This window comes from Saccostrea cucullata, unplaced genomic scaffold, assembly GCF_032062105.1.
Source record: "Saccostrea cucullata isolate Sc308-1 unplaced genomic scaffold, CSIRO_AGI_Scuc_v1 ctg7266, whole genome shotgun sequence".
Classification (NCBI taxonomy): domain Eukaryota; kingdom Metazoa; phylum Mollusca; class Bivalvia; order Ostreida; family Ostreidae; genus Saccostrea; species Saccostrea cuccullata.
In genome coordinates, this window is record NW_026935399.1 from 1 (window position 1) to 63906 (window position 63906).

Below are 63906 nucleotides of genomic sequence, written 5' to 3' on the forward strand. Positions count from 1 at the left end.
AAAAATGTTTATGCAAATGAATAGCTCTCATCAGTATATGAAGTTTGATAAAAATTTCTTGGATGAGCTAAACACTAATTTAAGAAAAGTGTGGTCAAGGTCAGGGAAAGATCAAGGTAAAAAAAGTTGATGCAGCTGCACAGCTCTAATCAGTATGTATCAACATGTGAAGATTGATAACACAATCTTGAATGGTATGTTTAAAACTGAGCTAAACACTAATTTAAGAAAAGTGAGGTCAAGGTGAAATGAAAGGTCAAGGTCAAAATTGTTGATGCAGTTGAATAGCTCTCATCATTATGTATCAGTACATGAAGGTTGAAAAAAATATCTTGTAAGGTTTCTTTAAAACTGAGCTAAACACTTAATCTAAGAAAAGTGTGGTCAAGGTAAAAAAAATTTGATGCAGTTGCATAGCTCTCATCACTATGGTTGATAACACCATCTTGCATGGTTTCTTTAAAATTGAGCTAAACACTAATTTAACAAAAGTGAGGTCAAGGTAAAAGGAAAGGTAAAAAAATGTTGATGCAGCTGCATAGCTCTCGATCTATCAATATACGAAGTTTGTTGTTAATATCTTGGATTAGTTAATTTGAAACTGAGCTAAACGCAAAGTGTGACGGAAGGATAGACAGATGGCAAGACGGAAGGACGGAAGACGGACATGACAAACACTATATGCCCCAGCCATATTCATGGCGGGGCATAACAAATGCCTGATAATGTACCTCTGAGTCATTTTTTGGAAGGAAACTTGTTGAATTTGCATTCATTTCTTCAATGATAAATTCTTGGGGGGAAATATATATTATAATGGATGTTGTCTAACCTTAAACAGGATTGTAGGCAAGAAAGGCAAACAAGAGACTAACTTGGATATCTACAATGTCATGTGGGTCCCAAAAATGATCTTTGTACTTTAGGAACTAATCAATGACTACCATACAAACAAATTTACACAAGAATGTAACAATTCAATAAAGATCAAGTCGAGAAAAGACTTTTACATTTTAATAAATACAGAATACATAACTGTCCATCACAAAAAATACTTATGGCATTTATATAGTTACAATGGAGTAATTAGTAGTTTCACTTCAATAAACAATCTCTCGAATGAAATTTTACGTTTACATGATAATAATTAAGTATTGCATTGTTTTACCTGGTATACACAGAATGTAAGATTTACTGAATTTAATTTTTCACAAATCTATAAAACTTTAATTCTCATAAAAAATGATCCTGCTACAATAAGTAAATATGAGTTTCTAAACAGATTCTGTTATCTGTGATAGAATTTGCCTTGACCCTTCCTTGAATATTCAAGAGGCCTGTTCAACAGCACAAACGTTCGTGAGCGCTCGCCAAAATTCCTTATACCAGAAATGTTCACAAGCGCTTGCTCTGTTGTACAGGTCTCTGGTTGCTCAAGCTACATGAACAACTACTTGGGTTCCACACACACAGAGTTCAAATTCTGTGAAAAACCTTTTGCAAAACACGCTTTAATCATATTAATTTGTCCCCTAGAATTCAGGAGCAAAGAAAACCTGTTTAATTTTCAATACAGTATATGATAGACTGGGCCTGTACCATGTTTTACAATATATGACTAACTGAAAGATAAAAAAAATCTACCGTTGCAATTTCTTAAAGAACAAAAACCATGATTTTTTTTACATGTATATTGAAAGAGGTGTATGTGATACTATGTACATTGTAAACAATTTTTCTGATACATGTACAAGTAGATTTTTTTTATAGGAAACACAGGTAAACAAAGTTTAGAATCATTGTTGGTTTATGATAAATTATTATGGCAAAGGTTCTAAAATGAGGCAAACATGTTTTATATTTAAAAATGTTCTGTTTCTGTTTCTATAAACCAGTGATTCATATAAAACAGGAGTAAAAATTACATATGAAAATATAGCAACGTATATGTAACTATCAGTATCTTTTTGGTTAACATTATAAACATAATTACATTATCTAGTATAATGAATTTAATCTTTACTGGTATACATTAAATAAATGATATAAGCATAATAATTATAATACAAGACTCCTTGTACAGGTTCCTGATGATTCCCTTACAGATGCTACTTGGTGTCACTATCTACATACAGGTATCAGTAGTTTGTATAATACATGTAATCACATCGGGCTTCATTTTCACACTGAATACAATGACTTCTAGTCTGGAAAATCCATACAAAGTGCCCTGAATAACTTTAAGTTAGTACAGACTTCCTTCAATGGTCAAATCTACAATTCTCTTTTGTTGTTGCTGGTATGGTCGAGAGTAAACCCTCTTAACCTCAAATGTACAGAACAGACAGTGATTAAGATTCTAAATAATTAAGTCTTCATCACGCTTCACTCTCTCCATCTATGGCATTTTGATCTTCTAGGATTGGAACAATTAAATTGTCTTTAGACATAAGATTATACTTTGTTACAAACTTTGTGAATCTTCTGCACAGGTAAGTTTCATTCTACAACAAATAAAAAAGAAATTTTATATAAAAACACACTGAAATCACAAAAAAATTTATTGAAAGTACTAATATGAAATTATTAGGGTATTGTATAAAAAGAATATTAGCTAATGCACAAGGTCACTGATTTTATAGTGTGATAGAGTTTTGTTTGTTTGACATCCCTTCAAGACTTTTTTGTTCATTTTGAGACACCGGACCACTACTTGCCAGTAGAGAGCTGCAAATCTACACCTGTTCTTGCCACTTAATACCTCTGAGCAGCAAGGAATTTTTTTGTGCCAACATTTTCTGTGACACAGGACCTAAATTTATAGGGTCTCATTCTAAAAACAGGTCTCCACATCCTATGGTGGTATTCAAACGAATAACTTAAGAAGGATTAACTCCTTACTCTGCGACCCTAGAGCAAATACTCTAACCACTGCAAGGTTTGATAAACAAGAGGCCCATGGGCTTTATAGGTCACCTGAACATCATGCAACAACTTTCCAGTGATTGAATTTGGTTCATGTTTCAAGCCAAATGCGATGGCTTTCAAAATTTTGAAAGAGGCACCATTGATCATCATAACTATACAATTAGCAATTGCTGAGTTTGGTTACTTAATACCCATAGGCAGGGTAGAGGAACAAAAAATGCATTTCAACTAATCAGTAATATTCAGCAATTATCACCACACATGAACCCCTGACCCTAAGTCCACACATTGCACAACTTTTGAAAAGGCACCCTTGCTCTTCAAAAATATTTGATTAATACCAAGGAGCAGATTTCAAACAATTCATTAATTTTCAGTATTTAAGTAGAAGCCCTCCCCCCCCCCCCCCCCTCTATGGTACCCCTAACCCAGGGGCCTTGAAATTCCTAATTCGGGAAGAAGGTCCCTTGCTTATCATAACTATATAGGTAGTTCATTTGCTTAATACCCAGGAGCAGAGAAGAAAATTTTCAAAGATTTAATGTATTTTCACTATATACTGTAAATGTATTACATTTGGCGTGTACCATATTTAGCGGAAATGCAATTTGCAACAAGTTAGCGTAGATTTGATTTAGCGCTGTCTAAATGTGCTAGTTATAAATGTTAATATAGATGACATTTAGCAATGTCCTTAAATTAGCGGACTGGGCTTTCCGCCAAAATCGCTAAATAGAGTACACCGCTAAATGTAATACGTTTACAGTAATCAATAGAGCCCCAACCTAACACCAGAACCCTGATCCTGGGGCCATAAAATTCACAATATTGGAAGAGGCACTCTTGCTCATCATAACTATGTACATAGTTAGCTTATGCAATACCCAGGAGCAGAGAAGAAGATTTTCAAAGAATTAATGTATTTTCACTATATAGAGCCCTGCCCTAACACCAGAACCCCTGACCCTGGGGCCATAAAATTCACAAATTTGGTAGAGACACTCTTGCTCATCATAACTATGTACTTACTAATAGTTAGTTTATTCAATACCCAGGAGCAGAGAAAAAGATTTTCAAAGAATTAATGTATTTTCACTATATAATCAATAGAGCCCGGCCCTAACAACAGAACCCCTGACCCTGGGGCCATAAAATTCACAATTTTGGTAGACGCACTCTTGCTCATTATAACTATGTACTTAGTTAGTTTATTTATTACCCAGGAGCAGAGATGAAGATTTTTAAAGAAATATGATATACACAATATTTGTTCCTCTTCACCCATAGATGCTCTGTGCCAAATTTGGTTAAAATTGGTTCAAAGGTTGCAGAGAAGAAGCTGAAAATGTTCAAATGTTAATGCACAGCGCACGACGATGAACGAAAACAGATAGCAATAGGTCACCTGAGTTTACTCAGGTGACCTAAAAAAATCAACAAATAGACTGAGAGACAGACTGATATAGTTACTGCAAATATAGTTACTTCCAAAATATTTTTTTTTAGGAAATTAAAAAAAAAATCATAAGAAATTACAATTTTACCTCATACTCATCAAACAGTGTTCTGTGATGAAAGTAGGCATGAGAGAAAATTCTGTATACTCTTCTACATACAGAACCCAGCTTGTTTACTGATGATTCCTTTATACACACCCTGAAACAACAAAAGGATTTAAGGTTCATGTGTTGTGTGATTTCAATTACAATACAGTGATTGTTACATCACGAAGATAGCAATGTTTTATATTGAACCTCTGAATTTTTCTTGGATCTCAGCCAAGGAGGCCATGATTTAAACAAGCTTAAATATGCACTACCAGAGTGCTTAAAAATGCACTACCCGAGTATGCTTGCATATTGATATGGCTGAACTTGGTCATCTGTAACTGTTCACATGAAAAAGATTTTTACTAAACTCAACATGTTTAAGGAAATGTGAGGTTGAGTGCAAAATCAAAAGAAGGTCAGCGTAAAAAAAAAAAAAATGATGCAGTTCAATAGCACTAAAAACAGTTTTACTTCTGAAATCTTAAATCGAACTAAACACAAATTTGAGAATGGAAGTCAACGTCAGCTAAGACTATAAAATATGCATGAATTATTCACTACTGGTATACGTAGTGATATTAAACTCACAAAATCATTATTTATACTTTCCTTTTTTTAAACTTTATTCTGAGCTATAGATAATGTAGATTTTACCAGATATATATTAAGACAATCAGCTACACTCTAGATTTGATTTAGCACTGTCTGATGTTGCTAGTTATAAAAGTTAATATACAAGACATTTAGTGATGTACTTGAATTAACGGACTCTGCTTTCCACCAAAATCGCTAAATAGAATACAACGCTTAATGTGATATGTTTACAGTACATGTAAATTGGGCAATTTTAAAGTGGACCAAAAACCTATTTTATGCAATACGATTGAAAATAAGTTTTCAGTGCATCAATCAATCAATGATTACATAGAGAATAATACATACCCTTTTCCATATCACATCCTGTATCAGCCCTAGACACCAATATCAGCAAGAGGACCGAAGGTCCAGGGCTGATATTGGTCGAGGGCTGATTACAGGATGCGATGTGGAAAAGGGTATCTATTAGTATGTTTATTACATTCTTATTAATAAAATACAGCACACATTAAGTTGACAAGAAAATAAGAAAATAATCATGCATGGACTTCTTGGTCTCTTGTCTCATACAGTTTGGGTCAGACTTTCTACTTCTACAAAACATGTATTTCAATGCACTTGATCCGTAATTTGAAAATAATCTATCATTTGTAAATTAGATTATCCTTATTTTCAAAAAGTTAAAATTAAGAGAATGTGAACCCACCAAAAAATTGTGTTTGATCACAAGTACTGTTTTCTTGGTTTAATTTACTAGGGGTGTGACATTGATCCGTATCAGCCCTGCAGAGCTGATACGGCTATTGTGACGTCAGCCATATCGCATACTGTAAAAGCACAAATATTCGTGGGGGATTAAATTTCGTTTATTTCGTTGTTAACAATATTCAACGAAATTAAATCCCACACGAAATTTTATATGACTATATATTGAATAGGGTTACTTTCAAAACAACGAAATTAAATGCCCACGAAACTATTTTTGAAGACAAAACAACGAAATCTTATGCCCACGAAAATTTGTGCTTCTACAGTATGCAAAAATCCTGTATTTATTACTAAGCATGTAATAAAATTAATTAACTAGTAGATACATGTATCATGAACTTAGCTCATAAAAATGACATCCCGGACTCCGAATCCCATAAGAGTATTATATTAAATGGCAATTAAAATTTGCTATGATCAAAATAATAAGAGGCCCATAGGCCACATCGCTCACCTGAGAAGCTTTGACCATTCCGTTCTTTACCAGATTTCCCCTTAAAATACATATTGTGTCCCCATCCTACCCAACTGATCATAATTTAAACAATTTGAAATCTACACTACCATATGATGCTTTGATTCAACATTGTAAAACTTTGATTCCCCATTGTGGCCCTGCCCTACCCCCAGGGGTCATGATTAGAACAATTTAGAATCTACACTACCCTAGGATGCTTCCACTTAAGTTTCAGCTGTTCTGGCCCAGTGGTTCTTGAGAAGAAGATTTTCAAAGATTTTTCCTATATGTTACTATGTAAAACTTTGATTCTCCATTGTGGCCCCGCCCATCCCCCGGGGGTCATGATTTGAATAATTTAGAATATACACTACCCCAGGATGTTTCCACATAGGTTTCAGTTTTTCTGGCCCAGTGGTTCTTGAGTAGAAGATTTTCAAAGATTTTTCCCATATATTTCTATGTAAAACTTTGATTCCCCATTGCGGCCCTGCCCTATCCCCAGGGGTCATGATTCTTACAATTTAGAAATTTCACTACCTCAGGATGCTTCCACATAAGTTTCAGTTTTTCTGGCCCAGTGGTTCTTGAGAAGAAGATTTTCAAAGATTTTTCCCATATATTTCTATGTAAAACTTTGATTCCCCATTGTGGCCCTGCCCTATCCCCAGGGGTCATGATTCTTATAATTTAGAAATTTCACTACCCCAGAATGCTTCCACATAAGTTTCAGTTTTTCTGGCCCAGTGGTTCTTGAGAAGAAGATTTTTAAAGATTTTTCTCATGTATTTCTATGTAAAACTTTGATTCCCCATTGTGGCCCTTGCCACCCCCCTGGGGTCATGATTTTGACAATTTAATATCTACACTACCCCAGGATGCTTCCACATAAGTTTCAGCTTTTCTGGCCCAGTGGTTCTTGAGAAGAAGATTTTTAAAGATTTTTCTCATATATTTCTATATAAAACTTTGATTCCCCATTGTGGCCCCGCCCTACCCCCAGGGGTCATGATTTTTACAATTTAGAATCTACACTACCCCAGGATACTTCCATATAAGTTTCAGCTTTTCTGGCCCAGTGGTTCTTGAGAAGAAGATTTTTAAAGATTTTTCTCATATATTTCTATATAAAACTTTGATTCCCCATTGTGGCCTCGCCCTATCCCCGGGGGTCATGATTTGAACAATTTAGAATCTACACTACTCCAGGATGCTTCCACATAAGTTTCAGCTTTTTTGGCCCAGTGGTTCTTGAGAAAAAGTTTTAATGACCCCACCCTGTTTTTGTCATTTCTTGATTATCTCCCCTTGTGAGGGGACTTGGCCCTTCATTTTAACAATTTAAATTCCCCTACATCCAAGGATGTTTTGTACCAAGTTTGGTCAAAATTGGCCCAGTCGTTCTTGAGAAGTCGAAAATGTGAAAAGTTTACAAACGGACAGACAGCTAAACGGACGACGGACAAAATGTGATCAGAAAAGCTCACTTGAGTCTTCGGCTCAGGTGAGCTAAAAATAGTACGAGGTGCACAATGGCAAAAAGTAATTAAGATTCTATGAAAGTCTCAGTTTATTCTGTGGTATATAAGGAGCTACAAATAAGCAAGTGTATCCAAATTTTATAGAAAGAATGGCAAAGTACATGTTTTGCCATTTGGAATCTGCAAATATCTACCCACAGTCTTCGCGAAAAAGAAAAATCGCCACAGAACATTCGGACAGACAGTTAACACAATTTCACAGGACCAAATGAATTTTCACCGGTCCAAAACTTTTTCATATAATGATCATAACGATGTTTTTTCATAGCATATGAATCAGTAAACATGTATTAAGCTTTAAAAAAATATATGTTTGTTTCCTGTAACATTCCCAAAAAAGATAAGGGTCGGTAGGTCAGGAATTCTTTCTTTTCTTTTTTTTTTTTTTTTTGCTTATGGATGGCCAAACATCCCTGGACTGAATATACCAGGTGTCATATTTCCAGTGGACACCCAACATAGCATCCAAAATGGCTGCCTAGCGGCAAAAAACTTACTTCACATAGTTGTAGGGGGAAATTGTTGTTACAATAATGATTTATCTTTATATTTAAGGTAATTTGTAAACTAGATTGACATATTTTATGTCTCAAGTTATAAAAAGCTACAAGATAATTTTTGTTTAAATAAATGGAATCAGCTGATTGATCAAACGCGGTTTTGCCAATTGTCAGAAAAAAATCCACTCAGGGTCGGTCGGGTTACAGGAAACATTTTAACAAATATAATTTTTTAGTAGGTTTTAAAACAGTCACAATCAACAAATAAAATACGTTTTTAAAAGTGTGTTTTGGTATAAGATTAAGCGTCTATATGATGAAATAGAAATATAAAATTTAAAATCCAACCAAAACGAACCTCGGACAAACGGACCGATTTTACTAGATAGTGCATCGGACCAATCAGATTTTCACCTGTTTTGTCCGACGGACCGGTGCTTTTGGGATAGACTGTACCCAGATGAAATTATATTTAAGAGGTATAGGAAGAGTTGAAGATAAAGATGAGTAACCTCATTATTACAGAAAAATTGAGTGTCCATGTTTTGATTAATCAAAATGAAAAATAGGCGATGTACAATAGCACCATGTAATAAGGATTCTGTGAAAGTGTCATTAAATTTTATATGGGACAACCCCATTACTATTTACCCCTACTTTTCAAGCAGGGACGGTATATAAATAAGAAGTACCTGCTAGGGAAATACTTGTTACTGTTAAGTAGACATGCTGCCCCATCCAGTGTGTGTCTGGTGTAATCAATGGCTGGGCACTGAAATTAATGTAATATCAACTTACAACATTAATCAAACAAATTAATATCTCCCTATGTACATCCATTTACCTCGCCTCATTTGATTTTTCCTTGAAATCCAGGCTTACAATTGGTTGACATCTTTCATGTGTAGGGGTGTTCTACTTATACATAGTCACTTGAAAAATCAATACACGGTCAAAAGGAAATTTCATTTTTTTGTAAGAATTTTATTTAATATTTATAAGTGACAATGTTTGTTGACAATTAAAAGGTTAATGAACATCATTAACAACTCCTTTACTAAAATTCTTCAAAACTGTCCATATGTATTTCTGCACATAACATCCACTTAAACAATATTATGTAGCACAATGTGATGTGACCAAAGGCACATCATCAAATGATTGAGGAAACATATGTAGCTGAGAGAAACAATTTTACAACCCAGAGAAATCTTCATAAAATGTTATTTAAGGAACAAACTAGTAACAGAGTTTGTAGTGACCAGGCAGAGGATGATACCCACACAGCTACATCAAAAGTCATTATCTCTCATCCTAACTGTGTCAGTCATCTGAGTCCTATATTTCTATAACCAACAGCGTGCACAGCCATACCTATGTACAGAAAACCTCTTACCACCACTTCAGTTACAGCCATATTTCTTAACATCACTGTAGTTTTACAGCTATATGACTACCATGAATTCTTGATTATCTTTACTGTTCTTGAGAAGATGACTCAAGTTTTTCCAGCGCTATAAACAGTAAAACATGGTTTTTGCAAAAACATGCACTAACAATGAATTCACAATTACCTGGTAACGTTATTATTTGGTGTTATAAATAACTAATATGAATAATCACAAAGTTTCTGCTCTTGGGAAGTCAATTTTAAAGATTTTTAAGTTTTCCTAAGTAAAACTTAATTTGATTGCCCATAGCTAGCCCTGGGGTTAGGATTTGAACAAACTTAAACTTTCAAAAGTTTTTCAATACCTGAGGATGCCACTAAATGAGACAAATAATGAAATTAGATTTTTTTTGTTCTCAAGAAGCTTTTTAATCTTTTATTAATATAACTCTATGTAAAACATAGCTTATTCTGGCCCCACTCTAGCCTTGTGGGTATGATTTGAACAAATCTGAAATTTTACCATGTCTGTGATGGCATAATGTAGTAAAGATACATGGCATCCTACTAGCTTGGGTTAGTGGGTTAACCCTTTAGCTCAATCGGTAGAGCAATGGACTGGCAAGCCAGAGGTCCTGGGTTCAATCCCTAGCAGAGGCACAAAATTGTCTCCATTACATAATGGTCAGCAAGAAGAATATAAGAAGGAATAACTTTTCAACGATTTCTATTAATCTTTCCTTCAAATATGTCAAAAGACACCCTTCATTATTACCCAAATTGCTTTTGGAAAGTTTGGTTGAAATTCCCTCATTGATTCTTGAGAATAACATGAACAAGTCAAAATAAGAAAAAAAAAATATGGAAGACACACAGCAGAGGCAATACATCAGGTCTGGACGATTTCCAAATATTGAAGTCAAGAACAATAACTGAAAGTTGGTATAAATATACATCATATATACGTAAATATTTTTCTATCCAATCAGACAGCAGTGTTTTTACACACCCGAAAACATATTTTAAGGGAACAAAAAGAGTACACATGCTTTTGTTTTTTCTTTAATAAAGACTTTTTTTAAAAAAATATCTTTAGAAGTAAGATGACAAGTTTGGAAGAATAAGGCATTCCCCACATATTTACCGTGAACGAACTTGACATTTTCATCTTGAAAATAAACAAGAGGCCCATGGGCCTTATAGGTCACCTGAGCATTATTCAACAACTTTCCAGTGATTGAATTTGATCCATGTTTTAAGCTAGATGCTATAGCATTTACAATTTGGTCATCATAACTATTACACTTAGCAGTTCCTTAGTTTGGTTACTTTATACCCATAGGCAGGGTAGGGGAACAAAAGATGCATTTCAACTAATCAGTAATATTCAGCAATAATCAGTAGTGCCGCTACCACACATGAACCCCAATCGCAATATCTCGGGCCTTTCCGTCAGAGTTCGGAAAAACAACCTCAAATGTATTAACATCGCCGGATGTTAAAAATTTATACATTTCCTGTTTAGCCAAATGTAGGATATACGGAGTTAGAAGTCTCTTCTATAGTATATTTTAGGTAATATCATTACATTGAATAAAGTTAAATTTCAAATTCCACAGATAAAAGGTCTCCATGCATTTATTTTAAAGATCGTGAAAAAGGAGGGTTGTCATGGCGTCTACCATATACATTCGAGGTCGTTTTTCCGCTAGTCAGAAAGGCCCGAGAAGTTGCGATTGACATGAACCCTTGACTCTTAGGCCTAGATCCACACATTGCACTATTTTTGGAAAGGCATCCTTGCTTTTCAAAAATAATTGATTAATACCAAGGAGCAGATTTCAAACAGTTCATTCATTTTCAGTATATAAGTACAGCCCCCCCCCCTCTATGGTACAACTGACCCTGGGGCCTTGAAATTTACAATTCTTGAAGATTAGGGATTGCTCATAACTATATAGGTAGTTCATCTGCTTAAAACCTAGGAGCAAAGAAGAAAATATTCAAATATTTAATGTTTTTTCACTATACCTGTATAATTAAAACAGCCCGCCCTAACACCAGAATCCCTGGCCCTGGGGTCATAAAATTCACAATTTTGGTAGAGGCACTCTTGCTCATCATAACTATGTACTTAGTTAGTTTATATAAAACCTAGGAGCAGAGAAGAAGATTTTCAAAGAATTCATGTATTTTCACTATATAATCAAAAGAGCCCCGCCCTAATACCAGAACCCCTGACCCTGGGGCCATAAAATTCACAATTTTGGAAGAGGCACTCTTGCTCATCATAACTATGTACTTAGTTAGTTTATATAAAACTTAGGAGCATAGAAGAAGATTTTCAAAGAATTCATGTATTTTCACTATATAATCAAAAGAGCCCCGCCCTAAAACCAGAACCCCTGACCCTGGGGCCATAAAATTCACAATTTTGGTAGAGGCACTCTTGCTCATCATAACCATGTACTTATTTAGTTTATTTAATATTCAGGAGCAGAGAAGAAGATTTTCAAAGAAATAATGCATGTTCACTATATACTTATTTAGCCCCGCCCTAGCACAAGAACCCCTGACCCCAGGGCCATGAATTTCACAATTTTGGTAGAGGACTCAATGCTGATTACAATCATGCAAACAGTTTGACTGCTTGATGTCCAGGAGTAAAGAAGAAGATTTTTAAAGATTGCATTAATTTTAGTGGTTTTGGCCCCACCCCTCAGGCCCCAGGGGGGCAGGAACATGAAATTCACAATTTTTGTTCCCCTTCACCCATAGATGCTTTGTGCCAAATTTGGTTGAAATTGGTTCAGTGGTTGCAGAGAAGAAGCTGAAAATGTTCAAAAGTTTTTGACGACGAACGACGAACGACGTACGACGAACGACGGACGACGACGGACAAAAACAGATAGCAATAGGTCACCTGAGTGACTCAGGTGACCTAAAAAATTAAATAAATGCATGTAACAATGCGATTGTTTAGGGAGGAATAGACCAGACCGTCAAGTTATTATCAACCATAATTATACAATTTGCATATCATACTTTTTGTCGGTAACAATAACTTTGATATGCTGTCCAATTTTCATCAATAGCGCGTAGTTGTCATGGGTATAGGTCTATTGCATACATGTATTCATCGTATAGACTACATGTAGTTATAAAATATCACGGGTTTCATGAGCGCTGAATACAATGTTATATACACTTTAAATGGACATCGTAAGGAAACGTGTAAAACGCTAAGAAAAGTGAATGAAGATTAATGCTTTTTCATCATAACTTACCATGCAAACCAGAAACTGGACGATTTTGTAATAAACACTCTGGAAATAATCAAAATGTTAAAATTACTCTCATCCAAAAACATTTTCATACCAGGCTCTACAAATTGAAAATCTGACGTATTTATATCACATTTCTTAACACAAGTCAGACTTTTGGGATAGCTACCTCGATCGCTCGTATTGACATATTTTTAATCCCACTTAGAATTTATTCTAACCTTTCAAGTCGTGTTTGTTCATGGTAGAATTGTCATTTATGCTGTTTCATTCCTAAATATGCATAACTTTTTACAAAAAACTTTATTCTAAAAAATCTTTTGAGCAGAAAAGTTTAAAACCATGTTTAATTTATTTTCTGATGGGTTTGTCTAAATGCCGTTTTCTGATTGGTCAGGAAGATTAGCACCTTGTTTATTCTGTGTATTTATAGCAATTCACGTTTACCGTGTTTGACTTCCATATTTGGAAATCGCCCAGACCTGTACATGAAATGGCAAATGGATGATTGAAACCCTTCAATCAAAAAATTTCACTTGCCTTCAGCTAAGATGTGCTTATAAAAAAGGAAATTATAATTCAGATATAGTACCTCTTTCGGTGTTTTATGAGCAGCACATAAAAATATCCACTGCTCTGTAGCTGTCATTTGTGAACACTGCTCCGGCTGACATTCAGTCTATAAATCAGAAGAAAACATTTTATATCTTAATATCAAAATACAATGCTCCCTAATCATGTCAAGAAAAAATCAGAAATTCCATATTCTCTGTCACTGGCATATTTTAAGCATATTAAGAGTTGAAATTCGAATACAATGATACGAATATTTCAAGCTGGCACCATTTTTGTTGTTGTTTTATCATTGCTTAGATCTTTAGCTCTCTGGCTTCTCTTTTAAACCAGTGAGCTTAAGTTTTGAAGCTAAGTTACTGCTATAAATGAGAACATGAAAGTTGAACACACTTACCTGTAATTTAACACAAAGTCCATTAAGTTCCATACAAAACTGTCTAAAAAAAAAAGAATCAACTATACTCTTTTACTGCAAAAAACAAAAAATGAGGCCACTGAGTAATGATGCTCACTTGAATCACCTTGTTCCCTCTTTTTTCTTTTTTTCCGAAGCCTTTTAATTCCCCACCCCATTTAAATTCTAATGTTAAATTTTGATCTATTTTAGCCAAAACCTTTCACAGGGCTATGATTTGAAAATTGTGAAAAGGCTACAGACACATAGATGGATGAACAAATGGACAATGGAAGCTAGACTGACAGAATCCATTACAGATGTGATCAGAAAAGTTTGAGCTTTCATCTCCTGTGAACCAAAAACATCTACACAATAAAAAATACTTAAACTTTCAAAGTAATGGACGGATGGAGACTAGTTAGAATAATCTGTGTCTCAGGACAAGCCCTCACCACAGTTAGAATACGTCCCATATACTTGCAAGATAGCAAATCGGAGCAGATCTGCTCCCAATGATTTTAAAGAATTCAAATGGGTTGTGCTGAAAATAACTACCAAATTAATCAAAACTAACCTTTTTGAGATTAACTGTCTATGCCTTTTGTTTAAAAAATTAATCCATATAAAGACAAAAATTCAACTATATGAATTTCCTGAATGTTTTTTCTCACTACAAATCTAAACGCCATTTTTACATTTGGAATTTTCTGGATTGTTTGTAGTAAGTGCAGTGAGTTAAAGTTATCACCTTGTTTATTTTGCAACACTGGCAATACATGGAACAAATTCTATCCTTAATCCGGGTCCGTATAACAATATCATTTAAACCATAGAACGTTCTATCTTAATGGAGACCAACATGAATTTAATCCTTTCAGGCACTCTTAATTGACAAGGAATTAGGAATTTATAAGAGGAACAAGCAGAATATAAATATATATTACATGTATCCTACTGCATTTCTGTATTTACCATTATATGAACTGAATAAAATGTACTACACTGATGAAGTTCTCTTTTTTGTCTTATGTCAATTTTTCACAGAGAATCCTTTGAAAACAAGATTCAGTACAAACCTTAAATGTTCATATTTCCAAACCCCCTCCTCTATGCCTTCTGGTGGAGTCAAGATCTCATCAATGTTTGTAAAATCCTTCCGTATGGCCTGCTGTATAAACTAAATGGAAAAAATACTGTTATGTGGATGACATTTACTTGAACATTACCAATGATTACCATGATTTAATACAGTTATTTTTGGTAATTTTATAATTGTCAACACGTGCACTTAGAGATATGGCCCATGCAGTCAGTCATATCTACAAGGATGGAAAAATTGTTTTCATCATCAACTCTTACAGTACAGGCCACGCGGATCCCGTATTTCCCGCGCCCCGTTGCGGTATAATCACAACGCGGTATTTGGCCAGGTGAGACAGGTAAACCGCGTTCCCTCCGCGGAAATTTCATCACCTACCTGTCCACGCCGCGGTTAAATCATCGATCAATTACTGACAATTAGTATCGTAAACAAACGGGAGTTATCTCCCCGAATTGTAATTTGCGAATTTTCCCTGTAACAAAAAAATAACGACACTGTATGTTTATTAAAAGAAGTATTTTCATTTATTTTGCTATGATAAATAGAAAATAAACTAAGAAAAAATATATTTATTTTTGTTTCTAAAATTATATATCAATATTTGAATTAGAATTAAAAATTTTATTCAATTGGTTAATTTCTTGCGTTATTGAGAGTCTAACAAGAAACAAAATTAGATACTAAAAAAATTAGGTTTTTTTTTTTTTTTAATTTATTCATATCATATGCGAACTTTAATACTGCTGAACTCAGACAGTGTGAGTTTCAATAAACGATTTTCATGCAGCATTCATTTGAAAAAAAAAAATGTACAATTAATCTTTGGAAAAAAATGTACATCATCATATTGTTAATATTCTTTTCCCAAATTTAGAACACTTAATTTAATAAACTGCGCTTTATTGTATAAATGTGCAGGCATTTTTCTTATAGTGTCAAATTACCGGAAAACATTCGATGTTGAGAGTTTACAGTGACATGTAGTGGGTACGTGAACTTAAATTTTCTTTATCCAAGATATCAAGAAAAAAATCTTTTCTTCTTTATTTCTCATCGTTTATATATCTTCTGTTCCCAAATTTAGAAAACTTTTCTTAAATTTATTTCCCTCTTTTATATAAATGTGCATTTTTCTCAAAGTGTCAAATAACCGGAAAGCATTCGATGGCGAGAGATAACTTTGGGCACGTGAATTTATACAAGAGATCAAGAAAAAATATCGCTTCTTCATCTTCATATTAACATGTATTACTTTTGTAAACAATGTCTTTCTTTTTAATTTTCATACATGTATTTCTCGATTTTCATGTTCAATAAATAAGATAGGATGTAAGCAGGTATGATGATAAACTTCACAGAAGAAATTAAATTAAAGGGGGGTGGGGGGTATTACACTTAAATTTTTAATAAATATTCAATGCAAAAAATCAAATACTTTCGTCTTCTTTGACAAATTCTGTTTCTTTGTGTATTTAGTATTAGCCGCGATCATTTCCTGTGTATAGGGATTAGCAGTGTCAGAGCAAGAAACGGCATGCCCTGGGGGTTTCACACGTGTCCTAGAGTACCTTGGGTAACGCTCGCTGAATGTGCACATCGCTGTCTAGCCATTCAACACAACTTTTGATTCAATGTTTCATTATTATTTCATCGATATCATTTTCAAATGCGATAATAGCCTTGAAATTTGTTTCAATATATTGTTGTTGTTTTTTTAAACGGAGTGTATAAAGAGAATAAAAGAAAAAAAAAACCCAAACTTTTAAAACAAGTTAATAAAGTATTTGATATTAATTAAATAAAATAATGATCTATTACTATGTTATTTATGTGTCTGTTTATACCTGTACCAGTTAGTACATTGAGAGAGAGAGAGAGAGAAGAAAAATATCACAATATTAAGGCACGCGCATGATCGTTTTTCCTTGTTTTGATCAGTATATGGATGTCTAAAGTCTATCGAATAAAACTAAATTAAACATGATATAATTTTAATGAAATTGCTTGCGGATAAGATTTTGTTAAATTCCATACAGATACATGTAGATCTTGCGGCCGCTGATTTATCAGTTTATTGACCATTTGTGGATTTTGTCTAAGTTTAATTGTTATTTGCCGAGAGACTTATTTATTATCCACTTTCTTCTTTCGTTTAGCATACATGACGTGTAATTTGAATTACTTCCCCTTTTGTCGCCAGATTACAACGACAGATTTTGGTGGTAAAATAAAATGTATTTTTGTTACAACATTTGATTAAGAAAAACACAGTATATTAAAATTGTCGAATTATTGAAAATATGTATTTAAAAGAAAGAATTTAAAAAGGATTCTGTCTGTAACAAAAACATGCTTTATTTCATGCATTTCAATTCATGAGCTACACATGAAAAAAACGGCTTCGTTTTACAATGTCGTAGGAAAACGCATACAGGTAATACACTCAGGTAACATCCTGTGTATATATAGGTATCTATACTATACACAAGCCAGCGTCGTTCTCTTGGGGCTTCTCAGCTGCTTCGAGTAAGCTCCACTCCACACCAAACTTACCTGAGGAAAACCGAACGATTACACAGACACCTGAAAACTTGAAGCATGGCAACTTGCTGATTAAAAATAAGTTAATTTCTGTGTTGTGTGTTCAAATTATTTAAGGGCCCATATTTGTGTTTGTGTTTTATTTGAACCGGAGACATTGCATTTCATACCCGAAATTTGTTCCTGTTCATAGGCATGATTTTAGTAATTTTCGAAAAGAGCAGAAAATAGAACTACAGTCAAATACTAGCTATAAAATTATTGGTATTCTGAATAGAATGACTTGTGATTATTTCATTAACAATACCCCCTCCCCCCCCAAAAAAATGTCGATATTTAGTTCATAGTCTTACAGTGTAGCGCATAATAATGGGGCAACATGCCGGAATTTCTACACTTACGCGTGTTTTGTTTAATTTTAATTGTAATTATGTATCACTATCTATCATCGTTTTTCATGCTATTATTTATAACAGACATGTACACAGTAGTAAATGTATTTTTTTTTAAATGAAACCAAATGACTGTGATAGAATCTCACTGATAAATAAATACATACATGTAGCTACATGTAACTGCAACTGCACGGGCTAATTGTGAACACCGGATTATAGTGCTTATAAAAAGAAGCGATATCATGGCATTCTTTGAATTTTAATTACACCTTTTTAGCAATTTGAAGATCATTCGAGGTGGCATTATTGATTTTAAAAATAAATATATTCGATAAATTATTCGACTTTATTTCATCCTATACATGTATTACTGTTAACAGACGTGTTTGAGAATTTAATTAATTTTGAGTGACTATTGGTACAAAAAAAAGATGTTTTTTATTAAACAATTTGATAAAACTTTAAAAATAATTTTTAAAGAATCCATGTAATGGTATATATCTATAATATTAATGTGGTCGTAATCTTAAATCCCCCCCCTTTTCGACACTATTAAAAATCGACAAGACTTTACAGGTAAGAACATCTAAGCTGAAGAATAACGGTAGCTGGCCCCGCCGTGGTGTAAACACGGTCTCAGGTAGCACCGCGATCAAAACCCGCGACGGTGTAACGCGGAAAGGATCAATACACCGCGGAGGGGACGCGATCTAATACAGGATCCGCATTGCCTGTACTGTAGGATTAGGAAAATGTCATTCCAAAATAACAGTTTGAGAAATCAGGTTTGATGTAAATTTTCAATAGACCAGAATGCACAAATGAAGTCACATATATGCAATTAAAATGGTTTGGATATGCTTTTCTCATCTTAACAAAATTGAACAAAAAGCTTGGTCATTATGTAAGTGATTAGTGGTAATGCTTTGCAGTCACCTGTTGCACTGCCAGTGTGCTATCCATCTCTTCAAATGCCTCATCACTCCAATTACACCAGTCCTAAAAAAGACAGAAAAATCTTAACATGGAAAGCACAATGGCATTCATATTTCAGTCTATACAACAAAGGAAGGTCCAGTCCAAAGATTATTTCTACCTACGTACTATTAATAGCTTTGTAAGTATTTAAACCTGCCCAAAGTAGCTATTTTTACCTACTGTTTGCTTTACTTTCATTTTGTGGCCAAAGGCAGGAACGGCGCAATTCGACGAGCACCAAATTTCTTGATACAGTCACACTAATGAAGAATACAGCAAAATTTTGGTCAAAAAATGAATACTTCGTTAATAAGCAATTTTGCATAAATTAGGATGCAAAATTGTTAATTTACGAAGTAATAATTTTTTTGGCCTAAATTTTGTCGTAATCATCAGCAGTATGACTGCATTATTAAATTTGGTGCTCACCATATTGCGCCATTCCTGCGTTTGGCCACCAAATGCAAGCAAAGACTGGACCTGATGGGTACTGGAAGTTTGAAATACAGAATAACAGAATGACTGATTCTTTTCCAATTTCTACGGACTTAATTAAACAAAAATAAAAATAGTTATTGCACTATAAACTTTTTATTGTTATAAGATAGACTAGCTACAACAAAAGACACAAATCAAAACAAACAAAATCTGTCAGATAATTTTTCAAAACAGAAGAAATTCGAGATCAAAACCATAGAGAGTTTCGAACTTTGACGTCAAACATTTACCAATCATTATTTTTCTCGTAATCTTTTAAATACTTCAAAACATTATAAGCATGTCAAATCATTCTTAGCTCACTTCAGTCTTTGTTCCTGGGCGATTTCGACGCAGAACCGCTGAACTACTGTCAGCCATTTTCATTTTCATTGCGAGGAAAGGTGAAGGTCAACAAACTGCAAAGCTTAGATAGCTGTTACAATAGAATGTCGGAATAGCTCGATACCTTTTACACAAGTCCCCTGACTTACAGTAAGTAACGGAAAGTCATGATTAGCTTTCTTTTATCTGACATGGCCAAAATTTAATTTATTATAATAGGAAGAATTGAATCCAACGTAATCAACACTACTAATCTGAGTCCAGAAATAAATTATTTTGCTATTTTTTTATAAGAGTAAAGAAACATGAAAGTCGAATTAATCCAGTGGCATCAACTTAAAACAAGAGGCCCAGGGGCCACATCACTCACCTGAGCACATCGGCAAGGAAAAAGCACAAATCAGATCAGAATTGAAAAGTTTACAGGGGGGGGGGGGATTTTAATACTATTTGAGAATGCCTCCATATCAATACAGCATATTCTCAGTAACTTATTTGCCGTTCTTGAGAAAAAAGTTTTTAAAGATTTTTTTTCACATTTTGTTTGTATATTTTACTTTGTTATAATTTGAATTTGATTCCCCATTGTTTCACTCATGATTTGAACAATTTAAATCTTCAATACATGATGATGCTAATACATGTCAATATGACTAAACATATAGGTTTTCTGTTAAATCTTAGGATTTTCCCCTTTATTTTCCTATTGTAACAGTCTGTAATCCACCATTGAGACCCCACCCTATCCTTGGGGGTTATGATTTGAACAAATATATAATCATTACACTATATCTGAGGATGCTTCATAATAAAAATATCACCATATTATCATGTTTTTGCTATTCTTGAGAAGAACATTTTTTTTTTTATATTTTAATGTAAAACTTGGATCCCCCATTGTGGCCCCACCCTACCCCTGGGGGTTATGATTCGAACAAACTAAAATATACACTTATACCTGTGGATGCTTCCATTTAAATATCACTAATCAAGGCTTTGCAGTACTTGAGAAGATTTTAAAAGATTTCCCTCCACATTCCTATGTAAAACTTTGATTTGCCATTGTGGCCCCACTCTACCCCCGGGGGTCATGATATGAACAAACTTGAATCTATACACTACCTGAAGATGATTTCACATGAGTTCATCTTTAATTCCTGTCTCAATAGTTCCTGAGAAGAAGATCGATTTTTAAAGATTTTTCCTATATATATTCCCATGTAAAAATTTGATCGGCCATTGTAGCCCCATCCTAACCCCGGGGATCACGATTTGAACAAATTTAAATCTACACTACCTGCATGAGGATATTGATTTCACACGAGTTTCATCTTTCCTGTCTCAATGGTAAATCTTGAGAAGAAGATTTTTAAAGATTTTTCCTACATATTCCTATGTAAAACTTTGATCAGCCATTGTGGCCCCACCCTAACCCCGGGCGTCATGATTTGAACAAACTTGAATCTATACTGCCTTAGGATGATTCAACATAAGTTTCATCTTTCCTGTCTCAATGGTTCTTGAGAAGAAGATTTTTAAGATTTTTCCTTTATATTCCTTAGTTAAAATTTGATCAGCCATTGTGGCCTCACACTAATCCTGGGGGTCATGATTTGAACAAATTTAAATTTACACTACCAGAGGATGATTTCACATGAGTTTCATCTGCCCTGGCCCAGTGGTTCTCGAGAAGAAGATTTTTAAAAAATGCCATTAATTTTCACAAATTCATAATTATCTCACCTTGGAAGAGGGTGTGGCCCTTCATTTGAACAAACTTAAATCCCCTTTACCTAAGGATACTTTGTGGCAAGTTTGGTTGATAGTGGCCCAGTAGTTCTTGAGAAGAAGATGAAAATGTAAAAAGTTTACAATTAGACTACAGAAAACGGAAAAATTTTGATCAGAAAAGCTGACACTTGAGCCTTCAGCTCAAGTAAGCTAGCTAAAAATCGGCTATGAATTGATTCTATACTGAAAGGAAAAAGAAACGCATATTAAGAACAATATATGTGAAATTTTGTTGACCAAGTGGCCGAAAATTATGAAAATTGGTCAAATGTGTATTTTTGATACTTTGCACTAAAATCGCCGGTCAAAACTACTCAACTATGAAATGTATGGCGTCACGTAGGGGAAGTGTTAAAAAGCCAAAAACACGTGCAGGCTGATGATGACAATTTTATGATCACATTTTGTAGTGCCAATCGATGCATTAGAGTTATACACATCGTTTTCCGCATTTGCAATCAGTATAAATTTTCTTGCAATCATGGTATGGCTGACAGAAGTTACACTGGGTCCAGTAATTGAATTGCATAAGTGAATAAAAAGGCAACAACTTGTTGCTGTGCAGTTTGTTTTAAACTTTTCAACAAAAAAGGTTTTTTCAGTTGTCAGAGAGTAACATAAAAGGTTTCCAACTAACCATGGCAGTGACGTTGACGCGTTAAACAACGTCACATCAAGATTGGGCTTTTCATCATACCACCTCGGTTATTGTTGATACATTATCACTGAAACCAATAGTTATACACCCTAAATTGACAGAAAATCTCTACTCTAATTTGGTCCGCGAGCTTGGCAAATTTTATGTCGATTTTACTCTCACACGCGCACGTACGCGTCGTATGCGTACATGTAATGTTTTTAGCATGTTCACACTGGAAAAATGAAGCCGGTGTTTGTCGAGACTTTCTTACAAACATTCAAGTGTACGAAACCAGCTGGATTCTATAAATTCTATCCTAAAACGAAAATTCGTGGCATTCATTTGGCGGGGGGATTTGTTGGCTTTTGAATAATACAGCTCCTCTCAACCATTAAGACTACCGTCGGAAGGCTTGAATAATAATCCTAAGAAAAAGACAAATGCTCTGGTGAACTCAATGCACAGGAAAATCAAGGCTGTTACCAATGTGCAAGGGAGATGATGAGAATTTTTATTTTAATTTTGGGGGGTATCGACATATAAATTTCAATAATTCAGGAATTATCAGTCAAAGTCACGCAAGATTTTGGTAACTTATTGATTAAAGATGAATTAAAATGTTTGATAACTATACTGGAAAACATTTTCGAAATAATAGTTTTAATTTAATTTAAAAGTTTAATATGCGTTTCTTTTTCCTTTCAGTATAATTATATACACTGTATTTCTTTCAAGGAAATTTCTCTTCTTTTTTCAAGGCCATAGAAACCTTTGAGAGGTAGACCCCCCATATTTTGCCGATATAATATACCGGTATAATTATATGCTGTACAAAATAGAAAACATGACTTTTTTGCCCCATGGAACATGTGAAAAAAAGAAGAACATATTTATAATAACTATTACTTGTGGAATCCAGATTGGGCCATCTAGTTCAATACAATAAAATATACATGCAATATATTGATTTTTACATAAATTATATCTATATCTCATGTATGTAAAAATATAAGGAAGACCAGTCTAATTATTTGGTTTTATGATGTGATCAATCGATTAAAGCAAACAACTGATCACTGGCCTTCATGAAACCAAAAAATCTGACGATAGTTATTCCTAATTTTTACATGCTAGCTCTTGATTTCGCAAATTCACATGCTACAAGCCCTGCTTCTGTCTCTATTTGTTCTGCCCTGCACGTGATTTTTTTAAACACGCCTATCTAGGACAAAAATCTTAAGGAAATGTCCCTGTAAAGAATAAATTTCTTTTTGCAGAGCAAGCATTTACTTGTTATCTGTTACTGTGTTAAGGAGATACATGTACGAAACTTACCTTATACCTACTGTTTATTTTTCAAGATAGTCTTAAGGTGTAACATCCCTCTGAAAAGAGAGATAACTTTCTGTGGACATTTTTCCATAAAATTCAATAAATTGATTACAGAGTTTATTAATGAGGACCATTTCATAGTCAACTTATTCAAATATGATCTATAATTATGCCCCCCTTCGAAGAAGGGAAGGCATATTGCTTCGCTGCTGTCTGTCTGTCTGTCGGTCTGTCGGTCCACTTAGTTTCCGTTCATTTTTTTTTGCAACCATTTCTCATACTGAAATGAAATTTGGTATACAGATATATCATATGAATATCTAGGTCAAGTTCTGTTTTGGGTACGGTCGCATCATTTTTGACAGAGTTATGCCCCTTGGAAAAATTTCAATTATTTGCAGTTTCCGTTCATTTTCTTCGCAACCGTTGTACAAACTGAAATGAAATTTGGTATAGAGATATATCACATGAATATCTAGGTCAAGTTCAGTTTTGGGTACAGTCCCACCATTTTTGACAGAGTTATGCCCCTTGGACTTACAAAGAACTTCAATTATTTGCAGTTTCCGTTCATTTTCTTCGCAACCATTGTACATACTGAAATAAAATTTAGGGTACAGATTTTTCAGATGAATATCTAGGTCAAGTTCTGTATTTGGTACAATTGCGCCATTTTTGATAGAGTCATGCCCCTTGGACTTAGAAAAAATTCCAATTATTTGCAGTTTCCTTTCATTTTCTTTGCAGAAGTTGCACAGACTGAAATGATATTTGATATACAGATTTATCAGATAAATGTCTTGGTTAATTTCTGTTTTGGGTACAATCCGGCCATTTTTGACAGAGTTATGCCCTTTTGGACTTGGAAAAATTCCAATTTGGGGGGAGGGGGGCATAAGTGTTTTACAAACATCTCTTGTTGTTAATGCATGTGTTTATTTCTAGTTTCGATTCCTAATATTATACTTAATTATTTATGATGTATAGACTTTAAACTGTGAAAATTGAGACATTTCCACTCCCACTCCCTTCCTACTCCCTCACTCTCCCCACTCCCACTCTCCCTCTCTTTCCCACTCTCCCCACTCCCTCTCCTTCCCACTCTCTCCACTCCCTCTCTCCCCACTCTCCACTATTATACTTACTTATTTATGATGTATAGCCTTTAAACTAAAATTGAGACATTTCCACTCCCACTCCCTCACTCTCCCCACTCCCCCTCTTTCCCACTCTCCCCACTCTCCCCACTCCCTCTCTCTCCACTCTCTCTCCTTCCCACTCTCCCCACTCCCTCTCTCCAATTCCTCTCTTCTACTCCTCCAACTTCCTCTCTTTCCCATTCTCCCCACTCCTTCTTTCTCATTCTCTTTCCCACTCCCTCTTTTTTCCCACTCTCCCCACTCCCTCTCTCTCCACTCTCTCTCCTTCCCACTCTCCCCACTCTCCCCACTCCCTCTCTCCAATTCCTCTCTTCTACTCCTCCAACTTCCTCTCTTTCCCATTCTCCCCACTCCTTCTTTCTCATTCTCTTTCCCACTCCCTCTCTTTTCCACTCTCCCTACTCCCTTTCTCTCCCCACTCCCTCTCCTTCCCACTCTCACCACTACCTCTTTCCAACTCCTCTCTTCTACTCCTCCCACTTCCTCTCTTTCCCATTCTCCCCACTCCTTCTCTTTCCCACTGCCTCTCTCTCCCAATCTCCCCATTCCCTCTCTCTCTCACTCACCCCACTCCCTCTCTCTCCAACTCTCCACACTCCCTCTCTCCCACTCTCACCACTCCCTCTCTTTTCCACTCCCTCTCTTTCCAACTCTCCACACTCCCTCTCTCCCACTCTCACCACTCCCTCTCTTTTCCACTCCCTCTGTCTCCCACTCTCCCCACTTGCTCTCTCCCCATGCCCTCTCCTCTCTCTCCCACTCCCTCTCTCTCCCATTCTCCCCACTCCCACTCCCCCTTCTCTCTCTCTCCCCACTCCTCTCTCTCTCTCTCCCACTCCTCTCTCTCTCCCCTTCTCCCCACTCCCACTCTTCCCACTCCCTCCCACTCCCTATCTCCTCCCACTCCCTCTCCCCTCTCTCTCTCCCCCCTTCCTCTCTCTCCCACTCCCTATCTCCCCTCTCCCACTCTCCACTCTCCCCACTCCCTTTCTCCCTCCCATTCCCACTCCCTCTCTCCCATTCTCCCCACTCCCTCTCTCTCCCACTCCTTCCCACTCCCTCTCTCTCCCACTCTCCCCACACCCACTCCCTCTCTCCCATTCTCCCCACTCCCTCTCTCTCCCACTCTCCCCACTCCTTCCCACTCCCTCTCTCTCCCCACTCCCTCTCTCTCCCACTCTCCCCACTCCTTCCCACTCCCTCTCTCTCCCCACTCCCTCTCTCTCTCTCCCCACTTCCTCTCTCCCCACTCCCTCTCTCCCCACTCCCTCTCTCTCCCACTCTCCCCACTCCCACTCTTCCTGCTCCCTCTCTCCCACTCCTCTCTCCCACTCCCTTTAACTCCCACTCTCCCCACTCCCTCTCTCTCCCTCTCTCCCCACTCCTCTCCCACTCCCTCTCTCTCCCCACTCCCTCTCTCTCCCTCTCCCCACTCCTTCCCACTCTCTCTCTCTCTCTCCCCACTCTCTCTCTCTCCCTCTCTCTCCCCTCTCCTCTCTCTCTCTCTCTCTCTCCTCTCTCCTCTCCCACTCCCTCTCTCTCCCACTCTCTCCCCACTCCTTCCCACTCCCTCTCTCTCCCACTCTCCCCACACCCTCCCTCTCTCTCTCCCTCTCTCCCCACACCCTCTCTCCCTCTCTCTCCCATTCTCCCCTCTCTCTCTCTCTCCCTTGCTCTCTCTCCCCACTCCCTCCCACTCTCCTCTCTCTCTCCCACTCCCTCTCTCTCTCTCACTCCCTCTCTCTCCCATTCTCCCCACTCCTTCTCTCTCCCACTCCCTCTCTCTCTCTCCCTTTCTCCCCACTCCCTCTCTCTCTCCCATTCTCCCCACTCCCTCTCTCTCTCTCTCCCCACTCCTCCCACTCCCTCTCTCTCCCCACTCCTCTCTCTCTCCCATCTCTCTCCCCACTCCTTCCCACTCCCTCTCTCTCCCCACTCCCTCTCTCTTTTTTCCCCACTCCCTCTCTCTTCTCCCCACTCTCTCTCTCTCTCCCACTCTCTCTCTCTCTCTCTCTCTCTCTCCCACTCTCCCCACTCCCTCTCTCTCCCACTCTCCCCACTCCTTCCCACTCCCTCTCTCTCCCCACTCCCTCCCTCTCTCCAACTCCCTCCCTCTCTCCCCACTCCCTCCTTCTCTCCCACTCTCCCCACTCCCTTCCTCTCTCTCCCCACTCCCTCCCTCTCTCTCCCCACTCTCTCTCTCCCTCTCTCCCCACTCCCTCCCACTCCCTCTCTCTCCCATTCTCCCCACTCCTTCCCACTCCCTCTCTCTCCCACTCTCCCCACACCCACCCCCTCTCTCTCCCACTCTCCCCACACCCACTCCCTCTCTCTCCCATTCTCCCCACTCTCTCTCTCCCACTCTCTCCTCTCTCTCTCTCTCTCCCACTCTCCCCTCTCTCCTTCCCACTCCCTCTCTCTCCCACTCTCCCCTCTCTCTCTCTCCATTCTCCCCACTCCCTCTCTCTCCCTCTCTCTCCCACTCTCCCCACACCCACTCCCTCTCTCTCCCACTCTCCCCACTCCCTCCTCTCCCCACTCCCTCTCTCTCTCCCCACTCCCTTTCCCTCTATCTCCCCCCACTCTCCCCACTCCCTCTCTCCTCCAACTCCCTCTCCTTTCTCTCTCCCCACTCCCTCTCTCTTCCACTCCCTCACTCTTCATACTCCCTTTTTCTCCCCACTCCCTCTCTCTCCCACTCTCCCCACTCCCTCTCTCTTCCCACTCCCTCTCTCTTGCACTCCCTTCCCACTCCCTCTCTTTCCCACTTTCTTAATAATAAAGATTAATAAAAAACATCCAAAAATTATTATGAAATGCTTTATTCTTATCATTTTATTTAAATTAGTTTTAACTTTTAGCAGAATTGTATACTGTAGATCACTAAATTTTTGCGACACCTTATTTTTGCGAGATAGTCATTGATTCTTGATAAGCGAGACAAAATTTTCACGAATCGTGGTAATTGCTCTATATGATCTTAAGGAATACTATTATACGCGAGAACCTAATTTTCGCGAGCACACTGTCTCGCGTAATTACGCAAAAATAAAGTTCTCGCAAATAAAAATTGATTAACAGTATTTTTGCCAAAATAATTAATTAATGTATCTTAAAATTATAACTTTAAACTTCACAAAATACTGCTACCCAGCTTTGCTCAATTTTTACATTCTTGCTTTAATAACAACATTTATATGCTTACTAGCATGCATGTTTGTTTAATGGCTTTGTTATCTTTGTGAAGTCTTTGATGAAAAAAAGCACTTTTAGGTGAAAGTTTTAACCTGAGGTACTGGAATACCTTTTCTTATCTCGATCTCTACATGTTCTTCAAATGTTCTTAAAAATATTAATAAATCAATAGATCATAAATTAATTAATAAATTATTACAAATAGATGTAACACTGATGTTGATCCTTGATTATTTTTAACAGGTTCCTGGGCATTGACCAATCCAAATGAAATCCTATTGTTTCTCATCCTTCAGTTGTTGTACCTCAGCTGTCAGCTTGCCTGTAACATTCTTTTGATTTCATCCATTTCAGATGTGGGCTTGTCTCTATGTAATGCACTCATCACATTTGAAACCTTCAGGTTGAAGTCATAGCTTCTTAGAAAGCATCATGGCGCAGCATGTCATCTTCTATTTCACTGCTATTTCTTCTTCTTGGAGGACTGTTTTACTGATAATGTTTTCAGGCCGACAACCCCACTCTGATACAGTCTCATTTGGTCCTTGTTCTGCACTGTATAATTTTCCTAATACAGAATGTACATGTATTCTATGGATGCTTTCAGTTGTATCAAAACAAGACATAATTGTGAAATACTTACTAACCCCCCACCCCCGGAAATTAATTATAGGATTCACAAAGAAAGTAAAATGATTAGAAATTTTAAGTCCAAAGGGCATAACTCTGTCAGAAATTGCTCAATTGTACCAAAAATAGAACTTGACCTATGATAAATCTGTATACCAAATTTCATTTCAGTATAGAGTTGATCTTGAGAATGATACTGTCAATGGTCACTAGGACACCCAGTCTTATGATAACATTAGCTGCTTCTCGTTCACTGATCTTAGAATGGCTTGTAGGATTTGGTCTTCTCTGTACAACTTTTCTTTTGCTGGACACTGGACTTCGTAATGCATAGTTCATAGGATGTTTCTTATGAATGTTAAAATTTTTGGTAATTCTGTGTAGTGCTTTATAACATTAGTTTGAATTTCAGATTCAGTTTTCACTGTTGGTATTTTAGGTAATAATCCAGTACATGTAATAGCAAATCCTTGTAGCCATGTTTGAAGATCCTGAGGTGTATCTGCCTTGGGTTTTAACTTCAAGGCTTTAGAAGAATTAATTGATGATGTCGTACGTCCTTGGCTTCTTCTCAAATATCATCTCCCGTAATGAACTTTTCCAAGAATACACAATTCTAGACAGAATTTGAATTTCCAATGTAGTAAATCACTTCAATAGTTCACTCACATGAATCACTTGAATTGAACTCAAGATATTTCACTGATTTCAGAATTTCACTTTTCACATCCCAAAATGTATTGTATCACTTTGATTAACATCACAAATATCTTATACATGATTTATAATGATAAACTGTTTGTTTTGTATATACCTGCTAGAATGTCAAAATAACATCTAAAAATCAAATGAAATATACTTGAAAACAACAGGCCCAGGGGTCACATTGCTCACCTGAGCACTTTGGCTAAGAAAAAGCAGAAATCAGTTTAGTACTGCAAAATTTCAATATTAAAGTGGTTCGGAGAGGTATGATTTGAACAAACTTAAAATCTTCACTTCCTAAGGATCATTCTTTTCAAGTAAAATATGACACATGATGGCTTTGCTGTTCTTAAGAAAATTTTATCAATGTATTCTTTGAATTCCTTAGTAAAACTATGATCCCCTGGTATAGCCTCTCTCTTCTCCCAGAGGGTTATGATTTGATCAAATTTAAATCACTATAACATTATAATTTGCTTTTATATTATTTGTGACCAGTCATGGCTTTGTTGCTATTGTGAAGAATTTTAAAGGTTTTTTCTTATTTTTGCTTTGATACCCCATTGTACCCCACAGGCTACCCCCCGTGGGTCATGATTTGAAAAAATAACTTGAATCTACACTATCTGAGGATGCTTCCATATCAATATGTCTAATCATGGCTTTGATGTTCTTGAGAAAAAAATTAAAGATTATTTTTTCCTTGATGTTTTCAATGTAAAACCTAGATGCTCCATGCATGTAGCTACATCTTACCCCTAAGATTATGATTTGAACAAATTTTGAATCTACACTACCTTACAATGATTCCACATAAGTTTCATATTTTCAAGCATTATAGCTGTTCTTGAGAAAAAGATTTTTAAATGATGCCATTAATTGTTCACAAAATCATATGAATAATCTCCCCTTGGAGAAAAGAGAATCATTTGTTAAAAACTGAAAATCCACTTCATCCACTTCATCCAAAGATAAATTGTGGCAAAGTTTGTTGAAATTGGACCAGTGGTTCTTGAGAAGAAGATGAAACTGTGAAACGTTTACAATGGTGATGATGACAACAATGACAGACAATGGACAAAGAGCTGGGTTCACTTTATGCATAAAATGGCCCTGTAGATATACCAATTGATTGATTAATACTTTATGTTCCATTTGAAGCATTAAAATAAAATAGAGACTTCAAGTGCTTTCATCTCCTATTAAATTTTTTCTCCTAAACATCAAGGTCTGGGAGAACTGACTTTATGAAATTGCAATGTTCTTAATTGAATTTTTAGGTAAACAGGTATATTTTGAGTACTTTCAGTGAAGAAGAATAAAATGAGCGCACTCTCTGATCTAAATAATAAAACACATCTTTTAATCCTCAGAAACACATGCAGTTTTATCATTTACTAGTTGCACATTTTAGATCAGAGTTTGTGCTCTATATCAAATATCGCAAAATAGCTTTAGAAATTGACCGTTTTTGTAGACAGTTTTTCAGAATATGAGGAAAATGATGCATTTGTGATGTCATAATGCATTGACTAGCCAGAAAATTATGTTATTTTTGATAGATATGCAATCACCAAAGATCTAAGTCATATTTAATGCATTATAAATAGGGATGTCAACGAGTACCCAGTTAAACAGGGTACTCAATGGAACGTCTGAGTATCAAATATTAAAAACTGGTAATCGGTTACTCAGATGTATATTTTTTTTTCTTCTTCCATAGGACATATTTTTATCAAAAAATAACTTAAATGAGCATACGATAATAAGAGTGCCGTAGTCTACACCTGTAAAACACCTGTTATCGCCTGTGGCTGTATATATTTTGTAATTAGTGACCAATTACCTGCTTTTCTCACCTTTTGCTGTCCTTAATTTTTGGATGGCTTCAATGATTTGTTTTATTGAGGATCCTTTAAGTATTTTCTGTTATCTTTAAATCATTTTTAAATTATTTAGTACATGTGCATGTAAATGGTACCGAAATCCGACATGCATAGGTATGCCGCTATTGACTTAAAAATGTAAAGAAATATCTTGGTAGTACATGTAATTGAAGATTGAAAAAATGTTTAAAGTCAGCTATGCGGAGTAAATTTAGCGTATTATTACTATATACAGGGGATACAATAATAATATATGACAGGTGTTCCAACAACGTCCGTTCCTTCTGCTTCACTACTGCTATCATTACGGGAGGTCAACATTACCGCTACATCACCAAAAATTTTAAATCATTACTGCTCCTTTTTTTCAAAATTTCGACCGATCATTACCGCTACATTTTTTTTGCCCAAAACAAGTCATTACCGCTACATATCGAATCAGCCAGGTATGGTACGGAATGAGTTCCAATCACTGTTTATTTTACAAAACAGCAGTATGTCAAGCAAATAGCATTCAAAGCTTTAGTGATTGTGTAAAGACATTTTGAACACTGAGTTATATATGAACATTGTTTGATTTAAAATTTTTAAAAGTGTTTTATGATATAAAATAGATTTTGAATTAAGAAAAAATAAAAAAAAAACCCACCCAGGTCAAAGTCCTATTTCCACCTCCTAGAGATGAGCAGGGCTAAACAGGACTTACACTTGTATATTTTGTATTTTAAATCAATCTGTCCTCGCAGAAGTAGCTGGCTAACAAAAAAGACAATGTACAGTAAAACTCGGTCATAGCGAAGTCCTTGGGACCTGTGAATTTAACTCGCTATATCTGTTATTCGTTATATCCATATAACGAATTCGTATAATTATACGCAGCAAATTCGCAATATCACATTTGCCTTGAAGTTTTACTTCCGAATAGGTTGGGGAAGCACTTATTACATAACATACTTTGGATAAGTAAGGTTTTTTTTAATGAATTGAATTTGAGATAAAAATACTTATTGAAAAAATTCAGTTAAGTAAATCAAATTTTGAGATTCTTGATAATTCGTTATAAAAGATGTAAATCTTTTATCTATCCGGTACTCAAAATCAGTTCGCTATATCCATAAATTCGTTGTATCAGAGTTCGTTATAACTGTAAAATTTTATGAAGAATAGTTAAGAATTTGGCCGGGGACCATAAAAAACTTCGCCATGTCTGTGAATTTGCTATATCCATGCTCGTATTAAACGAGTTTTACTGTAGCGGTAATGTATACTTTTATATGTAGCGGTAATGTAACGTTTTTTGTAGCGGTAATGATTATGTAGCGGTAATGAAAATTTCGAAAATGTAGCGGTAATGATACGCACCCATCATTACAAAGATTCCTAGCAGATTATTTAAAGCATCTTCCCAAACAAAAAATGTAAATCATTTGTAATTATTGGTGAATCAAATGGATGTCTTTCCTATGTGTCTTTTTTTTAAATATATTAATAAAGTACAATAAATCATTTTCGTTGGACTTTTTAAAAAAAATGCACTAAAAACATAATAAAAAACAACATTGGGGTTTAACACAGCTTAACTGAGTTTAAGAAAATTAACAGATGTACAATAGTCATGTACTTACAACTTTACCAAGTACCTGAGTACTCGATCAGAAAAAACGTCCGAGTAACCGATTATCAAATATTGACCAATTTGACATCCCTAATTAGGATAATTATAAACTAAACTAAGCAGTTTTAGTTTTTCAGAAATTCAGATGGCCAAATACTGCAAAAGCGAACCTTGTTCTTTCAATCAGAAAATATCACTTGAGCCTTCAGCCTAGGTGAGCTTAAAAAGAAACTGAAATGCAGAACGATTATGCCAAATGAACAGAATAATAAAAATCACAAATGTAAGCAACAGAATTTCAAAGAAGCTATTGCACAAATGTCACAAGTGAAAAAATATAAATAATAATAAAAAGCAAACTCAAAGAATTGTGGTCCCTGCTTTTGGTGGGATCCAATTATTTCTGGGAATTATTCAATGTATCAACTATGAATGCCTTATCATATGTCATTCAAAAGTAATAAACAAAGTTTAATTTTTGAAAAATAATTAAGTATGGTATCAGCATTGAAAGGCTGATTATAGCCTTTAATTATTTATATGAATTTTTTTTATTTTTTAAAAGAAAATGAAAAAAAAAATTATATCCAAACTAGATATCATTGATATGGTGGCCATCTCAAAGGGCCCCACTTTTAGCAGTGAAGATGAAAATGTAACGTAGCTGAAAAGGATTTATTTTGAAGGTGTTTGAGATTAAAGGGGACAAAAAGTATTACTCCCTGAAAAATAATACAATTAAAAAACTTTTATAAATGTATCCACTATGAAAATTGTTGCATATCCTCTATCATAATATGTAAGGAAAATCACAAATGTTCCATATCCAGTCAATTTGTCTGAGACTGAGTGGACTTAAGGGAAAGAAATTCAAGGTCACTGCACACCGGCTTCCCAAATGCACTCTATTGGTGAAGTATGAGCCAGATTGAGTCAAGGAGAGAGAATATATGCTCCGGACAAAGATTTTTTCATATAATTCTGCTATGACCTTGACTTTTGACCTAGAAACATGGTTCAAGGTCACTTCACACCGGTTACGCAAAGGCACTCTGTGGGTGAAGTATGAGCCAGACTGGGCCAAGGAGAGAGAAGATATGTTCCAGAAAAGAGATCTCGGATGGACAGACGAACAGCTGGACGGATGGACTGACAGATGGATGGACGGACAGACTGATCACTATAAGGTGCCTGCCGAGAGGGGCCCTAATTATATGCTTTAAACATTTTGCTGTAAATGAATGCATCATATGAATATCTAAAGAAAAGAGCTGTATAGATATTTAATTTTAAAAAAATTTTCACAAATAAATGTTTTATATTCATAAACAATTCATTATGAAAAAAAAATTAAAAATCTATCTAGCCTTTCTTTACATATTTTATTAGATACATTCATATGGTGCATTTACAGCAAACTTTTTAATCGAAAGCATCTAATTTGAATATAAAATTTTTTTTTCAATTTCTTTGAAAAAATACAAAAAAATTCATATAAAATAGTCAAGAACTAATATTGGTCTTTCAATGATGAAACTATTGCTTAAAAAAGATGACTCAGAATAAAAAAAAAAATTGGTCGGGCATAAACTGATTACTCTGATTAAAGGGCAATAACTCTAGTTCATCTCAGAGAGAAACAACAAATGAATTGAAAGATGTTCAAAAGACAATGACAATGACAACAAAATAAAATTAATACACATAATAAAATTAGATACAGTGAGTGAAATAAAAATTAAATTTGAGCAGATAAAATAATGAAATAGTGTCAGTGTTATTCAAATCTTCTCTCTATATAGTGAGCAGGTATAAGGGAGATATTCTCAACTCAGTACCAAAAATTTCAGTAATTACATGTACTTTGATATTCACTGCAAATATAAACTACGACAGACAGACAGACATGTAATCTATAGCTACCCTGACTGCTGTCACACACCTACTATATTTTACTTGATCAACATACAAACATATATTAATACCTATTATAATATACATGTGAATGTACATGTGACTAAGAAGGGCAGGGGTGGGGAGGGGGGTGGACATTACCTGTAACTATTATGTACATTCTCCCACAGCTACCACAGCTCTGTCAACATATGTTCAGTCAGTCATCAGTTGTCAAAAAATATGCATTTGTACTACGCAGTGCAGTGCAAAGGTGTTAGTATAAGAATCTGAATTTTATATATCAATTACCAATACAATAAGTACAGGGCACAAATGTTTTGTTTTCAATTTACACATACGTCTATATAGAATAGATAATAATACTTAACAGACAGACAAACGTAAAAACAGACATCTGAATCGCTACACCTTTATATACCCTTCAACTTTTCAAGTGGGGGGTATAAAATTCTTAACTATATATATACTGGTTAGTTAAACAAGTGCTGTATGGTAGACTTTCTTACCAATCGCTGGTGGAATAATTCCGATTGAATCACCATGGAGCCAATGCATACAGAAATCACAATATAAAACACAGTTCACAGTGTTGATCACTATTACTTAGGCACAAAACTCTCACTGTTAACAGTTAAAACATATTGTAGCTCTCACAAGGAGGAAGGTAGAGGTTGACCATCATTTATCAGCTAACTGCTTTATCCTGTGTTAAGGCACCATCCATCATCAACAACCAACTAAAGCGCCAAATGTAGTAGTAGTCTTATGTGAAGAATATAACACACACATAATTATGGATCCATCATTCGTTTAATATTGCAGTGTTGATATGGATGGATCCAGACGTAGTGGTCACAATAGCCCTATAATAGAAATAAACAATATTAAGCATAAACGAAACAACTGATGCTCCCATATGATAGAATAAATGGTAATCTGTTTTGCAGATGCAAGTCAAACTCCAAAGGTCAAGGTCAAAAGATTAAAATTGTGATATCCAAAAGAAGGCCTTGTCACTTAGAATACACCTGTGAAAGATGAAAGCCCTAGTGCTAACTGTTCAAAAGTTATGACCAAGGTTAAAGTTTCTAAAACTCAGGGTCAAACTCTTAGGTCAAAGTCAAAAGTATCTATATACCCACTGAAGGTTTAGTCAAATATCAATATTTACACTTCCAATAAATTTCCCCTACGATTCTTTACAAAATAAAATGGAGTTCATTTTCTCATGAACTACATTACATATGTATCATGAATAAGCATGAATATCTCCATTGTTACGTCATAATACCACACTTGACATCAAAAATATTGTGTACATGACTTGTACACTGTTTTGCTTTAAACATGAAAGTTGAATTGAAATAATTTATGGCAAGTTATCAGTAAAATAATGTAAATATAAGAAATGAATTAAATTTTTGAAGATTCATGAGGTATATGAACACTTCACACCGGCATATATATCATGAAGGCTAAGGCGCTTCAAGAAATATGCCGGTGTAAAGACGAATAATGACCCCCATCGAATAATGACCGGGGGTCATTTTTTGACAGCGAAAAATGACCCCCGGTCAATATTCTACGGCGAAAAATGACCCCTGGTCATTATACGACATAGAAAAATGACCCTTTTGCCCGTAGAAAAAGTGTCACCACCCTAAAAATTGCAGAACCCATGTGAAGAAAAATGACCCCCGTAGAAAAATGACTCCCTGTTGATTAAAGCTGAAATTTTTAGGGGGCAAAAAAAATTAGATAAAGAAGCATATTTGCCAAAATGCTCACCTGAGCTTATTTGGAATAAATTGATGATACGTTGATCTCATAACATACGATTATAACTATATTTTAAGGTCAATGCGATGGTTCAGAATCTAAAGGAGTAAAGATTTATCGAGCCTAAAGGGTTAGGTAAACATTGTTTTTCGATAGTGGGAATCATCGTACTGACAGAAAAAATCAGCAGTATCATATATTATTTTATACTCCGCTTGAAAAGCGGGAGGGTATATATTGATTGGGATGTCCGTCCGTCTGTTACGCTTTGGGATATCCATCCGTTATCAGCAACTCCTCTTATATATAAAAAAATGTATTTGTAAAACAGCTATGCCCCTGTATGGCAACATAGCGAAGATTAAACTTTTCTTAAAGGCAATTTAAATATAATGGTACCCAAAGTAGGGTCTTCTCATAAGAAATACAATTCCAAAATAGGAAAGCCCTAGCACCACTTGTTCAAAATTAATGGCTAAGGATAAGTGTTTGAAAGGTAGGTCAAACTCAAAGGTCAAAGGGTCAAAGTTGATGGTTTCTTAAGAAAGGTTTAATGTAACAAGGATTACATTTGTGAAGTATGAGAGTACTAGTATCTACCGTTTAAAAGTTATAGCCAAAGTAAATGAAATAAAAATTTGGCATTTTTGTGTAAAATGGGACAAACTCCAAGGTAAAGGTCAAAAGGTCAAATTTGTTGGTACCCAAAGTAAGGTCTTGTCACAAGGAATGTACACATATTGAATATGAAAGACAAAGCTACAATAAATGAAAAGTTATGGTAACGGTTAAAGTTTTTGCAGAGAAACAGACCGGCGGATAGACAGACAGACATACAGATGGACACGATAAAACTATATACCCCCGAATCTTCGATTACAGGGACATAAAAAGAAATGGTCTTCAATTAACTTTTCATATTATGATACAGTATAAAGAAGACGTTACAAAAATGAAAATGTTTGTTCTGATTTTCATATTAAATTCTCTGAAAAATATACTCAGAACTGGGTAAAATCGTGGAGTAAAACAAGAATTAAGAAATGTAATGAATACTGTGTGCTAAATCAAAATGTTATGTCTACATATATAGTTTTTGCATTAGAATGTGTATTTTACACTAGCCCATAGCTTTACAGAGCATATTTTTAGGTGTTATACCCACCCCACCCCCTTACTTATTTAGGAGGAAGTTGATTTAATCAACAAAAGCAACAACAAAAAAACTACCCTACCTTTATTTTTCTGTAAGGAGGGACTAAAAATAAACTTTAAATAATCTACTATTCTACTAATTTTCAACTGTTACTCTGCCACAATACTTTCAAGTATACCCCCACCAACATTTAAAGTATGCTTTAATCATGGCAAAGTAAATTATGATATGATTGAACTTGTGTGAAGGCTTAACTTCATTTCAATATTTTATCTAGAGCCTCTTTCGGTATTATTGAAAGGTACGAGGGCTGTTCAATAAATAATGTCCTGAACTATATAACATACATTACAGATATCATTTGACATTAAACTTGACTTTCTTTCATTATTGGATCTTTCATGAATTTATAACAGTTTATGTGACCACTTTTCATCACATAGTTTCATCGTGAGAAGCTGGGAAACAAGGGCTTTTCGAGACACTGCATTATAAATGAATGGTAAAGAATCAGTAAACTAGAGTGAAAATGAAAGCTTCATTATAGCTGTCGTTAAACTTGTTAAAAATCCCAAAGAAATATTCACTGAAATATATGACATTTACAGCAACCAATGCCTGTTTTATAGACAAAAGAGCAGGTAAATTTCAATGATCATAAATTATATAATGGGCATAAAAAATGGGTACCCTCCTTGCCAACAAAAAATATAATAACTTATGCACTGGTTGCCAAAATTCAAAAAATAATATTTGATGATGTATGATTGACCTTAAGACACATAGCAAATTTAATAGACATCATATCGGGAGCAGTTTACACTGTTTTTAAGAAACGTTTGACGGCAAAAAAGCTTGGTACTCAAAGGTCACCCTATATTTTGAAAAAGGAGTGAAAACGACAGCGCATACGAAATTCTTAACAATTATTTAAAAAAATCAGTAATTTTAGTTATCCACGTTTGTTTTATTTTTAAATAGATATTGGAACATGAATCTATTGATTAAAACCCTCAAAACAAAATTTACCATAAGATCTACTTGATAAAAACAGCGAATGTCTGACAAGAGCACAGAAATTCAAGAGCAAAGAGACAGATTTATATGTAAATTTCTTAAAAATTAGTGGTATTGTTGTTCAAATTCATATTCGAAGAGACAGTTTAATTTCTGGAGGAGTCTAGAAAGCAGTTTTTTTGCAAAAAAATCAAAAGGTTTATTAGAGGAAGGACCCAGAATCAGGAATCCACTACATTGAATTTCTTCAAGACAGCGTCCAAACCCGCATGCCCTGAAGAGTAAAGGGGTTTTCGGGATAAACAGAAAGTTAATGTTTTTTCACATGAACAATATTCGCCAAATTTTTGACCTTTTGACTTGTTTCTATTTTCAAACTTGAAAATAACACCTTTCAGAGGGAAGAAACAAGTCCGGGAAAACATTGGAGTTGCCATTTTCCAGTATACTAAGGGCCATACCCAAAAATGAGTTCTAAAAACAACCAGAAATTAGAAACAAAATGTTACAGACATGTATTTTAATTTAAAGAGATAAATAAGTAAAATCATGAAGACTGAATCATTGAAAAGCGTCTTTTGCTTCTTTCTGAGCATCGAGGACATTATTTATTGAACAGCCCTCGTATATACAGTTTTATTTATATTTTTGCTTTTCATTTATTTTTTGTTTGTTTTGATTTAACGTAATTTTTTTTTGGTGGGGGGGGGGGGGTTAAAAATTTCCTCCTCTTTCATTGTCAGATAGGATTTGCCAAACTTATACAAGCTAAAAGTTGAAATGAAGGAAAAATTAATTTTTCTATTAAAGAGTATTGGAACCTGATTGTTGCATGGTTTGATTTCTAAAAACAAGTGGAATATCATTCTTTAAGCAAACACTATAAGGAGGAATATATTAAAAAGAAATTTTTTTTACTTGACAATTAAAGAATCTCTTTTCACTCTAAAGGGGGTCATTTTTCAATGGGGGTCAATTTTTTATAGGACTAACATATAAAATAATGACCCCTAGGACACTTTTTCTACAAAAAATGATTTTTTTCTAAAAGTTGTCATTTTTTGTCGTTGAAAAATGACCCCCGGTCATTATTCGATGGGGATCATTATTCGTCTTTACACTGGCGTGAAACGTCGTACTTCATAACCTCATGAATCTTCAAAAATTAAATTCATTTCTTAAATAAACATGTTATTATAACCTACCCCAACTCAAGGCTTGATATTCCTTACATCCAGGTCTTGTAAAAGAACCCTGTCCCAATTGAACATTAACTCTTTTTTCCAAAATTTGGTAAAAACACCCAAATTATAGGCAAATTGAATATTTTTATCATACAAAAAACATGAATTTTAAGAATTAAGGATTTATTAAGCCTTCAAAGTATTGCTTTTTTAACCTGAGGTTTATGTTCCTTAAATACAGTCAAACTTCAAGACCAAAAGGTCAAAATTGTTGGTATCAAGAGAAGGTCTTTACACAATGAAAACACCAGGTCCTGTGAAATATGAAAGCTGTACATGGTATTTACAGTTTAAATGTTATGGCCAAAGTTAAAGTCTTTTACAAAGTGGGCCAAACTTTAAGGTCAAGGTCAAAATTTTTACCTGATGTAAGGTCTAATCACTATGAATTATACATATGTGAAGTATGAAAGCCCAAACACCAATTGTTCATAAGATATGTCCAAGGTTAAAGATTTAGTTTTTTGTTAAAGTGGGTCAAAATCTATGGTCAAGGTCAAGAGGTCAAATTTTGTGATACCCAAAGAAAAATCAAGTCAAAAGGAATACCCCTGTAAAATAAGAAAGCCATATAGCACCCCATCCAATAAAACATTATGGGTAAAGTTAGTTTTTGTTGACAAAGACAAACAGATAAACGGACAGATGGACATACAGAACAAAATATATACCACTGGATCTTGATTACAGGGGCATAAAAATTAACAATAAACTTACATGGTAATATGCATATTACAAGGACGATAGCTCTCGCTATCTCCTTTCATTTTGAATGAATTTACAAGTTATTTCCCTTGATTGCATTAAAGAATAAATTAAAACATTACTTTTGAAAATCAATCTTATTCATATATATAATATTATGTAATACATACATTTCGATGCAACTATTTCACATTACATTTACGTATGATAAAAACATATACTTTACATGATTATCCAATAATCACCTGTTTCACTGGCGGATTTAGAGGGGGACCATCCCCCCCCCCTTCTTTGTGTCCAAAATATGCATAAGATTTTATAAATCTGTGGCTGTGGGCCCCTACCCCGACCCCAAACTGCCCCCTTCAAGATTTTTTGCTCCGTCACTGTGTTTATGGGGCGAGGCAAACTCAGTAAAGCTGCATGAATATGTCTGGTATACCATACATACATACATACATACATACATACATACATACAAACATACAAACATACATACATACATAGTTACATACATACCAATAATCTGTTAGGTTTCAGGTTGGTCAGGATGGTTCTAATATGACAGACTTCATAATAGATACAGTAAGCTTAACATGTACACTAATTAGAGCTTTCCTCAAAGAAACCTGTCTTTTTGATGAACAAAGGCAGTTCACCAATAGCGGGAAAAATTCTAAAGTAAGCCTATTGGTTCTTCAAACCACATGACATGTATCACATGTCTGAATTTGGCCAAATAGGTAAAATAGCCATAGGCATTATATACCGATTGAAAGAGCAACGATCAATCAATAGCCCAAGAGAATAGAGCAATACATGAATGTGTATTCAATTGTGTTTCAACTCAGATCAATGGCGGTCCACGAACGGGTTTAGAAGGGGGTCAAGCTCCCCCCTTTTAATGTCCAAAATATAAAAAAAAATTAATAAATTAATTTTTTGGTGTTATTGTGCGCCCCTCCTCCGACCCCCCCCCCCATTTACAAGATTCCTGGATCCACCACTGATATAGAATAGAATTTATTACCAAATCAGGGCCCATTGGGTATAAACATATGCGCTGCAACATATACATAAAATATTTGGGGTATTCCCCAACTTGTATGTCTTTCCTATCAATCAAGCAACCATTTCCCTCTTGTGTGTTTGTATATTGTATTTCATGTGTATGATTATAACCATTATACGAGGAAAAGTTCGTGGACTGAGGCGATAAAATTAGTACTATATGCAGTCTGTGCTTTCAAAATTTATAAGGAACATAAAATAACAAAAAATAAAGAAATGTTGAAAATTTTATTTTGCTAAGTTCATTATTTGCAAAATTATCATAAAATAAAAACGCCATTATATGATCACCCGACGCTGTCGCCGTTTAGTTTCAGGTGTCCGACAACGTCAATGTTTTTCAATACATATGTTCTCCTACCTCATACTAGTACACTTATTTTAATGAGATTCCCTGGAGCTGAGTAAGTTCATAAATCCGCCTTATTTGTATGGCTTTAAAATTACATGAATAGCGGCTTTCAATGCATATGGTATTGCAAATGGATTACTGCATTGGAAGAGATCCTGGCTTGATTGTGCCAGCGTATTTTACTTTTTGAAGTTCAATATCCTCAACACGATCACTGTCATTTTTTGACGTGATTGATTTTTCACATCTTGACTACAAATCGACATTAATTGTGCATCCCTTTTCTCTGTGAATCTATTCTGGCATTAAAAGACAAGTACTCAGGGTGCACATATTATTTCTCTGTAGCCAGTGTAAACAATTCTCAGGTCTATACCAGTTTTTACAGGGGAAAATCTATATAGAATGTTGGAAATGGAAACCCCTCCCCCTTTCTGACGTCATTTTCAAAGCCTTGTTTGTTTAAACACTCCATGTAAAGTTTTCGATAAAATTTTACAAAACTTCCAGAATGAAATAAAAATTTTACATTTTATGGAACAATTGTATCCCAAAACATACCTGAATTAACGGGACTTTTTGATGTCAAATGTTCATATCAAAAGAGTTTTTCTCATTTACACTTAGGTCGCAAAAACGTCGTGTTCGAGGTTGCGCCGCCTTAACAAACCATTGCTAACAAAAACATTACTTATTTATTAATTAATAAAATTGATGATTTGTGCGTTATTCTTATGATAGAAAAGATGATGCTTACTAGACATTTTAAAATTATGGGCAGCGGAAAGGGCAAAAATTACCATAATGAGAAAACAAACAATTATTTTAATTTCAATGACCATAAAAACTGAACAAATGATATACAATGCATAATCAACAGACCTTTTCGCAGAAAAAATATACATTAAAGCAAAACCAACGACCACGTAGTAGCAAACATATATGAATGCAAAACCAACTGCAGTACAAACGTACAAAAAAAACAAACATAACACGATATGTTAAGAATCTTAAGGTAGGATTCTTCTCACACAAAACTGTATTTGAATTAATGAAATTTTCACAGAATTAAGAAGACAATATTACTAAGTGATGGTACTAGTTAGATTAGTTTTGGCCATTTTATATCAGAGTCAAGGTCAGTTCAAGGTCACATTTTCACTGGTCATTAAGAATAAAAATAACTGCATCCAATCATGAGATTGGGTCTTCTATTTCAAAAGATTAAATGTTTTTCTTTTTTCATAAAAAGATATAACCATATAGGATCTATAAGATGGAATTACCAAATTGACACAAATTAGTTTTTAAAAAATGGATTTTGGCTAATCCGAATTTTCTCTGTTTTTCTTGAAAATGTGTGAGTTAATGCACCTACATGTAACTATGGAAAGCAAACAGGTTCAAATTTCCAAATATGTAATTCATTAAATGTACACATTGAAACGTCCATTTAATTTGTAAATTGTAAATCCTAATTATATAATTTGTCGATTGTTCTATCACAATTTGTTAATTGTATATCATTCAGCATAACTTATTATTGTTTGCAATTAAGTGTGAAGTTTTACGTTACGTCACGACCTATTTGACAGCTGCGCTCAAGGTAAATAGTACACGCCTCCTAACCGCAAGCTTAACGACTGGAACTTTCTTCTTATCCCTGATTGGTTGCTCGTGCAACAGACTATTTCCGTGTCAATGTTGATGATCAATCACGTTTACTCTGGATGCATCTGACGAAAAAGATCGTGACGTAATACAAAACTTCACAGTTAACTGCAAACAATAATACAAAATGTAAATGCAAGTTATATCAGTGATCACGTATAATTCGTAGACTTGCGATTTGTCAACTTATGTGAAATGTAAATTGTACTTTCCTGATTTGTAAATTATGCAAGGTTGCATATTAAGGTAGGATTCTTCTCTGGTTTCTGACTAAATGAAACATTCAAAGGATATTTGCTTATATGTCTTACATATTGAGGTGTTAGGAATCTAAAAGACCATATTTTTCTTTCCTCATCAGAAATGTACAACTTTAAATAGAAATGATAAACTGCGTTTGAAAACTAGAAGGGACTATATTTTTGGCGGAATGGTGGCGTATGAAAATATCTTCTTTTCTGCCTCTCAAAATTATCGTAGAATAATGAATTTAGTTATAACTTTTACACAATCGAAGACTTGGAGAAATTTTCAAATGTAAGTTAAATTAATAATGAGGGACTAATCTTTCAAAATATATCAAATAACTATGATATTTCAAACAAACTAGAACTTTGTTAGCTTTTAAACGCTTCCTATCAAAGTGCAGATTTGAGCCAAAAATCCATAAAAAGTATTTTTTCTCTCTTAGTAAACGATCAAAACTTTTTGTTTTTGTATCATTTTGTACATTTATAAGACTACTTTATTATATGTGAAAATAAGAAAAAGTTAAATATAGGAAGCATATGAAAATAACTAATATATCCCAAAAAATTAAGAAAAACAGAGAAAATTCGGATTAGCCAATATCCAGTTAAGTTAAATAATTTGTGTAAATTTGGTAATATCATGTTATAGACCCGATATAGTAATATGTTTTTATGCAAAAAGAACAATCATTAAACTTTTGAAATAGAAGTAGGTATCACGTGATTGGCAACAGTATTTATTTATTCTTAATGTCAAGGAAAAAGATAATGACCTTGACCTGACCTTGCCTCTAATATAAAACGGTCAAATTTAATTTCACTGATACTATCACTTACTGATATTGTCTTCTTGATTCTGTGAAAATTTCATTAATTTTTAAATATTAGAAATATGAGAAGAATCCTACCTTAAGACGACTATAAGGGCGGTAAGTTATTTCGCCCAAAGCTAAAAAGATCTTGAACCAGCTGAGTAATATGCATGCAAATTATGCCTTCAAACGGTCTCTTAAGCTGTTTACAAATAAAATAGTTTAATACAGAACAGAAACTTCTGAATCTAAACACACAAAATTCGTTCTTTTTATATACAGAAAGCAGGCGCGGATCTCAGATTTTTTTCCAAAGGGGGTGGGGGTCCACCCCAGTCAAATATATCAAACCAGAAATTCTTCGATAAGCAAAAAAAAAAAAACTATTTCGTGTTAGTGATTGTCGTTTGTGTGTGTGTGTGTGTGTGGGGGGGGGGGGGTCCAAAGTATTTTTTTTATTTGCTTCAGTATACACATTTAATAACTTTGCAAAATCAGGGGGAGTGGGGGGGGGGGGGCTTCCAAAAACCCCTCTAGATCAGCGTACGGAGAGGTGCCGAGGGGACAGAACCTGAAAGCTTTTTAGCTCACCTGAGCCGAAGGCTCAAGTGAGCTTTTCTGATCACATTGTGTCCGTCGTCCGTCCGTCCAGCCGTCCGTCCGTCCGTGTTTACGAGAGTGCATTTATTGGGTATTTTTCATGCCAAGGCCAGAATTAAAAATATCTTTGTTTCCCCTAACCCGACCCTAAATTCTCAAGTTGGGTCGGTAGGTAGGTAAACAATTTTATTTTCTGAAAGCAACTTTGAAAATACATTCTAAAATTTAATTGAAAATTACCTTTATAAATAAGAAAAGTACAAAAGAAAGCGATTTGTGATCTAAATGCTAAGTATCATACATATGCGGTTTAAAAGCAAACTTCATGATTAATTAATTCACAACTGTTATTTAGTTGAACTTTTGGAATATCTTACGCCATTACCTTTATATAAATTGAATAAAATAGACAAGATTCTCAAATACGTAAAGACCAGACATACGAGTATATTTTTCAAACCTTCAATCAGCCTTCAGAGCTTATAGACGACCAATGTACTTTTTTGAGGGCAATGAGATTTGTAGTGGTTCTGGAGCATTTTGCTTTGGAGTTAAGAAGTAAGTGGCTAATTTTAAATCGCAGGTTCAAATCCCAATGAGTAACGTTGAAAACAGTCCTTCAAAGGGGACCATAAAAACTTATGTCCAGTGTCGCAGAAGATGGTTGCTCAAAAAAGACCTCCACTTCTTAATGGCAAAAAAATAGTGCTGAGTACATCTAAATTTGGGGCAATGGGGAAATGTTTAAATGTCGTCCTAACGTCCTAACAAATCTCGAAGAGATTAAAAGCAAAGAAAGAACAAAGTTTCAAGGGCCTAATTAAAGAAAAATACACTGGACGTCTCAGGAAGCTGAATCCTAATTTCAAAACTATTTGGAAAGAGTATGTTACATGTAACAATCTTTAATTGAACCAAACCGAATCTACAAATGATAAAAATACCATTCTCACGAAGTTTAACCACTTAATAAAGGCAGGAATATGCAGGCATATTTACAACAACTCCTATAGTTCAAAATGGCATATAGTAAAAATAGGATCATAGATGAACTGGTTATTAGATCAAAACTCAAATTTAGTACAAATTTATTACAATGTAATATGCAGTGAAATTGAATGATGTGTTCACTAGGTTGGCCCCTTACCTACTCATAAAGTGGGCCTTACCATGCATTATGTACCTTAAATTCAAAGACAGACTTGTTTGTTTGCTGCTTAACGTCCCTGTCAAAAATTTATTCACTCACATGGAGACGCCAAGACACCTCCGAAACACTCTTAATTAGTCATGGTAAATTTTAGTATCGAATTGCTTCAAGAGTGAAAAATTCCAATTAACTGAAAGCATAAGATTGAGACGTCGCCATTGTTCTATGAAGAGCTACTGCCCTGTAATCACATCTGGAGGTCATTTTGTTTCCAACAAATGATTGAAAATCACAGTAGAACAATGTCGGCCGTTCTGATGAAAACTGATTTGGATGAAGTTGTATTTTATAAAACTTGGTTAACAATAAAAAAAATATTTGAATCATTTTATTCAAAAAATCTTTTCAGTCGGTGCGATTTAATTGGGTCGGTCGCGTTAGGGGAAACAAAGCTATTTTTTATTTTGGCCCAAGATTGTACTTATTGGGTACTTTTTGCTTATTGGGTATACCCAATAAGAAGTGTCGCTGAATATGCTTAAAACACCCTAATTGGGTATTTGCAGGTTAGTACCCAACAAAACTTGGACACGACGATTTGTCCAAAAAAGTGTCCAAAAAAGTTGCTTTCACGGACGCACCGTGTTTTGTTGTTTCAGTTTTACTTTCGGAACTCTAAATTCTCGAGAGTTCCGAAAATCAACTTCCGTTGATCCTGATCATAGCAACGTTTGTTTTCATGGAAAAAAAATATGGCGACTAAGAAACACTTAATGTCAACAAGATTTTCTGATTGACAAGAGAAAAGGTAAGTTTATTCGATTAATATCTATCCATTGCTGGGTTCTTGTTTAAGGAAAATAGATTTTAATGTAATTTTGAAAACAATTGTGCACAAAATTAAAATAGATATATCGGAACAATTAATCCTAAGTTGCACTTGTTTGTATTTTGAATTTTCTCTGTCTTTTTAACTCTCTTGAGGGCGAGAAGTATTTAGTAAATGATCGTATATTGTTAGATAATCTTTAATAAATCGAAAGTGTTTATTATTTAATTTTATATCATAACCAACTAAGTATGTTTTGACAATGTATATTGGAAAGGGAAATGAAAAATTTAACAATCGTGTGTTCATAAATCAGCTGTAAATTATCGGTTCATGTAGACAGTATTACAATCGCAAAGTGAGCTGAGATGATGATAAATGGGATTATTGACAACAACTAAATAATTGTATGTAAGTTTATCTCATCTGATATGTAACTTAAGAGATTCATTGTATTACTGAAAAACTTTCAGTCAAAACAGTCTTCTTTCTGTCTTTGATTTTGACTCAAATCAAAAAAGTGCTAAATGTAAAGCAAACTAGCATGGCGCTGTGCCATGCCCTTTTTTCTCGGCGCCATGCCTCTTTTTCCAGCGCCATGCCCTTATTTCCTAACCCAAAATTAATAAATATGCCCAGTTTAGGCAATATTCCTTTGCTGTTCTGTTTATTCAGTGCATGCTGATAATCCCTTTGTTTAAACAACGACAGGAAATCACTTCACGCTTGAACGCACGCACACAGCCACCTGGCTAATTAACATGCCTCAGGCTGTCAGGGTAGAGGATTTAACTTGAGAAACTGTCATTTGATTGCATTGATTATGCAAGAATTAGCCCAAGACCAAAGATAAATAAACTTGTAAATTATTAACTAATAAAAATCAGGATCGTTTTTTATAAACCGAAAGTAGAATAAAACACATAATACAACTTGAAGAAAAAACGGATATTTTATCTGAATAAAATACTTACAGTGTACCAAAAAACTGAATGTGATGTGATAAAAAGGCTTAAAAACAACAAACTAAGTTAGTTTCTTTGATTGAACTGATAGATTTGACAAGCTGAGGGTCAAAGTTTCTGATTAAAGCCAGAGTTTTTAAAAAAAAAAAAAAAACAAATTATGCATGGCAGTAAGACCAATTTTCACATGATCCTGTTGGTAGAATATTTTCCAAGTAAAGAGAATGGTCTCTACATGTATTTTTCAAAATGCCCACCCCCCCTTCCCTGAAAAAAAGTATTTTCCTTTAATCTTTAAATTGACTGTACTTGTAAACAAATAACAGTCCAAGCAGGTAAAAAAACAATCATAACATTGCACCTGTTTCAGCTAGATTAATACCATTACTTTCTCAAGTGTAACCTACAACTTTTTTGATTAAAGAATTTGGATGTAAATGCCTTTTTTATATTCTTTTTGTTTCTGAATCAGTAATTAAAACATTGTTTAAAAAAAAAAGAATGGAATACAGATATATGAATTTATCTTTCAATAACTTGTTTTAAATAAAGATTTCAATATGAAAGAATATTAAAAGTAATCAAACATGTTAAAGTATGTAAAAATTTTAAAATGTTAAATATAATTTCAATGACATTAACATTTGTTTTCAAAGTGCCCTCATGAGATCCTGTTGCGACACAAAGTGCCCTTTTGATTCCTTGATTACCATGCCCTTTTTAGGGTCTAGATTTAACAATTTTTTTTTTATAAAAAATGAGTGTCTGCTTTATTTTGATTTTTTTTTAATTATTGTTTTTGTCATTTGTTTTAATTTAAAATTTAAAACAATACTGAAATTGATATAGGGCTACTATAACTATTTCACATGATGGGTGTGTAATTAGCATCGGGCTACACCCGGGGCTTCCATTTTTGAGGATGGGGCTAGTGTTTTTTTGAGGATCCTCTTGGGCTATTAGGAATTTTAAAATACACATGTAAGGCTTAAAAAAAAAATAAGTTTGTTTCCTGTAACATTCCCAAAAAATCTCGGTAGGTTGGAAATTCTTTTTTCTTTTTTTTTTTTTTTTTTTTTTTTCCAAACCTTTATATTTAAGATAAATGTACACTAAGTTGACATATTTTATGGCTACAAGCTATTTTCTTAAATTTAATAAATGGAACACTGATGATCAAACGAAGTTTTGGCATTTGTCAGAAAAAAAAATCCACCCGGGGATAATTTGAATGGGTCGGTCGGGTTACAGGAAACAAACATATTTTTTTTAGGCCTAATACATGAAAAGCACCACCGGTATTTTCACTCTTTTTTGCTATTAAATTCCCTAATATGGAAATATTCCAGACAGCATGCTCATATTATCCATAAATCTCCACAACTGCATCCATTTTGCAGTACTACAAGACTGATTTACTTAAAAACGATCTTTTATTTCCTAATTTGAATTCCCCCCTTTCCTTTGTTTAATATAGCAATATTTGCTTGTACATATATGCCTCACAGATATCTCATTATTAAATTATATACATTCACTGAATCAGCTCAATGATAAGTGTCATGCAATTATGTAGTGTTCTTTTATTTAAAGCCATATATGGCGTAACTGATCAAAAAATATATTTTTGAAAAATACAAAATTAAGTAGAAATATAGTTAATACATTTAAATTAAAGCTTTTCATACAATTCGGAGCACGGAGAACACCTCGTTTTATCTAATAATACGATTTTATCTTCTCTGTAATGTGTTATTTAAATCTTTTGTATTTTCTTCCAAGTCGGAGAAAATTCTGAGAATCCAAATTAAATTTTGATATCTTTATAACGCAATTGACTTAGATTTTGTAATTTACGGAAAATTTCTATCTTTATCATGTTTATATAAAGTAATGATACAAATAATAAGTTCTTATAATTTTAGTCTAATAATTTTCATTGTACATACGCCATATATGGCTTTAAATGATTCAAGATGAAAACAAAATGATTTTTGCTTCGTTTTAATTAGACGAACTAGTGAATGACCAGAAAAGGAATATTTAAAATCTTTTTTTTTTCATTTTTTTTAATCATTAATTTATATATGATTAAATTTTACTAGCGAAAATTAAATTAAACTTTAATTTTAAAAAGAATCATCTGTAGTTAATACCCTGACTTTTTTCACGATGAACTTTTTTTCAATGTTACTTTTTAATTTTTGCCTCTATATTTGGGCTTGTCACTTTTTACTCGGGGATAGTAACTTTATTGCCACAAAGCTGTGGATTAGTACTTGATTTCCTTTATTGCACAGCGATGACTATGATTTAATAGCACAAAAAGCTAATGGGTTTACGTTTGTGAATTTATATGATTAATGCTTACTTGTGATTTTAGGATAACTGGAGATAATGATTCCTTTTTTCCATTGATATTACATAAATATTTTCCTAAGTATTATGTTACAATAAATTGGTTTAGATTTTTTTTTATAAAAGTAATCAATAATTACAATGGAAATTAAAACCATAATCATGTTCATTGAGGATTTTCAATATGTAACAGGTCAAACAGGAACTTCAATTGTGAACATTGCAGAGAACACACTCATCAGAAGATGACCCTCAGAAATAGGACAATTGTAAGTAATCAGTAAAATGAACAGGAATACTTCATGCCAACCATAAGATTTTTAGAGACATTTTCGCTTCTTAAATTAGAAGAGATAGAGGGAAAAACTTGTACATACTACATAACTACTAGGCAACCAACCTTTAACTGCAGGAAAGCTTTTGGTATGTGCAATACAGCTACATAAAACCTCTTTAGTATTCATGTTAAGTTTGAGAAAGTACCTTAGTATTTTTTCTAGTGTTTGCCAACATTTTCATGCACACTGTTTGCTTGTTTGTACTATCATTTTATTTTAAATTCTTCAGATGCCCTTTACCTTTGCCAGTTTAGAATCATTTGTTTTAAGGGCATCTGAGGGTTGGTTCCAGAACTTAATTAATTGTAAAGTAAATACTGGGGTACTATACGGTCATAGGTTATGTTAATACATGTATAACATTTTGTTCTGATAGAGGTGGCATACAGGAAAAGAAACAATACTAGATATCACTTCAAAGGAATAAAACAGCTTCATCTTGTAGGTGTATTTTATTTAAGGATCACTACTTCATGTCTGATGTGCTGAAAGTTATTCATAATCTGTTTGACTGTAATTTTTCATATTTTCAACTTCTATCCAGCTTAGTCAATTTTAATTAAATTTTGTGCAAAGCATACCCCAGGAAGGGGGGATGGAGTGTCAAGTGTGTCTCTGTCCCTGTCAATATAATTTCAAAGCAGTTAGTAAGGTTTGGGTCAATTTTAAATCCTCTTTAGCAGAACCATTGGGCTAAAAACAATACTAATGTGAAAGCTTTATCATTAAGTGTAGAGATGTTTTTGAAGATTATGTACCCCTAATGTACTGATAGTGTTACATTAGAAGTCTAAAATTTGCAAGGAATAGGTGTAAAATCTTTTTAAAATCTCCTTCTTAACAATCAGAAACTAACATACTGTCTAATTAATATGCAACATCGTTTTGTGTGTTGAATGATGATTCCATTTTGATAAAATTATGGCGGATGGGGGTAGGATGAAGATGCAGTTAGACATAGAAGAAAAAAAAAGAGTTGATAGAATTTAGTTTTTCTTCCATTTTATTTATCAATACATATTTCTGAATAAGAAATATACTTCTACTTCTTGGTTGGGTTTGATCAACATAAAGGGTGATCTTGCTGTAGTCAAGAAAAACATGTTTTATACGGCAAAGAAATGCCTTTATCTAATTGCAGAATGAATAAAATGGACAGAGGCAGAACTGAAGGAGATGCATGAAATGAGGAATATTTCAAAGATTGCCTGAGCATAACCACTGCTACTGGATAAACATATGGCAATATAAAAGAGCAGGGTCAATGGAGGTATCATACAGTATAGGCCATGAGAGACCCTGAAGAAGAAAGTATTGAACAGAAACAAAAATAAAACCATTTTGACATTTATTGAAATATAGGATCAAAGTCTTACATGTAAAATTTGGGCATGTAATGACTTTTCTCTAGCTCTAAGACTTATAACAGTGATGATTTGATTTAATATCTTTATCCCGATTTGTCGAAAAGATTTGGACATAGTGCATCAATTATTTTAAAGTTTTGATACAACGAATTCATTCATTGTACTTGTAACTGAGTTTTCTAATGCGACACTGTTTTATCGGCTTCAAAACTAAGTTTGTGATTTCCAAACCAGATTAATGAGATCATGTAATATCTTTTAACATCGGTGACTATTTAATCCATTCTTTTACATCTCAGAAGTATTTTTATTATTACAGGGAAAATATGCATTGTACATGTATCTGTAATAAACAGGATTATAGAAATTTTCCATATAATACAACACAATCTTAGCAACTGAAGGCAAATATTTTATCAAGGGTGTGATCTATTTATCAATATGGTTTTCAGCATCTTGCTCTACCTGTAATGACTTGCTCCAAGTTCCAATATTTAAATTTAAATTTTGCAAACATGGTTATAAAATTCTTTAAAAGCCAAATAGTTTAGGCACAAAATGCTTATATATTTCCTATCATTTGTAAAGTGTACACTGAATGAGATGTGGAATGTTAGAATTAAAGTATTAAATATGTTTTGGACTTATTGTATGCTTATGCAGATAAATTTGAATTCAACTAGGGAAGGTAAATGTCATACTTATTGGGTTTGCAATCTAATGCAAGAGTATAAATATCCAAGACAAATTTGACAATTTTAATGAAGGGCATAAGTAACCCAAGAAGAACTGGACAGGTAAAAATCAGCTGTTGGGTTTTATTCTAATGTTGGGATGTAATATCCAAGAAGAGTTGAACCAATGTCCAATACCTATTGGGTTTTCTTTCTTATGAAAAAAAATTTGAGTAACCCAAGAAGAATGTCCAATACCTTTTAGTTTATATACTATTGAAGGGATGAAGATATCCAAGAGGAATTGGACAGGTGTCCATTACATGTTGGGTAGTATTCTGATGAGGCGATTCTAGAGAAACCCAAGAATTAGACAAGTGTCCATTGCCTGTTGGGTGGGATGTAGATATCCAAGAGGAGTTGGACAGGTGTCCATTACCTGTTGGGTGGTATTGTGATGAAACAATTCAAGAAACCCAAGAATAATTGGACAAGTGTCCATTACCTGTTGGGTGGGATGTAGATATCCAAGAAGAGTTGGACAGGTGTCCATTACCTGTTGGGTTGTATTTTGATGATGCAATTCAAGAAACCCCAAAATTAGACAAGTGTCCATTACCTGTTGGGTGGGAAGTACATATCCAAGAGGAGTTGGACAGATGTCCATTACCTGTTGGGTGGTATTCCGATAAAACAATTCAAGAAACCCAAGAAGAATTGGACAAGTGTCCATTACCTGTTGGGTGGGATGTAGATATCCAAGAGGAGTTGGACAGGTGTCCATTACCTGTTGGGTGGTATTCTGATGAAACAATTCAAGAAACCCAAGAAGAATTGGACAAGTGTCCATTACCTGTTGGGTGGGATGTAGATATCCAAGAGGAGTTGGACAGGTGTCCATTACCTGTTGGGTTGTATTTTATGAGGAGATTCAAGAAACCCAAGAATTAGACAAGTGTCCATTGCCTGTTGGGTGGGATGTAGATATCCAAGAGGAGTTGGACGGATGTCCATTACCTGTTGGGTTGCATTCTGATGAAACAATTCAAGAAACCCAAGAAGAATTGGACAAGTGTCCATTACCTGTTGGGTGGGATGTAGATATCCAAGAGGAGTTGGACAGGTGTCCATTACCTGTTGGGTTGCATTTTGATGAGGAGATTCAAGAAACCCAAATAGAATTGGACAATGTACACATGTTCAATTGTTCTTGGGTAGTTTTATCCCTCGTCATAATACAACCCAACAGGTATTGGACACATGTCCAATGCCTGTTGGATACCTTCATTCTGTCCAACATGTAATGGGCATTTGCTTATTATTAATTGGTCATGACTCAAAAAGGTTTCTCCTTTAATACTTAATTTTGATATTCAAGAAAGGTTGAACAGAGTCTTGAGATGTGTAGAGTTGTGTTTTCACAATTCAGTTTTTTTGCACTTAGGTATTCATATATTTTAAAATTAGATATTTTGAAATATACAGGTGTACATCCTTATTGCTAAGAACGAATTAGTTAGGTGTTACAATAAAAGAGCTATATCACAGAAATTGACAAAAATATGGGTTCAAAACCAAAGGTTTTCAGTCTTGTCTGAATTTACCAGTAAATATTAATATATAATAAATTTGAAATGAATAAAAAACAATAAGAAAAAACCCAATAAAATAAGGACACAAGGATTAATATCCAATAAGATTTGAACAGTAACTACCCAAATAATGCTCTCTCGTGTGTACACTTTTTTTGTATCCAATAAGCAGTATCCAATAGGACTTGGACTTGATGTACCCAATATATAACCAAATGTGTGTCTGTCCGTCCGTCTGTCCGTCCGTAAACTTTTCACATTTTCGACTTCTTCTCAAGAACCACTGGGCCAATTTTGACCAAACTTGGTAAAAAGCATCCTTGGGTGAAGGGAAATTTAAATTGTTAAAATGAAGGGACATATCCCCTCGCAAGGGGAGATAATCAAGAAAAGACAAAAATAGGGTTGGGTCATTAAAAAATCTTCTTCTCAAGAACCACTGGGCCAGAAAAGCTGAAACTTATGTGGAAGCATCCTGGGGTAGTGTAGATTCTAAATTGTTCAAATCATAACCCCCGGGGATTGGGCGGGGCCACAGTGGGGAATCAAAGTTTTACATAGAAATATATAGGAAAAATCTTTGAAAATCTTCTTCTCAAGAACCACTGTGCCTGAAAAGCTGAAACTTATGTGGAAGCATCCTGGTATAGTATAGATTTTAAATTGTTTAAATCATGACCCCCGGGGGAAGGGCGGGCCACAATGGGGAATCAAAGTTTTACATAGACATATACATGATATATAGGAAAAATTTTTGAAAAATCTTCTTCTCAAGAACCACTGTGCCAGAAAAGCTGAAACTTATTTGGAAGCATCCTGGGATAGTGTAGATTCTAAATTGTTCAAATCATAACCCCCGGGGATTGGGCGGGGCCACAATGGGGAATCAAAGTTTTACATAGAAATATATAGGAAAAATCTTTGAAAATCTTCTTCTCAAGAACCACTGGGCCAGAAAAGCTGAAACTTATGTGGAAGCATCCTGGGGTAGTGTAGATTCTAAATTCTTCAAATCATAACCCCCGAGGATTGGGCGGGGCCACAATGGGGAATCAAAGTTTTACATAGAAATATATAGGAAAAATCTTTGAAAATCTTCTTCTCAAGAACCACTGTGCCTGAAAAGCTGAAACTTATGTGGAAACATCCTGGGGTAGTGTAGATTTTAAATTGTTCAAATCATGACCCCCGGGGATTGGGCGGGGCCACAATGGGGAATCAAAGTTTTACATAGAAATATATAGGAAAAATCTTTGAAAATCTTCTTATAAAGATCCACTGGGCCAGAAAAGCTGAAACTTATTTGGAAGCATCCTGGTATAGTGTAGATTCTAAATTATACAAATCATGACCCCCGGGGGTTGGGCGGGGCCACAATGGGGAATCAAAGTTTTACATAGAAATATATAGGAAACATCTTTGAAAATCTTCTTCTCAAGAACCACTGTGACAGAAAAGCTGAAACTTATGTGGAAGCATCCTGGGATAGTGAAGATTTTAAATTATACAAATCATGACCCCGGGGGATTGGGCGGGGCCACAATGGGGAATCAAAGTTTTACATAGAAATATATAGGAAAAATCTTTGAAAATCTTCTTCTTAATAGCAACTGGGCCAGAAAAGCTGAAACTTATATGGGGTAGTGTAGATTTCAAATTGTCTAAATTATGATCAGTGGGGTAGGGTGGGTCACAATATGTATTACAAGGGGTAAATCTAGTAAAGGACAGAATTGTCAAAGCTTCTCAGGTGAGCGATGTGGCCCATGGGCCTCTTGTTTCAGTTTTATAAAGTAGCGTAAAGACCAGCCACGTAGTATAGGAGGGGGATGCCCCTTTCCGCTTTTTCCCGAACATAATGTTTTACTGAAAATTTAGTTCCAAAACCCATCATAATTATGGATCGCAAAATTGTCTTGTGAAAAAATAAGAACCATACCACAACCCCCACCCCAACTCCCGGGTTTTTAAGATAAAAATGTCAATTATTTTTTAGATTCCCCTTTCAAAACTGATCCTACATGCATGAAAACTATAGATTTTTCCCATGTTCTGTTTTGTGTGATCGTTGGGCCCAGGCAAGGAAGCCTTTTTTCTGAATTTCATTTTGTCTCAATAGGGATGATGGAATAAACTACATGTATATGTACCGATGAAAACCAACAAAATATGCTTCATAAACTTCTTGGATGTGTTTGGCTCTATCAAATCATCTGATTAATGCATACAAACTCAATGAGGGGTGCAAAGTGTAGGAATCCCCCTTTCTTAGTCGTGTGTAGTCTTAAATCTGATGAAATATTATAGAATGCATTAATGATTCTTCATAAACGCAAAAATATTCATCTGTTTTGAAGAAAAAAATAGAAAAACTACTTAACACGTGATCACTTCAAATAAAATCAATTAAAATTTTCCGTATATACAACCTAATGTGTACTTTACAAAGACATATATATGGGTCATTTTCAAGTTCCAGGATTTTTTTCTAAATGAGGGGAGGTTCATGTCCACTTAAAACGTCATGCAAACGCAAAATACCTATTTGTGTGTGTGTATGTCGGGGGGGGGGGGGGGGGTGTTAATGGACATCTCTCGTTGATAAGCTGTTTCAAATATTTATATGACACTTTTACTTTCCGAGAGGTCAGTAACTCCTGAAAGGGGGGTCCAAAGTTATTTCTTGATTGTTTTACTGTATAAAATTCATAACTGAAAATCCGAGGGGGGTCAGACCTTTCCAACCCAAACAACCCTCCTGCTGAATACTATAGTATCGGCAAAACTTGCATTTACAAACGAAGCATCGTGTTTGACAGGGGGGCAGCCAAGGACATTTTTTTTACTTACCTTAAAAAGTTACGAAAGCCCATTTGGCTCATTTTTCGTAGATTAAAAAACAATAAAACTTTCACTTTATATCGCGAAAGTTATGCGTTATAGCGCGAAAAATTGATTTTTTTTTACCTACGAAAATGAGCTCAATGGACTTTCGTAAAAAATTGACAAGCAAAAAAGGAAAAGTTGCCCAAAGTCGAAAATCCTATTTCGTGGGGAAGGGGGGAGGGGGGGGGGGGGGTTAGAAGCCAACTTTTTCCAATGCCAATTTCCTTCAGTAGCACTTTTTTGACCTACAATACTACATTTTCCTTCTATCACAGAAAGTTGGGGAGAACCAGCCTTTCAATTATCATTTCCTATACTGTAAGTAATATTGGCCAAAAAAAGGGGGCTGGCCCCCTCTTTCTGTGACGTGCCTGATTTTACACTTGTCAAATTACTTTGGATAGTTACAGTTAACAAATTGTGATAGAACAAGTGACAAACAAGCAAATTCAAAGAATTGTGGGAAGCCATGTAGCATCGATTTTTAAAGTGGGAGGGGCCAGCCGTACAAAAAAAATTTTTTTGACTTACCTGAAAAATTTGACAAGCTAAAAAAAAGGGGGGGGGGTTAAAAATCGCCCAAACTCGAAAAAATCCTATTTCGTGGGGGGTGGGGGGACTAAATTTTTTCAAAGCCAAATTTTTCAATACCAATTTTTGGGGCATTCAGTTCAATACTACATTTCCTTGATACAGTATCATTAGCTTGTAATACAGTGGGGTGCGGTGTCAGCACTTTCAAATACACTTTTGATAGTAAAAGTAATGTTGGAAAAAAGGGGGCAGCCCCCCCCCCCCCGGCCCCCCGTTGCTCCGTCCCGGGTGGTCCCCCCGCTTTCGGTGTCTTTGTGAGTGAGATGACATTTTTATGACATATTGTGTCTAATATGAACACCTTATCATATATCATTTATTTAGAAATTATCACTAAAGTTGATTTTTTTTAAATAAGGTCAATAGCGAAGGTCAAGGTCAAGGCTAAGAAATCATAGCATGCTAGGAAATATCTTGCCACAGGTAATGCACATGTCAAATATGAAAGCCCTATCTCTTCTCAATATCAGGAACAAGATGTGTTTGTGAAACACTAACCCCGTATGGCTAACGAAGATTAAACTTTTCTTAAATGCAAATAAAATATATTAAAGTAGGGTTTTCTCAAAAGAAATACGATTGGAAACAATCCTAGCACCACCTGTTCAAAAGTTATGGTCAAGGAAAAATTTTTGAAAGGTGGGAAACTCCAAGGTAAAGGGGGTTAAAGGTTTATTTCCTAAGAAAGGTCACAAGTAATATATATGTGAAGGATGAAAACCCTAACGCTAACCTTTAGTAGTTATGACCAAGGTAAAAAATTTTGAATATTGGTCAAACTCCAAGGTCAAAGGGTCAAAGTTCCTGGTATCCAATGAAAGGTCTTCTCAAAAAATTATATATCCCATTGTGAAGTAAAAAGCCTAGCCCTTAATATTCAAAAGTTATGGTAAAGGGTTTAAAATTTTTTAAAAAATACCAAATCTCCATTGTAAGGTCAAAAGGTCAAAGTTGTTGGTATCCAATAAAAGGTCTTGCCACGAAGAATATATATTTAAAATAGAAAGTCCTTGTATCTCCCTTAAAAAGTTGTGACCAAGTTTAAAGTTTTTGAAAAGTAGGTAATCTCCAAGGTTAATGTAAAAGGGGTCAAGTTTTGGTATTTTGAAAGGTTTTCACAAGAATTATATATGGGAAGTATAAAGCCCTGCCCTTCCCATTAAAAAGTTATGGTCAAGGTCAAAAGGTCAAAGTTGTTGGTATCTAATGAAAGGTTCCAAAAAAAATACATATATGAAATTGAAACCCTTTTTTACCATTAAAAGATATGGCCAAAGTAAAAGTTGGGAATATTTGTGTAAAAGGTCAAACTCCAAGGTCAAAAGGTAGATTTGTTTTCCCCCAAAGAAAGGTCTTGCACAAGGAATACACATGTAAATATGAACGTATAGCTCCACTAAATCAAAAGTTATGGGAAGGTTAAATTTTTGTGACGGACAGACAGTGTGACAGACGAATGAGATTTAATGTTCCCTCGCTTTCGCGAAAGCGGGGGGCAATTGTGAAATTATGATTTACAATTTCAGGTTTACATGTAACTTTTTAAAGAATTCAGAGTTAAATTCTGAACCTATACTTTCCATCTTATCTACATGCAATTCGGTGCAGACATTTTGATGGCGCTTTAAAAATGTACATCAACATTTAGTTCCATGGAGACAATTAACGCATTTTAAAAAAAAAATGCATAAAACATATTCGGGATTTTGATTTTAAAAAATTTATTTATTTTTACATATTTCTTTGAAAAACTACAATTATTAATCTCCTTTTTTTTGCCCCCCGTTTCCGAAAGGGGGGGGGAATTAAATCTCATTCATCTTAGTCTCCAGTCTATCCGTCTTATGGGCAGCGGAAAGGGCAAAAAACCATAATGAGAAAACAAACAATTATTTTTATTTCAATGACCATAAAAACTTAACAAATGATATAAATCATAATAACAACATTTTCGCAGAACAAATATACATTAAAACAAAACCAACGACCACGTACGTAACAAACACATACGAATGCAAAATAACAACCATTTTGCAGTACAAACGTACATAAAAACATGACAAACGAAAAAAAACCCTTAAAAAACGTGCAAGCGGTAAATCTGTCTTCCCCACTCTCGACGGTCCCGGATTTTTTTTTTTTTTTTTTGGGCGGTGCACAGAAACCTTCAAACTTTCGGCACATTTTCTTTTTAAATGAATTCAATAATATATAAAAAATTAAACAAATTTCATTTATTATAATAGCAGTATATTTCCAAAAAGCAGTGTGTACTCCGTTATTAATATGAAAACCAAAACCGGACATCGATACGGAGACTTAGGTGTCGTAGATAGTAAAGGTGCATGGACATAATTTGAAGTTAATATTTTCTGTATAACATCACGACTTATATATTTTAATAGCATTTCACACAAAAATATATTAAAATCTCATTTCATCTAAAAGTTATTAAAACTTCAAAATTTTAGACAGGTTTGATTGACACATCCTTGCACTCTCACAAATTTTAATTTTATTCTAATATTTAGGAAAAGTGGCAATCTTTTTCAATAACTTTAAGATGAAATAAAATTAACTTCAAATCTGAAGATGGAATTATTATTTCAGTAAAAATTGGTGGTGTTAATAAAAAAAAAAATGAACATTTTAATTCTATAAAAATTCATAACATCAAAATGATTTGATTTCAAAAGAGATTTTTATCAAACGTTTCATGAAAATAGCTAAATCTAACATTTACTTTAGTAAAACCATGCAAAATGAAAGTATTGCATTGTTATACATTGACGTAGCATCGTTTTTGAAAGGAGGGGGTAACCAGAGAAAAAATTTCAATCTAGCTGAAAAAAAAGATTTAACAAGAGGCCCATGGGCCACATCGCTCACCTGAGCACCAAGGGTAGGACTAGTATAAAATGGCTTTTTATTGTAAAGTTTTAATCCAAAAGTAGTCCCATGACCAATCATGGATTTGCTATTTTTTAGAAAATGACTGAGAAGAAGATTTTTAAAGAATTTTCCTATATATTTCTATGTAAAACTTTGGTCGGCCATTTTGGCCCCGCCCTACCCCGGGGGCCATGATTTGAACAAAATTGAATCTACACTACCTGAGCATGCTTCCATATAAATATGATGAATAATGGCTTTGTCATTCTTGAGAAGAAGATTTTTAAAGAATTTTCCTATATATTTCTATGTAAAGCCTTGGTCGGCCATTTTGGCCCGCCCTACCCCGGGGGTCATGATTTGAACAAATTTGAATCTACACTACCTGAGCATGCTTCCATATATATATGATGAATTATGGCTTTGTCATTCTTGAGAAGAAGATTTTTAAAGAATTTTCCTATATATTTCTATGTAAAACCTTGGTGGGCCATTGGCCCCGCCCTACCCCCGGGGGTCATGATTTGAACAAACTTGAATCTACACTACCTGAGCATGCTTCCATATATATATGATGAATTATGGCTTTGTCATTCTTGAGAAGAAGATTTTTAAAGAATTTTCCTATATATTTCTATGTAAAACCTTGGTGGCCATATTGGCCCCGCCCTACCCCCGGGGGTCATGATTTGAACAAACTTGAATCTACACTACCTGAGGATGTTTCCCCGTAAGTTTCATCTTTCCTGGCACAGTGGTTCTTGAGAAGAAGATTTTTAAAATATACCACTAAATTTTCATTAATTCCCAATTATCTCCCCTTGAATAAGGGCGTGGCCCTTCATTTGAACAGACTTTAATCCCCTTCACCCAAGGATACTTTGTGGCAAGTTTGGTTGAAATTGGCCCAGCGGTTCTTGAGAAGAAGTCGAAAATGTGAAAAGTTCACAGACAGACAGACGGACAGACGGACGCCGGACAAAATGTATAGAAAAGCTCACTTGAGCTTCGGCTCAGGTGGCTGAAAAAACTTCTTTCAGTACCAATTTTTTTCCTTAATATACATGTACTACATAACCCTTTTTTGACCTTACTCTTAAAATTGGGAAATGTTGCTACGTGCCTGTCATATGATATTTCACTGTAATGTAAAGTTACATGCATCATAATAGATTCTTGTAATATTTAAAGAACTGGGGAAAGCCAATTTATGTAACAACAACAACCAAGAAAAAAATAAATAAATAAATAACTAGAGCAAAGCTCGTTGCAAAGCAACGAGTAGGTCTTCCGTCCTGTTTGACCGGAAGTAGCTTTCATTTTTAACAAAAATGAGAAATAACGCCCAAAAATGCTTTGAATCCTCTAAAGCTTTGTTAATTAATGCAAAAATAAGCCATTTTTTGCTACTTCCGGTTTAACCGGAAGTGACGACGACGCACGGAAAATTAATTTTTAAGCTCCCAGAGACATATGTTACCCAAAACATGTCAAAAACGGCAAAAATACGCGTTTTCCGACTACTTCCGGTTTGGCCGGAAGTGACGACGCTGGACGTATTTTGACGATTTCATTAGATTAAGCTTGACATTTTCAACAACTTTGCTTCTTTGATGTACATGTATAACAAATTCTCAATACTTTTTGAGACATCTGGAATAAACTTTTGGCCCCTCTAGTTCCCTTAATTTAGGGGTCATCCCTTTTTCCGACATATCATTTGAAAGATCTAATAATTCTGCACAAATTATGTTCTATATATTTTAACAAAATATTTTTAGGATAGAAGATAAAAAGCAAAATATAGTAGTTTTTGGCTCTTTTAGCGTTCTAATTTTTGACCCCTATATAGCGCCGTTTTGAATAGAGAAATCGAAAAAAAAAAACCGATGTGCACAACTTCAATCCTTTTATTATCTAAAATCAGAAGAATTTCTGCTCCAGCTTTAGCCGTCTCTGAGCCTTTGTCTGGAAACGAAAGCCTATAAATTTTCGTTTAAAGGGAAATAACGCAAAACCGGAAGTGTCGTTTTGAAATTTTAGTCAGCATTCTGATGAGTTTATAAATGTCTATAATCTCTGAAAATTTGAGCGAAATCCGTTGAAAAATGAGTGAGATATGAGGCCTCAAAGTTGCGGGCTAGGAAGCAGAAGAAAAAAAAAGAATAATAATCTTTACCAACAGAATCAGTAGAAGGTCTTCCGTTGGAAACGGAAAACCTTTAAAGACGAAACTGCCTTCAGGAGAATGAGATATTTTTTTGTTCATTTACTGTAAATTCTTTTCTTTCATTTGAAATTTTTAAGTTAAATTAACAAAAAAAAAAGGAAAAAATTAAAGGGGGATCCGAGTTAGACCATATCTATGCTGCAGAGCCTAGGAACATAAACATGTTATGGCAAAGAGTTCTATACGAAAAAAAATGTGTGGGGAATTTTTGAGTATAAAAAATTTTTTTGGCATGTAAATGAGGGTTTTCATTTATTAAAAAAATATACCTCAGTTTGTTGTTTTAATCGCGATTCTACGAAAACATCATTATCCTTTTTTTCAGTGGTTTTCGCATTTATAACTGAGTACTCGATTTACCGCTTTTTGGTGGTACTGCTGATTCAGTTATAAATACACAAATTTGTTTAAGTTTTTATATATTAATGAATTTATTTAAACCTAGAAATGTGCCTGAGAAGTGTGAAGAGTTTCTGTGCGCCGACAAAAAGAAATGCCAAAATAAAAAAAAAAAAATTCCGGGACCGTGGAGTCGGGAAGACTAGATTTACCGCTTGCACGTTTGTTAAGTTTTTTTTGGTTTGTCGTGTTTTATGTCGATGATCGTTGGTTTTGCATTCATATATGTTTGTTACGTACGTGGTCGTTGGTTTTTTTTAATTTTTTGTTTTCTGTT

General features: G+C 34.7%; 1 protein-coding gene and 1 long non-coding RNA gene across 4 annotated transcripts; one reads left to right on the forward strand and one right to left on the reverse strand.

Annotated features, from left to right (window-relative positions):
* Window positions 1-999: 999 nt before the first annotated feature.
* On the reverse strand, window positions 1000-35254 carry LOC134242677 (MOB-like protein phocein). Of its 2 annotated transcripts, none has more exons than XM_062724773.1 (8): window positions 35204-35254; window positions 18963-19025; window positions 15065-15165; window positions 13986-14028; window positions 13608-13694; window positions 9034-9113; window positions 4473-4584; window positions 1000-2504 (listed from the first exon to the last, which is right to left on the reverse strand). In XM_062724773.1, the coding sequence occupies exons 1-8, from the start codon at window positions 35237-35239 to the stop codon at window positions 2379-2381; spliced, it is 648 nt and encodes a 215-aa protein (XP_062580757.1). In that variant the 5' UTR covers window positions 35240-35254; the 3' UTR covers window positions 1000-2378. The 2 variants fall into 2 exon arrangements, with proteins under 2 accessions (XP_062580757.1, XP_062580756.1); XM_062724772.1 differs by lacking the exon at window positions 35204-35254 and adding an exon at window positions 19806-19911.
* An 11980-nt stretch (window positions 35255-47234) lies between these two features.
* On the forward strand, window positions 47235-52998 carry LOC134242678 (uncharacterized). Of its 2 annotated transcripts, XR_009986902.1 has the most exons (3): window positions 47235-47313; window positions 50851-50926; window positions 52137-52998. It is a non-coding gene; the product is annotated as an uncharacterized LOC134242678 (long non-coding RNA). The 2 variants fall into 2 exon arrangements; XR_009986901.1 differs by lacking the exon at window positions 47235-47313 and having other exon boundaries at window positions 49978-50926.
* Window positions 52999-63906: the final 10908 nt, after the last annotated feature.

Coding starts and splice junctions, on each gene's coding strand:
- LOC134242677 (XM_062724772.1), bottom strand. CDS start 19,874: ATGAAAATGAAAATGGCTGACAGTAGTTCAGCGGTTCTGCGTCGAAAT. Junction 19,026..19,805: donor GCCCAGGAACAAAGACTGAA/GTGAGCTAAGAA, acceptor TGTCTTTTTTAG/GACTGGTGTAATTGGAGTGA. Junction 14,029..15,064: donor TGGAAATATGAACATTTAAG/GTTTGTACTGAA, acceptor TTTTTTTTTTAG/ACAGTTTTGTATGGAACTTA.